Raw genomic sequence first — 69,391 nt, 5'->3', positions numbered from 1 at the left:
AACCACCGCAAGGCTGGAGCCCCCCGTTCCAAACGAGGGGTGACGGGACGCCCCGGTCAGTCACTCACCATGACATAGTGCCTCTGGATCTCGGTCTTCTCTGTGGCCAGCTTCTCGCACTCCAGCTTCAGGCTGAGAGGGAGAGAGACAGTCACCAGGCGGCCAGAGGAACACCCCTCCCTGCTGGAAGAGCTCCCCAGGGTTCACCAGCACGCCCCTGCTAACAGCCTGGCTGCAGCAGAACAGGGGACTGTGGGGGAAAGGGGTCGAAAGCCGAGATCACCCCCCCACACCCCCCTGCTCTGGTCGTGCGGCCCAGCTCCATCACGGAGGCTTGTTTGCAGAAGGCAGATTTCTGCCGGAGGAGCCGGGGGGGTCGAGGGCTGAGGAAACTGGAACATGATTAATGCTGCTACATTACTGAGCCCAACAGGTAATGACAGCACATCCGCTCTCCTCCAGCGGCCCGGCACGGCCGCCAACGACGGGCTCGTTTGTCAAGGCCGGGAGGGGGGCTGGGTGCAGCCGCGGACACTCCCTGGCCGTCCTGGGGCTCAGCAGCCACACACACTGGCCTGCAGCAGCAAGGAGCCGAAGGGAGTCGAGGAGGAGGAGGAGGATGGGCATCTCGAGGGCTGAAGGCAGGATGAAGCAGCCCAGTGTCTGTCAACCTGCACACGCGTGTTCACCGCCAGCTCTATCCTCACAGCGCTGGGAATTCGCCGTGAGCAGGAGACCCACCTGACCCAGCAGATACGGCCCGGAAAACAGGGCAGGAGAGGAGGGCTCCTCCCCCAAAGGCGGTATCAGTCCGGTCCAGAGAGGAGGGCTCCCCACACCCCTCCACAGGTGGTACAGCCCTGCCCAGAGAGGAGGGCTCCCACCTCCACAGGTGGTACAGCCCTGCCCAGAGAGGAGGGCTCCCCCCTCCACAGGTAGTACAGCCCTGCCCAGAGAGGAGGGCTCCCCCACCCCCTCCACAGGTGGTACAGCCCTGCCCAGAGAGGAGGGCGCCCCCCTCCACAGGTGGTACAGCCCTGCCCAGAGAGGAGGGCTCCCCCCTTCACAGGTGGTACAGCCCTGCCCAGAGAGGAGGGCTCCCCCCTCCACAGGTGGTACAGCCCTGCCCAGAGAGGAGGGCTCCCCCCCCCCCTCCACAGGTGGTACAGCCCTGCCCAGAGAGGAGGGCTCCCCCCCCCCCTCCACAGGTGGTACAGCCCTGCCCAGAGAGGAGCAGGAGATATGAGGCCCCTGTGCTGGGTGTGGACAGCAGACTGACCACAGGGCTGACCCCAACCGCCCGGCGAGATTCTGGAGTCCCCGACTTCCAGATGGCCTCTCTCGTGGAGCAACAGAGCAGCGCAGTACTGCGCCCACGAGCTGGCAGGTCACTGGCAGCAGTAAACCAGCACAGGGAGCAGGGTCAGAGCCGGAGGCCCGCTGGACAGGGGTACCTGTGGTACTGTGTCTGCAGGAACTGGAACTCCTCCTTGATGCGGTCCAGGGTTTCGGGGTACGTCAGTTTCAGGGACTGAGGTGTCCCCGATGCTGCTGCAGCAGCAGCAGCCGCTGCCGCCGCCACCGCAGCCGAGGACCCCGGGGCTGGCTGGAGAGGAGCCTGAAAAAAAAGAGAGGGGACAGAGGTCGATATTCCTGGTTTCACTGTGGCACTCGTGTCCCGAGCCGGCGTGCGCGTGGCTGGAGGACCAGACAAGCCAGCCCTGGAGCACGCTGGGAGGGACTCGCCCGCTCCTCAGGCAGGGCGACAGCAGGGCTAGCACCACCAGGACCAGGTACGAGGGGGAAAACGACTCCAGAGACATGACCCTACTTTCGGGACGAGCAAATGAACAACGGGGTACTGGGGGGGCAGGATAAGCCTATCCTGGCACCCCATCCCTTTAGAAGAGACCCCACCCTACCACACTGTCACTGTCCAGCCTCGGGAGGGGGTTTCACTGAGGAGAGTGGGGGCACCGCCCGGCCTCATGTTCAAGCTGGTAAGGACTGATGGATCCAGATTACACTCTGTAGAGGAAAAACTAAGACTTTTCTTTGCCAGTCACCCTTCCAAGACACTCAACGCCCTTACAGTTCAGGATGCACCCAGCCGACTGCTTCTTTCCAGCACACCGGCAGGGGGCGTCGATCACTGACCCCCGTGCAATCAGTGAGCAAAGTGAAAACTTGTTCTCTCAGCGGTCCTGCTGCCCCAGAGTGCTGGCTGCCCCCCCCCCCAGGACAGGGACACTAACCCCCCCAGCAGAATTACAGAGCCCAGCAGGGGGGAGAAGACAGCCGGGGGGAGGGGTGAGCACAGACCAGGCGTGATGAGTCTCAGCGAGCAGGAGGCCGCAGTGGTTCAACACTGGACCCCAGCTCACCTGCGCTCCCCCAGTAGCTGCAGTGCTTATGGGACCCTCACAGCCTGCAGGGCACAGCTGGGAACTGCAGGAGGATTCAGACCCCACGCACACGCACACGCACACGCACACGCACACGCACACGCACACGCACACGCACACGCACACGCACACGCACACGCACACGCACACGCACACGCACACGCACACGCACACGCCATCTCCACAGCAGGTTTCTTTCAGGAAGCAGCTGGTAGAGATGATCTTCAGATATTTTTAAGCTACAAGCAACCAGACGGGCTGGATCTCCTCTCACAAGCCCCCCCCCTCACTCCGCTGCACTCCAGCTCCAGAGCTTCACAGCTGTTTCAGCGGGAGCCCCCAGGCACTGCGGATCACTGCACCCCAGGAACACAGCGGGCTCGGGCCAGACCACAGCAGACTCACGACCAACTCTTCCCAGAGGGAGCAGGGAGACCGCGGGCCTCCCCTCATGAACCCCGCTCTCTGTGGTCTGTGGGATGAGGGATCCAGCCCGGACAGGGCTGGCACACGCCTTGAGAGGCCAGCCAGGTCTTCCAATCGACAGCCGATTGCTTAATTGATCCTCAATTGCAAAATTGTCCTTAACTATCCTGATCAATCCTGCCCTGCTGGCAGAGAGTTCCGCTGGGCACTGGGAGATGGTTCTGTTCCCACCGCAGCACGACCGAATGAAACGACTCGGGCACCAGCCTGCCCAGGCGGGCACTCACGCCCCTGCGTGCCCCGAGAAATTCTTTCAACTGCCCATCGCGGGGCACCCCAACATCAGGCACACCCTGCACTAACAGAGGCTGGGGCCCCCGGGCTGGGGAGAGATCTCAGCCGCGCGACTCCAGAGAGGCCAACTCCTGCTCCCAGGAAGGCCAGGCCAGTTTCGGAAGCAAATATTCCCGTGCCAAGAACCCGAGGTCACACACTGGAGAGAAGCAAAGAGACAGAAGCTTTGCTGAGGCTCCCTGGCCGCCTTACAGCTGATTAGGAAGTAAAAATAATGAGCTCCTGACCACGCCCTCTTGACCACACCCCCTCGCCCAGCCACGCCCCCCTAACCAGCCACGCCCCAGCACTCTTACAGCACCGTGTGGCCCAGCAGAGCTCCAGTGAGCTGCCACCACTCGGGCTGGAGACTAATCCGATCGGAACCCGCTGCAGGGACGGAGGGGTCACACGCAGGCACATGCTCGCCGCACACCGGCGCACTGCCGGGCCAGGGAGAGGCTGCAGCGCCCAGCCCATCAACGCCAACTGGACAATCACAGGAGCCTGTGCCCCACGATCCAGCCAGCGTCTGAACGGACCAGAGAGCGTGCTCCCGCTACAGCGTCTGCGTCAGGCCCTGCGTGCCCGAGCTGCTCCAGGCACTGCAGTGACGCCCCCGCACAGCCAGCGATGGCTCCTGGGGTTCAGGAGAAGCTGAAGGCTCGACTGGGCCCGTCAGAGCAAGTCTGGGTCAGAACCTGTGTGTCCCACAGTGATCCTCACTTTCCACGATCAACCCCATCACCCACCACGAGCTGGCTTGGCAGGAAGGGAACCCCAACCAACGCCCAGCGGTCAGCAGTGACCCCAGGAGCCCTCCTGCCCGCTCACACCTGCAGACCCTCTCCGAGGGGGGTGAGGTCACCCAGTCCCAACAGCACAGCTAGACAAACAACTATCGCCACAGACATCCTAACTCTCACCCCAACAAGGGAAACAACTGCCTCTCGGCTGGAGAGAGGGGGCCGGACGCCTCTCCACTCCCCCAGAGACCGCCGCGCCACGGGGCCCCCTCAACTCCTCGGCGCTTCTGGTCGGCCCGCAGCCGGGGGCGCCGCGAGTTACCGGACACAAATAAGAGCCAGAAAAAATCTCTAAAAGTCATGAGTGTCCTGGGGAAAGCCTGAAATTCAACCCCGGGTAAACAAAACTGTGTTAAGTGGATAAGAGGCTTAGTGCTTTGCCCAGATAAATCCTGAAGGCTGCCTTTTCAGGCGTTATCCGTCCCTGTAAAATGTATATAAACGGTATAAATCTAAATAGCCTCAATTTTCTTCCAAAACTGGACGTTTCAAATGGAGAAGCAGAACAGTGTTGATGCTTCTCTCGGATTCACAGCCTCCAAGAACCAAACTACCCCCCCACCCATCTCGAGCCCAGAGGCCAAGAGCACCGGCCGCCGCGCGTGTCCACCTGCACCCCGAACTCCGAGCGCGTGCGGACCGGACTGGAACGCCACCCGGGGGCGGGGGGACAGCGAGCTCGCGCCGACTCCCACAACTTCGCACTTCAGAAGCGACGTTTCCTGCGCGCCTCTCGCGGGGCGACGGGATGACGGGAAAGGGGTTTTGCGGCAGTTAAAAAAAAAAAACACAACAACTGCTGTCACTTGTTGTAACCGACCTCGGTTTGCAAACTTAAGCGGGAGTCGTCTATCTGCTGTCCCTGTCCCGCCCGGCCGTCTGGGAAGATCTCCCGGGCTAAAGGAGCACGCAGGACTCCCAGAATCCGGCGCTGAGCTCGCGTGGGTCGGGTCCTAACATGTCTTTAATTCTAGCCTGCTCCTACACCGGGCCACACTTACAACAAGCAGCACGGCGTTCCCACAAAACTGCCTTCAGGATCAGCTCAGTTCTCGGATCAGCCCTGTTAGAGCCAGCAGGAGTCTATTTCAGGACATGGCTGCTTGTTCTGATCCAAGCCCCGCGAACCCGGCGGTGCCGGAGCTCTGAACGCAGCCCGGTCATTACAGCAGACTCAGCCCCGGGGTAAACAGACACGGGCCTCCCGTCACTTACCGGGGGCCGGTTCTGGGGGAACATGCTCCCGGCTGGTTCCTCGGCGCTGGGCTTTGTCCGGAATCGACGCCTCCGTGGGAGTGGGGTGGGGGCTCCGGCAGAAAGACGGGGGGTCTCACTGTCGGCTCCACGCGCGCATCAGGCCCTCGCTCCGGCTGTGGACAGGAGCCCCGCCGCGCTCGCGCATCCCCCGCCCGCGGTGCCCTTTGTTCTGCGGAGCCGGCGGCCGCGTCACGCCGCTGCCTGCGGGGTCCCCCTTCGCCCGGTCACCCCGCGCAGACGAGAGCGATTTCGGGGCGCAGCCCTCGCCCTCCCTCCCCCGGCCCTGCGTGAGAAACGCGGCGCTGCAGCCGGGCGAGAGCGGTGCGGCTGCTCCGAGCCGAGACGGCCGGGCCTCCGGTCAGCTGCCCGGCGCACAGCCGCCTCCTTTGTTCCGCTCCTGCTCCTCCTGGGGAGACGGGAAGCCCTCGGCGCTCCTTCCCCCTCTCCCTCCTTTCAGCGGGAGCAGGACGTGTTGTTTACTCCAGCGGGCTCTCTCTCTCCCGGCCCCGAACAAGGGGGAAGCCCAGCCGCCGGTCCGAGTCGCCTCCCTCCTGGGGTCGTTTTCAGCCCAGTGAAATTCCCGGAAAGCGGCGCAGTGACACCGGGGCCCGTGCGGGTGCTGTTCCGCAGAGAGAGCGGTCTTGTCCGGCCCGCTCTGTGTGTGAATCGACTTCTTTCTTTAATAAAAGATCAGACACTAGAAGAGAGGCCTGACGAAATCATTAGTAATGATAAAGCACGATCCCAAAAACGGACCCGCTTCCACTCGGACCTCTGACACCTCAGCCCCCCGTACTGTTGCTGGGGAAGGCGGAGAGATAAAGGTGGATTCTCCGTCTTTTTTTGAAAGCCTCGCTCTACTCGCGGAAACTCTGCGCCGGTTCAGCAAAAGACTCTTCCCCTCGGCCTCCCCCTCCCGAGTCTCCAGCGCGCTGTGTCTGTGAATTGGCCGGCCGGCGAGGGAGGAGGGAGAGAGCCCCACGAAATTGATCAATGAATGAATGAAAACTCCACGTGGGGTTCCTTCTGCTACAATCAGCGCAGCGGGCGCCGGCCAATCAGAGCCCGGAGTCGCGGAGGTACCCCACGTGGGGGCCCCCGTCGGCGCTGGCTGATTGGAGGACCCGGCGAATCGGAGCGCTCCAGACGTCAATCAACTAGAACCGAGAGGGGCGACTTAACCCTTTCGAGGCGCAGACAATAGCGGTTGGGGAGGTAGATGGAGCTGTTATGTTAATTGCAAATTGAATTGAGGATTTTTTTTTCTTCTCGCTTTTTAGGAGGTGCCTGGCTGCTTGGGAAAGCGCACCCGCTGTTCGCGAGAGGGACAGGGGCCCGGAGCCTTGGCGCGCGGCAGAGCAGCCCCGCTCCTCAGAAACGCGCCGTTACAGCCGTGGAGATGCAGAAAAGGAGGAAATTTTAAAAAGCCGTAATTGAGTTTGTCACGCTAATTGAATCGTAGACCTTAATTAATCAATTTTCTAATTTACTGCTTTCAACCGAAAGCGCGTAACCGGTGTGAAAGTGTCTCTCGCCCTGGGCTGCGTGGGGGAGGGGACGGGGGGGGGACAGACGAGGTCCCCCCTCCCCCTGCTCAGCTCGGGGCCCCGGCTCGTGAGGTGGGAGCACTTTTAATCTCGGGTAACAACACAAACAAACACTCGAGCCAGAGACACAGGGGAATGGCTCCCTGCAGCTAATCGTGTTTACAGAGTCCCCGTCTGATCACCTGAGTACCTGAGCCCTCTGTACTTCCTCATATCATCACCTGGGCCTGATCACTTGATCACCTGAGTACCTGAGCCCTCTGGACCTCATCACCTGGGCACATGATCACCTGGGTATCCAAGCCCTCTGGACCTCATCACCTGGGCACCTGATCACCTGAGTACCTGGGCACCTGAAGACCTGAATACCTGACCCCTCTGTACCTCATCACCTGGGCACATGATCACCTGGGTATCTGAGCCCTCTGTACCTCATCACTTGTGCACCTGATCACCTGGGTAGCTGAGTACCTGAGCCCTCTGTACCTCATTACCTGGGCATCTGAATACCTGAGTACCTGGGCACATGATCACCTGATCACCTGAGTACCTGAGCCCTCTGTACCTCATCACCTGGGTACCTGATCACCTGAATACCTGAGCCCTCTGTACCTCATCACCTGGGCACATGATCACCTAGGTACCTGAGCCCTCTGTAACTCATCACATGGGCACTTGTGCCAGACTTGAGCTCATGTGGGCCATCCTGTCACGCTGGGAGAGAAGCGCAGGACCTCTCCTGACAACAAGCGCCCAAAACTCTTGAGAATTCGTTCCCATCACACGACCCCCCCGCGCCCCGCAGCACGAGCGTCTGCGTCAGGCCCTGCCTCAGCCCCACACGGCTCCCCGCAGTCCGGTCCCTGCCGGGCTGAGCCGGCCCCAGAGCATCGTCCCGAGGAAGAGGAGGCTGAAGGAAACACAACCTTCATGGCTCCCCCAGCTCGAGAGGCTGGTGGGATTAGTATTCCACTGACATGACCCCTTTAGCAGGGCTCATAATTAGAGACACAGATATTGGAAAAGTCATTTTCTGACAGTGGAAATCGGTGCCTGACAGAGGTGGAGCCTGGAGGGCAGGGGGAGAGGAGGAGGGAGAGACGGGGGGAGAGGGGGAGAGGAGGAGGGGAGGATGGGGACGAGAGACGAGTGGGGGGAGGAGAGGGGGAGGGGGAGACAAGGGGGGGTGGAGGGGGGACTGGGGGAGAGACAAAGGGAGAAGGAGGAAGAGAGAGAGAACGGAAGGAGGTGGGGGAGGGGGGAGAGATGGAGGGAGAGGCAGGGGAGGAGAGAGAGAGAGGAAGGAGGTGTGTGTGTGGGGGGGTATAATTGCTCCATTTTCTATGAATTTTAATGCACACTGCCAGTTTCATGCCCTTGTGGAGTCTGAGGATTACATTTATTATTAAGTCAGCAGCCATATTACCCTGCAACTCCCAGCTGGCAGCCCACTGGAGCCCAGCAGGTGTGAGCCTGGCCAGTACCTGGAGGGGAGACTCCTGGGAAAGCTAAGGTTGCTGATGGAAGAGGTGTGAGTGGGACCAGTAGGGGGCGCTAACCCTGCAGTTTATGTGAGTCCTAATGCCCCAGTATAGTGACGGGGACACTACTGTAAAAAGGTGGCGTCCATCGGATGACACTTAAATCCGAGGTCCTGACTCTCTGTGGTCATTAAAAATCCCGGGGTGTTTCTTGAAAAGAGTAGTGGTGTTACCCCAGTGTCCTGGCCAAATTTCCCATTGGGCCTTACCAATCATGGCCTCTTAATAACCCCCATCTCTGAACTGGCTTCATTACTCTGCTCTCCTCCCCACTGATAGCTGATGTGTGGGGAGCGTTCTGGCGCACTGTGGCTGCTGTCGCATCATCCAGGTGGGGCTGCACACTGGTGGTGGTAGAGGGGATCCCCATTACCTGTAAAGCGCTTTGAGTGGAGTGTCCATTGTTAGAAAAGGCTGTTTGCATCTCACCAGCCTCCCCAAGCTTTTGCTTTTCCTGGTGGGGCTGAACAGGACTGGACAGGGCTGGAGGGGCTCTGAGCTGGACAGGACTGGACAGGTCTGGAAGGTCTCTGAACTGGACAGGGCTGGAGGGCTCTGAGCTGGACAGGACTGGACTGGGCTGGAGGGACTCTGAGCTGGACAGGACTGGACTGGGCTGGAGGGACTCTGAGCTGGACAGGACTGGACATGGGGAGGCTCTGAGCTGGACAGGGCTGGACTGGGCTGGAGGGGCTCTGAGCTGGACAGGACAGGACTGGGCTGGAGGGGCTCTGAGCTGGACAGGACTGGACATGGGGAGGCTCTGAGCTGGACAGGTCTGGAAGGTCTCTGAGCTGGACAGGGCTGGAGGGCTCTGAGCTGGACAGGACTGGACTGGGCTGGAGGGACTCTGAGCTGGACAGGACTGGACAGGGCTGGAGGGCTCTGAGCTGGACAGGACTGGACTGGGCTGGAGGGACTCTGAGCTGGACAGGACTGGACATGGGGAGGCTCTGAGCTGGACAGGGCTGGACTGGGCTGGAGGGGCTCTGAGCTGGACAGGACAGGACTGGGCTGGAGGGGCTCTGAGCTGGACAGGACTGGACATGGGGAGGCTCTGAGCTGGACAGGGCTGGAGGGGCTCTGAGCTGGACAGGGCTGGAGGGGCTGTGAGCTGGACAGGGCCGGGAGGTGTGGGAAGGAGGTGTCACAGGTGGCACTCAGCTCCGAGAGAGAGAGCCCCTCTCAGGCCAGGCTCCCAGCCCCAGGGCCTCACAGGGCCACTCCCAGTTTAGGACACCCCCAGTCCGGGACAGAGTGCCCCCCGCAGGCAGACCTCCTACCTCTCTGGGCCGACTGGGGTCCAGTGCAGTAACAGTGCTGGCTGCCAGGCTGGTGACTTCAGCCCCAGGGACTCCTCAAGCCTCACTGCCCCCTCACAGCCGATCCCTAGTCCACCCCCATTCTCCACGGCGCCTGGGGGCGGGGCTGCAGCCACTCAACACTGCCCCCTGTCTGCGGATGCAGAGAAGAGCCTGGGGGGGGCGGATCTGCTCCTCACAGCGCCGCCTGTCTGTCTGGGCCCCAAGAGGCAAGAGGGCACAAGGGGGTAGAATCCGATATGGTGGGGGGGGGTTCCCCACTCTTGAAGGCCGTGAGGACGAGAAGATCTCAGTATCTCCCCCCCGCAGGCCCTGAGCTCCCCAACACTCGAACCCTGGCCCCTCACCCTGAACCTGCACGGCGCTCCCACGGAGAGCAGCAAGGGGACAGCAGCTCCTCTCCCCTGGGGATTTCCAGAACGAGGGTTGGACTGGTGGAAGGGCGGCTCTGGGCCGCTGCTCTGGGGACTCAAGCGCTGTGACCCCAGGTCAAAGGTCAAAGCTTCAAGCAGTGGGAGATTCCTTACCAGGGGAGCCCCAGTGTCGCACGCAGGGAGGAAAGCCATTGTGCCAATCTGTCAGCACTGATGAAGAGCACAACAGTGGCGCAGGGGGCGCAGGGGGCGCAGGTCAGGTGTCAGGGACAGGGGGGTCACAGTGCGTGAGCAGCTCAGCTCCAGTCCTGGGGGGTCACAGCTCCAGCCCTGGGGGGGGTACAGCTCAGCTCCAGTCTGGGGGGGTACAGCTCAGCTCCAGTCCTGGGGGGGTACAGCTCAGCTCCAGTCCTGGGGGGGTCACAGCTCAGCTCCAGTCCTGGGGGGGGGGTACAGCTCAGCTCCAGTCCTGGGGGGTCACACCTCCAGTCCTGGGGGGAGTACAGCTCAGCTCCAGTCCTGGGGGGAGTACAGCTCAGCTCCAGTCCTGGGGGGTACAGCTCCAGCCCTGGGGGCTGCAGTGTCTTTCACTCACCCCAGGTCTTTGTGACCTGACTGGCCTGATCACAAGCCAGACTGAACACTTTTTAGGCTCTTCAGCTGGTGAGTGAAGGACCCCTGGAAAGCGTCCTGGATCCTGCCTTGTGTGCACCTGTGGGCTCATTTCAACGGGGGGACAGGTAGGGGAAAGCTGGGGGACCCTGGACGCCTCACAGCTGCGAGAAGAGGCACACTGCCTGCGCCCCTCTCCCTGCCTGCTGGAGGTGGTGGGGGTGTTTCCCAGGAGACAGAGGCAGAGGGAACCATAAATCACAGCCCCCTCTGTGCCCGACGCGCCGCCAGTCTGGCGGGGAGATGTAAGTGACACAGGGTCATCTCGCGCTCCCATCATCCACAGGCTCATCCATCGTGTCAAGACCGATCCTGTTTACTTACAGTCTGTGCTGTCCAGCTCTGTCTGTGTCCTTGGGAATCTGTGCTTCTGTGTCAAACGGGCTCCTCTGCTCTTACCTACCCCTGTGGAACATACTGCTGCCTGTCCGCTGGCTGTGGCCCCGCAGGGGCCCTGTGGAAGATACTGCTGCCTGTCCGCTGGCTGTGGCCCCACAGGGGCCCTGTGGAAGATACTGCTGCCTGTCCGCTGGCTGTGGCCCCGCAGGGGCCCTGTGGAAGATACTGCTGCCTGTCCGCTGGCTGTGGCCCCACAGGGGCCCTGTGGAAGATACTGCGGCCTGTCCGCTGGCTGTGGCCCCGCAGGGGCCCTGTGGAAGATACTGCTGCCTGTCCGCTGGCTGTGGCCCCGCAGGGGCCCTGTGGAAGATACTGCGGCCTGTCCGCTGGCTGTGGCCCCGCAGGGGCCCTGTGGAAGATACTGCTGCCTGTCCGCTGGCTGTGGCCCTGCAGGGGCCCTGTGGAAGATACTGCGGCCTGTCCGCTGGCTGTGGCCCCGCAGGGGCCCTGTGGAAGATACTGCGGCCTGTCTGCTGGCTCTGGCACCGCAGGGGCCATGACAACATGATTGCACTGCTGCTCCCAGGCCAGGAGTCTCTCAGCAAACATGGCAGACTTTCTGCAGGACACCTCCATGGAGCTGCACACATGCACAAACACATATACATGCGTGCACACACATAAACACGTGTGTACACATAGACTCCTACCTAGAAACTCGCATATACATGCGTGCACACACACAGACTCCTACCTAGAAAACACACACATACACACGTGTGAACACACACAGACTCATACAGAAACACACACACATACACGTGCACACACGCCCAGACAAGCACAGAGAAACACATGCATATACACACACACACACTAACCCAGAAGCACTCACAGATACACAATCGTCACAAAATGACTTCTGGAAGATCGCAGGCACAGAGACTCAGTTCTGTCACCCAGGTAATGGTCCATACTGGGTCACACACATGTACTCAGACCTGTGTGGACATAGGATCTATCAGACAGAACTGCACACGCACACACTCTCGGTGTGACGGATTAGACTGCACACTTATTACATCCGCTGTCAGTATAAATCACTGCCCCCTGAGCCGGGCGGCCAGGCACATTAATATCTGCGATGCTTGCAGTGACAGGCCAGGCTCTCTTAGCAACCCAGCACAGCACTGCTGACAGCCGCCCCGAGCCCAGCACTGCTGCGCACGGGGGAGAGGCTGGGAGGTGGAAAAACAAGACATGCAAATTACCCCACGGGGCTAATGAGGTCCTTAATGAAGCAATTAGCTGAATAATGGCAGCACACCCCACCTAGTGGCACGGGCTCTGCTGCTGTCTGGCTCTGTCACTACTCACCTGCATTACATCCGATCATCATCGTTGGTCAGATCGGAGTTTGCAGACACTTTCTGCTGCACGTCACTCTTTATCAAGTGTCTTTAGCCCATTGTCAACAAGCACATTGTCTTTATCAATATGCACTTTTTATATAGGCTTGTTGAGCTGCATAAAACACAAAGGAATGAATGAACACAAGCCTCTCATGTGGAGATAATGAGCGACATGGAGGCCGCCGTGCCCTTTAGCCTGGTCCTTAGCTTAATATAAAAACAACAAAATACAACAGGGGAGTTTACAGTACTCTCCTTTCACGCTCAGACTCTCTGCTCCCCCGCTGTCAGTCGCATGAGATCTAAAACAGAGCTAAACTGCAGATCTAAAGCTGCAGGCCTGCACCCTTCAAGCACACACCGCAGAGCACCCCAGCTGCCCCCCTCTCGGAACAGCGCGGGACCCCGAGACCGCAGACTGGGGAGCCTGGTCGGTGCCGGTTCGCCCCAGCAGGGAGAGCAGAAGCTGGGGTGATGGGCGAGAGGGGACGGTTACCTTGCAGTTTCTCAAATTCGGATTCGAAAATGATTTGTTTTCTTACACAAACGAACAAGCCGATCTAAGATGGATGTATCGGCACTGGTGAAAATCAGATCCTCCACTGACACCAACTTCCGGAAGAGACCAACAGGTCTAACATTGTTAGACTTTGACTGCCGCCTTGTGGCCACATCGAGCAATGCACCACGATTAACTCAAATGGCGCACATGCGTTTTATAACGCTCCCAATAAACTCCAGACTAGTATTCACAATGACCGATTGCAGTATTTGCGAGTAGTTATGTCATAAACGTGTGCAGATGTAGCATATTGTTTCCAGTAAAAACGCTTCCGAGACCTCCTTGCAGACTCGGTTATGCGCCTCACACATCCACATATCAAACAGCAGAAGGATTTCGCTTCCCAATCAGATAAAAGCGGAGAAGGGATAGATGGTGCCACAGAGGGTCCTGATTTCTTATTCATCCTTCACATGAACCGCGATCCGTACGAGTACAAGGCGAACCTGCAAGAAAAGCACAGGTCCCACCGAGACTTGAACTCGGATCGCTGGATTCAGAGTCCAGAGTGCTAACCATTACACCATGGAACCGCTGAGCGCCGCCTGCTGCGCTCCTGCAGGTCTCCGCATCGGGAGACTAGTCCCGTCCCAGGTGTTGCCCCAACTCCCCTCTCAGGGTGTCATTTTGATGCACTCCGGTTCAACTCCTGCAGGCACCCCGGGAGGGCCGACTTCAACTGCGCCTGCCCGTTCTCCGGCTTTTGAACGGAGAGCCGCGCGTCCCGGTGAAGCGGAAAGCAATGTGCGGGAAAACCACATAACACACTCAGGACCACTCCCTGCGAATTCGGTTCGACGGGTTACGGAGAAGTGGCCTGGCGCCCGGTTCAGCCCACAGCTCGGTTCTATGGTGTAATGGTCAGCACTCTGGACTTTGAATCCAGCGATCCGAGTTCAAGTCTCGGTAGAACCTCGCCTCCCGTTTTGACGGCTCCGCGCGGCAGGAGGCTGTGGGCAGAGTTTTTACGGACACGCACCTCAGGCGAGAATCCTTCCGCGGGCGGAAATCACCTCGTGGGGCTCGACTTTTATTTCCACAGACAGGGGCGCTGGATTGCGGGAGAAAATCTTCTATTAGTGTGTGTTTTAAAAACGCGTTTTAAAAAGGGGATAATACACGCAAACGCGCCTTTTGGACCGAGGAGATTCAGGCGGGGGACTGGCGGCTGCTGATCGCGGCTCCGGCGCGCCGAGGGTCGCAGGAAGTTTTTCAGTCTGGAGCCCGTCCCGCTGTCGTCTCACTGATCCTGGAGCTCGAGTGACGAGTGAAGGAGGGGGAAGAACAGCACGTGGCGTTTACAGCGCGCCTACCTACCCCCCCTCCCGACACACACACACACCAGGGGGCGCACTAACCCTGACTGACTGAAGGGAGAAACAAGAAGTAAGTGACGAGATTTGGGAACTCGTGTCTCGCCCTCATGTCCTCATGTCCCAGCACTGACCGTGTCCCAGCTCGGCCACAGAGTGGACACCGCGGACAGGGTCACACTGACCCACTGACCTGCCCACACTGGTGGGCGAGAGCGATGACCGGTGGTCCTGAGAGTCCGGCCCTGCTGGTCAGCCACAGGGAAGTCACAGCCTGGGGCCGGATCAGGAGCCTGCGTGCTGAACTTGAAGCTGATGCCCTCTGTCTGTCTCAGCTCTAACCTCATTCAGCTACTGGCTTAGTTGGACCAAGGGAACAGCTACTCCACACGGGACAGGGCCCTTCAGAACCAGGATTCTCCGGGACCGTACTCTCCAGGACAGCACTACAGAACTGAACTGGACTCTCCAGGACCAGGACTGGACTCGCCAAGACTGAACTGGACTCTGCAGAACTGAACTGGACTCTTCAGGACCAGGACTGGACTCACCAAGACAGGTCTGGACTCAGAAGAACTGAACTGGACTGTCAAAGAAAGGACTGGACTCTGCAGAACTGAACTGGACTCTTCAGGACCAGGACTGAACTGTCCAAGACAGGACTGGACACAGCAGAACTGAACTGGACGGGACTCTTCAGGACCAGGAGTGGACTGTGCAAGACAGGACTGGACTCAGAAGAACTGAACTGGACTGTCAAAGAAAGGACTGGACTCTGCAGAACTGAACTGGACTCTTCAGGACCAGGACTGAACTGTCCAAGACAGGACTGGACACAGCAGAACTGAACTGGACGGGACTCTCCAGGACCAGCCCTGGACTGTCCTTAGTCCATCCTGACTGGTGTGCATCCTGACCCAGCGGCGGTGAACTGGTTCAATCCCTTGTCGCACGAATGGGAGAAAAGCTGACGGTTTTTCTCTGACGGGGGGCGTGTCAGCGGCCCATCACAGGCGCGCGGATGTTTCGGAAAATCCGGGAGCGCTCGGGGCGGAGACTTTTAGAGAACTCAAAACGAAAACAAGCTCCGGAGGCCGGGAAGGAAGGTGGGAGGAGGAGGAGGAGGGGGAGGGGGGTTCTTTCTTGTTGATCAGACTTGCCCTGCATTCCCATCGGGTTATCGGATCTCGGAGGGAGAATTACTCACTGTGAAACTGTCCTTCCTGCCAAGCAGCGAGCGCCAGTCTCCCCTAATGATGTCTGTCAGTGCGGGGTTCCTGCAGATTAAAACTTGCCTTTCCCCCTGCGCTACTGGAAACACTGGCACCACGAGTCCTGCCTGTATTCCTGCGGTCGCTCCTGCCCTTTGGCACCGGGCTAGCCGGGCGCACTGCGGCGGTGCTGCTGGTGGTCGCCAGAGGGCGCCAGATCCCCCCGCCGGTTTGATCAGCTACACGCATCGCCGAGAAGCTTGTAAAACTGTTATTACTGCCATCTCAGTCTCTTCCCTTGTCACCGTGGCTTCACCGAAACACGGGTCTTTTCAGAGATCACTTGTATGCAGTAGAAAAAATGAACAAATAAGAATCGGAGTAAATGAAAAATTAATAAACCAAAAGTGTACTTAACACTTAACTGTTTGGAGTCTCTGACACTGCCCTCAAATGGTTTAAGTCTTACCTCACTGATCGCTGTCACTTTGTCTCTCTCAATGGGTACAGGTCTGAAATTGGTCTTGTCAAGTCTGGTGTCCCCCAGGGCTCAATACTGGGCCCCTTGCTCTTCAGCATTTACATGTTCCCACTTGGTCAGCTTTTAAGATCACATGGCCTCAGCTTTCATTTTTACACTGACGATACTCAAATATACATCCATACCAAACCTGACACTGATGTGGCTGTCTCTATTCTATCTAATTGCATCTCTGACATAAAAATTTGGATGACTCAAAACTTCCTTCATCTTAACTGTGATATGACTGAAGTCATGCTTATTGGCACCCCCATCAACATCGTAAAGCCAGTCCTGTAACCCTGTCTGTAGATGGCTCTGTACTTGAGCTTCAATCAAAATTGAAACACATTGGGGTTATATTCGATTCTGGCTTAACATTCGACCCACATGTACAGCATACTGTCAAAACATCTTTTTTTCACCTTAGAAATATCGCAAGACTACGCCCTATGCTATCATTAACTGTGGGTGAAAAGCTAATCAACATATTTGTATTCTCTCGAATTGACTACTGCAATGCTCTACTCCCTGGGGTATCTAAATCTACTCTGAACAAGCTGCAGTATGTCTAAAATTCAGCAGCCAGAATCCTGACCAGGTCTAGTGCAAGTGTTCACATTACTCCTATCCTGGAGTCCTTGCACTGGCTTCCGGTCAAATTCCACATAGACTTTAAAATCCTCAAGCTCACCTATAAGGCTTTACATGGCTTGGCACCTCAATACCTGTCTGAGCTATTACCACCCTACTCCCCACCTCACAACCTCCACTCTTCTAATTCTGCCCTCCTTACTGTCCCCCAAGCCCGTCTACATTGTATATGTGACAGGGCCTTCTCCTGTTATGCCCCCAAGCTCTGGAACTCTCTCCCCAAGGATATCAGAGAGTCACCTTCTCTAAACTCCTTCAAATCCAGACTCAAAACCTTCTTCTTTAGAAGAGCCTTTACTTAACTGGTTCCATTCTTCACCCCTCTGCTCTTCTTAGTACCACCATCCACAGTCTCCTCTATTGTTATTGTTGTATTGTTGTAATTGTATATTGTAATTGTGTCTTATCTTGTGAAATCTTCTTATTTATTGTTGTAGTCTTCTTATTTATTGTTATTGTCATCCTGTAAAGCGCTTTGAGAAGCCACCTTTAAAGGCGCTATATAAAATAAAGTTTATTATTATTATTAACACTCTTGATGGGGGAATTAGAATCAGGGGGTTAATTACTTGGGTATGAATGGAGAAGGCCAGGGTCTGTACAGCCCTGTCATTTATACTGGTCAAAAACATTGTGTCTGGTCTTCAGCGGTCAAAAACATTGTTATTAATATTTGTTAAAAATTAGTTATAATTAAAAACAACAACAGTAATAACAACAGTAATAATACCCTCCCTTGGGAAGAATAAAGTATTCAGAATTAATCAGTTGATGGAGGTGCCACTTGTTTACTGAATCTAGTTCACATATTCACACAAAACGTTTTAATCATTTTGTAAACTGCAGAATCGAAATGTATTTTGTGTTATGTAGTGTGTATCAGGTAATCTTCCCTTTTATGAAGACTTTCATGAAGAATATACTTCAATGTACTAGAAAATGAACCAGCCTAAGGAGCTGCAGGAGGTTATAGGCCCAGCTGCAGGAGAATACAGACCTGGAGCTGGAGGAGGATACAGGATACAGACCTGGAGCTGGAGGAGGATACAGCATACAGACCTGGAGCTGCAGGAGGATACAGGATACAGACCTGGAGCTGGAAGAGGATACAGGATACAGACCTGGAGCTGCAGGAGGATACAGGATATAGACCTGGAGCTGCTGGAGGATACAGACCTGGAGCTGCAGGAGGATACAGGATACAGACCTGGAGCTGCAGGAGAATACAGACCTGGAGCTGCAGGAGGATACAGGATACAGACCTGGAGCTGGAGGAGGATACAGGATACAGACCTGGAGCTGCAGGAGGATACAGGATACAGACCTGGAGCTGCTGGAGGATACAGACCTGGAGCTGGAGGAGGATACAGGATACAGACCTGGAGCTGGAGGAGGATACAGGATACAGACCTGGAGCTGCTGGAGGATACAGACCTGGAGCTGCAGGAGGATACAGGATACAGACCTGGAGCTGGAAGAGGATACAGGATACAGACCTGGAGCTGCAGGAGGATACAGGATATAGACCTGGAGCTGCTGGAGGATACAGACCTGGAGCTGCAGGAGGATACAGGATACAGACCTGGAGCTGCAGGAGGATACAGGATACAGACCTGGAGCTGCAGGAGGATACAGACCTGGAGCTGCAGGAGGATATAGGATACAGACCTGGAGCTGCAGGAGGATACAGGATACAGACCTGGAGCTGGAGGAGGATACAGACCTGGAGCTGCAGGAGGATACAGGATACAGACCTGGAGCTGCAGGAGGATACAGACCTGGAGCTGCAGGAGGATACAGGATACAGACCTGGAGCTGCAGGAGGATACAGACCTGGAGCTGCAGGAGGATACAGGATACAGACCTGGAGCTGCAGGAGGATACAGGATACAGACCTGGAGCTGCAGGAGGATACGGGATACAGACCTGGAGCTGCAGGAGGATACGGGATACAGACCTGGAGCTGCAGGAGGATACAGGATACAGACCTGGAGCTGCAGGAGGATACAGACCTGGAGCTGCAGGAGGATACAGACCTGGAGCTGCAGGAGGATACAGGATACAGACCTGGAGCTGCAGGAGGATACAGGATACAGACCTGGAGCTGCAGGAGGATACAGACCTGGAGCTGCAGGAGGATACAGGATACAGACCTGGAGCTGCAGGAGGATACAGGATACAGACCTGGAGCTGGAGGAGGATACAGACCTGGAGCTGCAGGAGGATACAGGATACAGACCTGGAGCTGCAGGAGGATACAGGATACAGACCTGGAGCTGCAGGAGGATACAGACCTGGAGCTGCAGGAGGATATAGGATACAGACCTGGAGCTGCAGGAGGATACAGGATACGGACCTGGAGCTGCAGGAGGATACAGATTTGCCAGATAATCTGCTGAATGTTCTGGACTAAGACAGCGTGGGCAGGTTCCTTACACTCAGGGCAGAGGTGGAAAGGTGTGTTTGCTGCTTATATTTTTATCTGCTTCACCACAAATGAAAGACACCCTTTTATATCTTTCCTTCTCCCACAGACATATAAAAATACAGCCTGTATATATGTGTTTGATTTTAGTCACCTGGGTGTGTTATTCCTGTTTGTGCTGAAGGAGGCAGAAGAACTGTTTTACAGCTTGTGTCTGAAACACCTCATCCTGTCAGGCTGTGAAAGGATGAGAGATGGAGGGTCTCTGGGTCACTGGATTAGCCCTGTTTCACCCCAGGCCTCCCCAGGGCGCAGGGCTGCTAAAACTCCCCTGACCAGAGCAGATCATAACAAGTTACAGCACAGCTACACAGACAGTTTGTGCAGGAGCTTGTCTTCAAATGTACACAGAGTCCATTTCATGTTTCCATCTGTCCATTCATACAGTCACATTCCCTCTCCCTCCATCTCTCCATCTACACTCTCTATCTCTCCATCTCTCCCTCTGCTCTCTCCCTATCCCTCCTTTTCTCCCTCTGATCATATCCCTCCATCTCTCCCTCGACTCTATCCCTCCATCTCTCCCTCTGTTCATATCCCTCCATCTCTCCCTTTAGTATCTCTCTCCCTCCATCTCTCCCTCTATCCCTCCCTCTCTCCCCTCTCTCTTTGAGCACAGCACATGCATTTTTTTGGCAGCTCTCAAACTCTTTTTTTTCTCTTTTCCTTTTCTTGCTGTTTTTCCTTCTCTCCTGGGCGGAGGAGGGATTCGGACTGTCCAGACAAGCCCAGTGCCAGTGAGGTCTGTCTCCCAAAGGAGCGTCTGTGCTCACCGCTGTCACGTGCAACACGAGCGCCCTGGACAGGGGTCACGGCTTTAAAACACACATAAACACGGCGCACTCAGAGCCGTTTGACTATACTCCACTATACTGTGCAGACATACACAGCCGAGCGCAGATGTATTTGAACTTCTCGCAGCTTGGGAGGGGCCCTGCCCTCCAAAATGTACACATTCACTACTAAAATAATAAAACATTTATTTTTATTAATTCATTCATTATTAATAAATAAAAAAATATCAGTACATTTATATATAAAATATTATATAGACATTTAATAGGCACCTTGCGTCTTTCAGCTGCTCATGATTTTGTGCATTGAACAATTGTCCATCATTGCACCACAGGTGAGTGATAATTCACCTGTTCCAACAGCTGTTCAGGATTTCTAGCAACAGCGGAGGGTTACATGGAGTATTTGGGGTTTACTGACTTCTGCAAAGTCACAACTTTTTGTTTGGATCTGGACTGTGTGGAGCACATTCTGTGTGGAGTTTGCATGTTCCCACTCTGACCCTCCTAAAGACACGCAGGTCGGGGTGTGATCGGCTGCTCTGCGCTGCCCCCACTCTCCCCTGGTGTGATGTGCGGTTTCCCCGTCGCTCCTGGCAGAAGTGAGAAGGGACACTTACAGCATCTGGTGCCAGGAGCAGGCGGAGAAATCCGAAAACAACCCCCCTTTCAAAAGCCCTAAAAGCACCACTCTCATTCTATTTGCAGCAGCCCCTTAAAAATAACCTGCTGCTGTTTGTGTCCTGCGCCCACAGAGCCTCAGCCTGCTCACGCCCTGGTGTCTGGATGCCGTCTCCTGGTCACACACGAACAGGCGGGCGCTGAGAACTGCCCTGCTGACCGGCTGTGTCCCTGGACCTCCACACCTGTCGGCCCCCCCCACAGTTGGCCACGCCAGAGATGGGAAGGAAATAACGGGGGACTGGTGGCCAGGGAGCAGCAGCAGCTGGCAGGTCCTGAGAACTTGAACAAACACAGAAATGCAGGAATAAAGGAATGTGGGGCAGACTGAGCCCTGTGCCGAGGAGCTAAGTGTCCGCTCTTGGCTCACTGCAGGTCATGTCCAGGGAAGAGCATCAAGAGGCGAGAGAGACCCAGGGCTCTCAATACAGACACCCCCGAATGCCCCTTGACTACTGTGTGGGGGAACACAGGAAATCAGGGCCCCAGTGAGGGCAGTTTCCAATCCCGAGCTCCAGAGCGGGGCTGCAGGAGTGAGTGTGCGGATATAGTCAACAAAGACACGGAAATAGCAGGGCAGCACAAGAACTCTAATTAGAGTCCTGGGCTTTCTGTCGTCACTGCTCTGGCTCTGACGGCTCCTGCTGCAGAACAAAAACAGGAGAGAGTTGTGCGTGCTCCCTGCGGTCTGTCCCTCGCACCGGACTAGCTCCCAGACAAGACCCCAGGAGCCGAGGGAGAGAGGGGGCGACCAAAGGAACGGGGCGTCCAGGTGATGTGCATCCGACAAATCACTGTGCCCTAAACCCCCCCTCTCACTCCCCCAGGTCCCAGGTGTGCCGGACAGGACACTTGAGCTGAGGCCCTGTGGAGGAGCGGTCAGCTGGCACAGCCTGGCCAGCAGCACAGACCCACCTGTATTCCCCAAAATCGGGAAGGACCAGGTTCCTTAAATACACATGCAGCATATGTATGGTCTGTATATACTGATGGAAAAAATAAACGCAACACCTAACACCTATACATAGCTCTCTCCATTGGCTTCCTGTCAGGTACAGTAAAATCCTTCCACTTACTAACAAGGCTCTCAGAGGTCAGGCACCTGTCTATCTAATGGAACTGATTAAATGTTTACCATCCAAGTCGCCCGCTTAGATCACAGAACGCAGGTCTTCTTCTTATTCCACATATTAATAAAATAACAGTTGGTGCTAAAGCCTTTATTTACAGGGCCCCTGGTTTATGGAATAGTCTGCCAGCCTACGTACGGGATGCCATTGTGTGCCTCAGTGTTGGCCTTCCATGCAGATCTCTGTAGACAGGCAAAATCCTCCTAAACGATAGCTATATCCACAATGCCCCTCTTGGATCCATGGCAGTGATGCAGCATCCAACTCAGATGGTGCCCATCCCGGGTGCCATCCGGACATGTGGGGAAGGGGAATAGGATAGTTTGGTCAGAGCAGATGTCTATACTGTACTTGGTGGGCCAACACAGAGACACACACAGTGGCATGTACAGCAGCACCAGCAGCCATGGGTGCAGCAATCTTTGATGCAAGGTGTGAGTAGGCTAGGCTGAAGTAATTGGTCTTCAGTCTGGATTTGAATCCTGAGATTGATTCGGCATCCCGAATATGTGGTGGGAGACTGTTCCATACGCTAGGGGCCCTGTAGCTAAAAGCTTTACCGCCAACTGTTTTCTTATTAATGCGTGGAATATGAGGAGACCTGCATTCTGTGATTAATGGTCAACATTAATCAGTTCCATTAGACAGACAGGTGCCTGAGCTCTGAGAGCCTTGTAAGTAAGTAGAAGGATTTTGAAGTCCACCCTGTACCTGACAGGAAGCCAATGGAGAGAGGAATCTCCCCTGCGTTGTCTTCTGGCCCTTTCTCTCTCTGTATTGTCATGTACTGTCACACAGCTTTGTTAAGTGCCTTGGGGCAACCTTGTTGTGAAAGGCGCCATATAGAACTAAACTGAATTTAATTGAATTGAACACCTCCTCCTCCATGCTCTGGCCCTCCTGTCTGCGTGGAACAGGCTGAGGAGTGACTCATCAGTGAGGAGGACCTGATGCCACTGCTGACGAGTCCATCGCAGCCTCTGGCCCAAGCCAGTCGGGTGTGACGTCTAGGAGGTGTGAGCAGAGGGCCTCTGACAGGTCGCCTTGCTCTAAGGCCAGCAGCATGGAGCCTCGCTGTCCTGTCACTGATGTGGGCATTGTGTCTGCCAGCAGGTTCAGCAGCAGTACAGGTGACAGATCTGAAACGATCTCTCAGATGGACCAGTCTGATGTGTCGGTCCTGCTCTGGCGTGGTCACTCGAGGGCGACTGGATCTTCTCTGCAGTCGGGACTGTTAGGAATCCCTGTTGGGAAGATACAAGGATCCTGTGCAGACGCAGGCACGGGTAATAGATGAGGCAGGCGAACAAACCAAAACGAGAGGCAAGGACGTAGTCAAAAGGCGAAAGGCAAATCGTAATCCAGGAAGATCTCCGGTAGCGAACAGTCCAAGGCAAGAGGCGAGGTGCAAAGTAAAAAAAGCAGAAGGGGAATCCAAAAACCAGAATAAACGAGGTACAGGGGAAAACCACCAGGTAGAGCTCTCAAGGAGTAGACTCAATACCGAGCAGCAGGAAGCAGGTGAAGATGGTATAAATAGCACTGCGCACCGCACGGTGAGTGTGCGCAGGTGGTTTAACTCGTGCGGCGGCGTTTGTTAATAATCACCCGCAGCTGGGGCTGATTAGCTCGCTTACGAGTTGGTCTTGACTGCCTGGTGGTCGTGACAGGGACACAGTGGAGCGGCTCACTCCATAGTGTCTGGCAACGCTGGCACATGACAGGCCTGCCTGCAGCATGCCAATGGCCCTCTCCCTGGCTTCTGGTGCCATTCGAGGCACAGAAAACTGACGAAGTGTGGCCCTTTTCTGGCAGTGACCTAAGCTTTGAATTAAGGCCTTTTTAAAGGTGACCTGATCAGGCATTGTTCTACCTGGACCTCGTTGGGTAAAAGTGCACCTAACGAGCTTCCGTGTGATTGGCAAGTTGCAATGCCTCACTGCACAAGCTGTGTCAGAGGGGTTAAAAGAAATTGACAACTTTTTGTGAAAGTACATAAGCTATAACTATAGTATTCTCATTCCAGAAAATATTGCGTTTCTTTTTTCCATCATTATAAACATAAAATATATAAGTAGGTAGTCATATTTTGAAGTGGCATTCTTTTTAAATTCTTGTTATATTCTCGAATCCCCTGCAGCAGGGTTTTTGACACAGGAGTGTGAGCTGCTGGCTCCCCTGTGCTCCTACAGTTCGGGGGCCAAGGGCAGCTGGAGGCTGCACTCGTACCTGGGGCACCTGTGGAATATCTGCCCTGCGGAGTGGACAGAGCATCAGCTGGATCTCCATCCTCCTGCCTCTAAATCATGCCTCACCCCAGGGGTTCCCCAGCTGGTCCTGGGACCCCCCTGAGCACTCAGTTGAGGAAGTAGACAAGATCACTTTATTGGCCATCTACAGTTTCTTGCATTAGGAATTTGTCTTTTTCGCAGACCCCAGCTTGCTCTCCATGAGACACACAGACAGGGAGAGAAGCTGGGGGTCAGCCATTTATATGGCACCCCTGGAGCAGTTGGGGTTAAGGGCCTTGCTCAGGGGCCCAACGGAGTAGGATTCCTCTGCTGGCTGCGGGATACAAACCAGCAACCTTCCAGCCACAGGTGCAGCTCCTTAGCCACAGAGCCACCGCAATCATCTTTTCAGTTCCTAAACATGTTGGGCGTTGCCTTTCAGTGCTTGAGTTTCTTAAGCAGCTTAAGAGTCTCCGGTCTTTGAATAGAAAATAAATTTGCGAAGATTCTTCCCAAGCTTGTTGGTTCAGTTAAGGCTCAATTGAAGTCAGGAGCTCGGCTGCAATGAAAACCTGCGTGGGATCTCCAGCAGCAGGACTGGGACACCTTGATATACCCAACCCTGAGTCCAGCGCCTACTCCCCCCACCTGCCCTGCTGTGTTTTAGTTAAAACCAACCACATGGCTGTGGTCACCTGTGGGCCGGTTTGATCTGAAGACAACAAAACACACCTAGAGAAGGACCAAGAGTTCAATGGCCTGCTTGTGATTGTGAACTACCTGTCTAAATGCAGTACATTGCAGGCTCTCAGCTGCCTATTTTTAAAATGCAAACAGAGCAAATAGACTTCCATTCTGGGACACTGAACAACCGCCTTCCTTTATAAGCTGTACGTCAGACATCCTACAGGACTCTTCAGCTTGCCTGTGTGTCTGCATATCTCTGACAAATCTCTTTTGATACAGTTCTAGTATATTTAGTTTAGTAGATTTAGTTCTTCTAGATACAATATGCTATAAATGTGCTACAAAAATCTGAGCAAACCAACCCCTGCAGGTGTCACAACAATAAAAAAGGTAATCATTTCTTTCGGTTTGTTCAGCTCTACATCCCCTGAAATGAAAGGGGGAGACCCCCTTTCACCCCACCGACATACAGCCCTGCCTACGGACACACAGCAGCCCCCTGAGCTGCAGGTGGACTCCAGGGAGAGACCACAGGAATTGAAGGGGAACTTCAGGGATGTCAGACTGAACAGTTCAAGAATTCCAGTGGAGTCTGGCCCCGACCCACTGTGTCTGTCCTTGTGCGTGCATCTGTGAAGAGGGAGACACTCAGGCTCTGGGGAGGCCACTGGACTGAGCACCAGTGCAGCTCTGTGTTGGCAGAGTCCAGAGAGGGGCCTCGAACCCACATCCCTCCAGCTGGGAGAGCTGAGCCCTAACTAACTGGCCTGCTGCGAGATTCACAGTAGGACCACAGCACAGACCCTCTCTGCCACATTCATACACCATGAGCTTCCAGGAAAATATCCCAGCACGAAGCAAACCGGCTCCACAGGCAAAAAATCAGGCGAGAACTTCCCTGGCGCAGGAATCGGAATTGGGGTCGGAATTCCCCTCGGCTTCTGCGTGGGATAGCTCCTCCCGGAGATGCAGTTCCTGGTTTACTGCTGGTGCTCGCCCGCCCTCCCACAGCCTTTGTTAGCACGCTAGAGTGGAGCAACATATTGTTCATGTTAAGAAAGGCAGAAAAAACGGATTTCAAAGCAGCAGTGACATAATTCCATCCACAGCCGTCTCCAGGCTCCTGCTGGCAGCTCCCCTGCCTTGTTAGGAGCCGGCGAAGCGTCACTGCTGGATTGCTGCAGAGCTGCTGCGAGCAGAGGCTCACCACTCCCCCTCACACATACGGACCGCTCCCCTCGCCCCCCCTCACAGAGACGACCCCTAACCCCCCGGCACACACCACCCCCGGCCGCCCCCCCCACCTCACTAGTAGCACTTGCAGTTGGAAATGCGTGAGACTGAAAGGGCCTGGAGTCCTTCCCAGCCCCAGAGGGGTCTCCTGCCGCAGGGGTGAAACCCAGGAAGAGCTGGCTTGCAGCTCCTGCACCCTGTCAGTGTGGGACATGTGGGACATGTGGGACGCTCAGGGCCCATTCCAACCACAACACAATAGAAACACAACAGACACGCTTTTCTTTTTAATAAGTTTCAATCTTTAAGAACACAAACACGTCACCCCCTATCCCGTTCACAAACAAACCAGTGGTTCTGTTGGCAGCGGTGATGCAGTGGGACTCCTGCACACCAGTGGGACTTGCAGAAACACAGGTGCCCCTGTGCAGAGCAAGCAGCTGCAGGCGATCGCCATGACAACGGTCCCTTTTAACAGCATCCTGCTTCCCGGTGTCCGGCGACGCTCCGGCCTTTCCTCGGCCGGACAAGCTGCGCTGCAGCCTGCCCTGGAAGGTCTCTTCTGAAGGGAGCCAGTCCCAGCCCAGCGGTGGCGTGCAGGCGCATCAAAACACGCAGGAAAAACACTCGTAAAAAAGTCCAGCTCTTTGTCCTGAAGCCTCCTAAAAACACCCTGGTCACGCCCGTAGGTGGCACTATTCCAGGCAAGCCAATAAGAAACATGGACACACACACACAATCTTCTACATGTCCCTTAGACTGTCTGGGAAACAATTTGTGTACAACACAAGAAAAAAACAATAATCAAAGAGCAATAAAAAGAGACTTCTGCTGACCGCAGGGGTGGAGCGAGAGGTAACTCTTCCTCTGGCAGAATAACGGCTGAGGAAGAAACCCAGCTGGACAGGAGAAACTTCTGAAACTCTGGAGCCGTGAAGAAAACTGTTACATTCCAAGCAGCACGTGGAGAAAGCCTCTTTCTGCATACGCTCTCACACAAACACAGAGCATTAAAAAAGAATACAGGTATATGCTTATACACAGCACATATACATACATATGTACACTTAATTGTAAATTCACAATTAGAATTACACACATTTGCGCATAATTGCACTTCTCGTAGTGGCCAGCAGGGCGGCGATAGTGGCCTGTACAGTAGTGTACGACAATGACAATGAGATATTTACTAGCATTAGTTTTGTTCAGTTCTTTGGCCCATTTCTAATAGCAAAAAAAAAAAATGAACAAAGTTTTTCCAGGCATTGTTATTATGACCTACCCGGTCTCACACTGAATAGAAAATTCTCAGACTCATGAAAATGGTTCCCCCTAGTGCTAAAAAATAAAAACCAGAAAATCCATATTGTGTTCCCTTAACACACTGCCTCTTAAAACTGTTCACTCTGTCCCCGTGTTACACACAAAAAGCACCAGGGTGCACCAGCAACACTGGCCCGGGTGAAATGAAATGACTCAACCTCTTCTCCGATGAGTAACATCAGGCTGCACAGGACAGCAGCTCAAGATGAAAGTCACCAGCGATCCTGGGCGAGTCAGGGAGAGAGCGAGAGAAAGCACTCAGGGAGGACTTCATCCCTGTTTTGCTCCTAATTCCGGGTCACTTTTCCCAATGGAAAATGGCTTATAGTATCCTAGCTTGCACTGCCAGGACAGGTCAGGGGTCGGGTTAGCTGGACAGCACACGGAAATGTGGGACCAGGGAATATTCTGCACTGCGCTCATTAATATTCATCATTTCTGCACTCTCTCCACAGAGTGGGTTTTGCCCAGAATTCCCTCTTTTCACCTGGGAGTTCATTCTGAACCGTCAGGAGAAAAGTGTCCTTTGTGCTTTTCGTTTCACACAGCAAGTTCAGTTTCTCCCCTCAGGAACAACAAACTTCCAGTTTCTCCGGGAATGAGGACATGGTAGTAATATTTTCCGAGGTTCCTGCTGGGTAAGAATTAGCCTGGTTTCCCACAGCAGCCTGGCACAGATGCCAAGAACCTGCACTTGCGCATTGGCACCTTTCCCAGCTCTCCCAGGTGGCAAGACGCTCCAACACAAGTGGTCTCCAGAACTGGTCCTGGGGAGCCCGGGGAGCCCCAGTCCCCCGGATTCTAAAGATCACCATCCCATCAGCCATTTCGAAACCATTCCAGAACTACTGTCATCAGTTAAGCAGATCATTGGTTACTAATTCTTTACTAAGTAATCTAAAGATCATTTTGCAGTTAAAATTTGAATTTCGGTCACCTTCAGGTGCAAATCAATAATTAATAACGCGCTAGCTGAGCGGACCGATGGCAGACCGGGCCGGGGGCTCTCCAGGACCATGCAGGAGTGGAGGGACCAGCATGCGGGGCAGTACGGCCACGCGCGCGCTGGGCACCCGTCTCGGCACGCACCCACCCCTTCACGCCCAGCAGGCTCTGGGTCCACCCCAACACCACCTCCGTCTTGAACACTGTCTCATTCCGGGCCGTGTCCTTGATGTGGGCTTGGGACAGGGAGTCTTCTTCTTTGGTTTCTGTCCACGGTTCCTGTTGATGACCTGGCGTCTGGCTTTTTAAAAAACACAACTCAACTCCCAGCACAGACTGGACCCTGAAGCCAGAAGCAGAGTCAGAACCAGGCGGGACCGCAGCAGCAGTGATGAGCAGAGCCAGAGTCCAGCTGGGGACCCCCTCGGAACTGGGGGTGCGTCCCAGCAGGTGCACGACGGGCTAAGGGAGGGGGGTGTGGGCGGCGCGGGCTCCCTGCCTGCCGACAGATCGGGGGGGGTCATGTTGAAGGGTGCGACCCGGGGCCTCACAGAGGGTAGGAGTAGTGGTTCTGGTCCGAGTCCACGACCTGCAGGCTGGGCTTCCGCTCCAGAACCTCGCTTTCGGCCGTCTCCACGTGGGGACACCTTGGGGGGCGCACCTTGAAGAAATCGGACACGTAGCGCACCTGGGGGAGGTAAAGAGAGACGCTCACCAGGGCGCCCCTGACCCGGTTCCGCCCCGAGTACTCAGATGTGTGCACCTGGCTGTGGCTGTGTACTCGGATGTGTGCACCGGTGTGTGTACCTGGCTGTGGCTGTGTACTCGGATGTGTGCACCGGTGTGTGTACCTGGCTGTGGCTGTGTACTCGGATGTGTGCACCGGTGTGTGTACCTGGCTGTGGCTGTGTACTCGGATGTGTGCACCGGTGTGTGTACCTGGCTGTGGCTGTGTACTCGGATGTGTGCACCGGTGTGTGTACCTGGCTGTGGCTGTGTACTCGGATGTGTGCACCGGTGTGTGTACCTGGCTGTGGCTGTGTACTCGGATGTGTGCACCGGTGTGTGTACCTGGCTGTGGCTGTGTACTCGGATGTGTGCACCGGTGTGTGTACCTGGCTGTGGCTGTGTACTCAGATGTGTGCACCGGTGTGTGCACCTGGCTGTGGCTGTGTACTCGGATGTGTGCACCGGTGTGTGTACCTGGCTGTGGCTGTGTACTCGGATGTGTGCACCGGTGTGTGTACCTGGCTGTGGCTGTGTACTCGGATGTGTGCACCGGTGTGTGTACCTGGCTGTGGCTGTGTACTCGGATGTGTGCACCGGTGTGTGTACCTGGCTGTGGCTGTGTACTCGGATGTGTGCACCGGTGTGTGTACCTGGCTGTGGCTGTGTACTCGGATGTGTGCACCGGTGTGTGTACCTGGCTGTGGCTGTGTACTCGGATGTGTGCACCTGTGTGTGTACCTGGCTGTGGCTGTGTACTCGGATGTGTGCACCTGTGTGTGTACCTGGCTGTGGCTGTGTACTCGGATGTGTGCACCTGTGTGTGTACCTGGCTGTGGCAGTGTACTCGGATGTGTGCACCTGTGTGTGTACCTGGCTGTGGCAGTGTACTCGGATGTGTGCACCGGTGTACGCGCTGTGCTCGAATTCGCCTCTGCTGTTTCAGTTTGGAGACTTTGGGCTTTAATCAGTAGCGGCTCCAGCAGGCCTCTCTAAACTGACAGTAGCTGGAGGGCTGGGAAAATGGTTCAATTCTAATGAACTAATTCAGTCATGTACGACTTAAATACCCAGAAAGCCTTGGGCCCCTGGGGGGACACACCCCAGAGCTCTGCTCCATGCCTGTGGAGAGGGAGCGAACCCAGGTAAAGAGGTACAGACAGGGGGGGGGGATCAATGCTTACAATGAGAATGGCGATGAGCGCCCCCTGCAGGAGGCCCACCAGCACGTCGCTCCAGTGGTGCTTGTAGTCGGAGACGCGCGTGTACCCCACGTACACCGCAAACGCGATCAGGAAGAACTGGATCGTGGGGCGCAGCAGACGGGCCCACTTGGCCACCAGCCGGGCCTGGACATAGAGCTGGAGACACAGGGAGGAGAGGGTCAACAGAGGCGCGCTGACCGGACACTGCAGGACGGCCCCCTGAGACGCAGGGGGGAGAGCTGGCATCGGCATCAGCACAGGCGCTGGAAGAATCACAAACAGTCCAGGACCCTGCAGTTCCAGCCTCGGCTCTCATGCCAGAGTCATGTTCTGGTGCCAGAATAAGATTCCCGCATCCACCACCTTCCTGCTCCAAGTCCAGAGAGGGAGGCAGCAGCACAAGAGGGCCACAGGGACCCCAGCCCCCCCAGCCCGGCACTCAATGGGCCTGTTGTGCAGAGAAATGAATCATGTCTCCAGGATATCGCAGCCCCCTGATATAAACATGAGTATTAAAACAAAACTTCTAGCTGGAATGACTGAGGGCCTGTAATGCTTGCATTGGCAATGTGGGCGCTTTTTCCTTAAAGCCGCCAATTCCCAGACCCCCACCCCCACCCCCACCTCCTGCACAGCTTAACAAGGCCAGGGGGCAGAACCTGCAGCCGAGGAGCCTCTCAGATATCAGGGACTCGTGGGTCCTGGCGAGGCCAGTGGAAAGCTGAGACTCCAGCTTGCGAAATCTCTGTGCTGTGCCAGTTTCACTTCCTCCCCCAGAGCCAGGGCAGGGAGGAGGCGCAGCCCAGCACCGATACCACGGTAACAGAGCTGGGACGCTGGCACCTTCCTGCCGGCGCTCCCCTGCAGTGCCGGGAACACATCCAGGGTGAAGGACACAACAGCTCCACTGTGATCAGACACGCCAGCCAGCCGCAGGGCGACCTCTTATCTGAGAAAAACTCCAAACGGAAGCCGAGGCCCAAGGACAGGATCTGGAGTTACAGCTAATCTGGGGCTGAATTCAAGCTTTGTCATCAGTGCTTGATTAGACAGGCAGACACCCCAACACAGCTCACACTCACGACACCCCAACAGAGCTCACACTCACGACACCTCAACACAGCTCACACTCACGACACCCCAACACAGCTCACACTCACGACACCTCAACACAGCTCACACTCACGACACCCCAACACAGCTCACACTCACGACACCCCAACAGAGCTCACACTCACGACACCCCAACACAGCTCACACTCACGACACCCCAACACAGCTCACACTCACGACACCCCAACACAGCTCACACTCACGACACCTCAACACAGCTCACACTCACGACACCTCAACACAGCTCACACTCACGACACCCCAACACAGCTCACACTCACGACACCCCAACACAGCTCACACTCACGACACCCCAACACAGCCGGCCTGAGAGCCCACTCACAATCACTACACCCCAACACAGCTCACACTCACGACACCCCAACACAGCTCACACTCACGACACCCCAACACAGCTGGCCTGAGAGCCCCCTCACACTAACGACACCCCAACACAGCTCACACTCACGACACCCCAACACAGCTCACACTCACGACACCCCAACACAGCTGGCCTGAGAGCCCACTCACAATCACTACACCCCAACACAGCTGGCCTTTAGAGCAGCTCTGCGATCATGACACCCCAACACCTGACCTCAGAGCACCCCTCGTGATCAGGACACCCCAATGCAGCTGGTCTGAGAGCACCCACCATGATCAGGACCCCCCGACTCGGCTGGCTTGATAGACCTTGAGCGCCAGCCCCACACAGACTCTGAGCGATCTAAACTGTCCGGCTGTTACTCACCGCCAGGAAGAGCATGCAGTACATCCCAAACGAGGAGTGACCCGAATAGAACGACAGCCTGGGAAAACATGAAAGGCCACGTTACTGATCAAATCTGGCACTCGGCATGCTATGTTCTCCCTGTCATCCAGGTGGCGCTACATTCAATTCTAGTCATCTGCTTTGTTCTTGTTCCCGTGTCTGAATGCTCATTACCACAAACAATCACAAGTATACACTACTACACAAGTATGGGCAACTTTCCTTAAAACAAAACTACCCTGAAACGGCACTAAGCTGGTTTTAGGGTGGCAATGTAACAGCTGTGCAACTATTTTAGAATAACAGAGCTAAAAACGTCTATGGCTAATTTAATGCTTTTAGTCCCGTGCACAATGTCTTGTGCTCCTCCTTCCCCTCCCTACCTGGACTCAGTGACATTGTGATGATTCCCAGTGCAGTTGATCTCAGGCATGTACCCATTGCAGACTTTGGGGGCACACACGGCCAGGAAGTTGGGGCGCAGCCTGCCAATGGTGAACTTGGCCAGCTCGGTGAGAGACTGGCTGACAGCTGCCCCGAACAGGAAGGTGCCCACGACCTTGTAGAGCGCCGACAGGTACTGGTTGAAGTCCGAGTTGGAGTGGATCTTCTTGGTGTAGACCAGGTACGCCTCACCTGACGAGATCTGCACAGGCGGGTCAGACAGACTCAACTCGCACATCAAGAGCAGGCGTGAGGAGTGTGAGTGTGTGTGTGCAGTGAGCAGGAGTGAGGAGTGCGAGTGTGTTTGTGTGCGTGCAGAGCAGGAGTGAGGAGTGTGAGTGTGAGTGTGTGTGTGCGTGCAGTGAGCAGGAGTGCGAGTGTGTGCATGTGTGTGCAGTGAGCAGGAGTGAGGAGTGTGTGTGTGCGTGCAGAGCAGGAGTGAGGAGTGCGAGTGTGTGTGTGCAGTGAGCAGGAGTGAGGAGTGCGAGTGTGTGTGTGCAGTGAGCAGGAGTGAGGAGTGCGAGTGTGTGTGTGCGTGTACAGTGAGCAGGGGTGTGAGTGTGTGTGTGTGCAGTGAGCAGGAGTGTGAGTGTGTGTGTGCGTGCAGTGCGCAGGAGTGAGGAATGCGAGTGTGTGTGTGTGCAGTGAGCAGGAGTGAGGAGTGCGAGTGTGCGTGTGCAGTGAACAGGAGTGTGAGTGTGTGCGTGTGCGCGAGCCTGGTGCACATGGCACTCACGATGATGACGGTGCAGGAGATGGTGACTGCCGCCAGCAGGCCGTGTGTGATGGTGTCAGGCTTGAAGGGGTACTTGATGCTCTCATCGTCGCAGTAGATGCCGCGCTGGAAGGGCCTGAAGACGATGGTCATGATCACGAAGGGCAGAGAGGCTGCGGAGAGGGAGAGTACGTGGTCAGAGCTGCCGCCAGTGCCCAACCTCATACGATCAACTCTGCAGGACAATGATCTTGTCCTCTGTCCGCAGCGCTGCCCTCTCCTGCTGCTGCAACAACCCTGCAACTGCATCCTCACTGCCACCAGGCAGCTGAGGAGCAGATTCACTGGTTCCACCTTGGTGTTAATACAGCAACAGATTCACAGGATCCACCTAGATGTTAATACGGCCAATGTCACAAGTGCAGCTCATGCAATGGAAGAAACCTCTAGAGTTATCAGTCCTGCGGGAAGAGCAGAGGAGCAGCACGGACACAGCTGGGATACACAGAGACACATTCACACAGGAAAGCTTTCCGAAGACATGTGTCCTGTCGAAGGCCATCTTCACAAACCCTGAAGCTGCCTGCCGAAGGCCAAGCGCCAGTCTGATCCGGCAGTGTCTCCGTTATGACATGGAGGCTGGCAAAGGTATCGTTCTTCAAGGACAAGTCTACCCCCACATCAGGGCTCAGACATGTGACTCCCCCACACCCCTGATCCGCACAAGTGCTTCTGAAGAGATTAGGGTTTTGAATAAGTTTGTGAGACCTGTACGGGCTGCAATTTTCTCTGCACGTGCTACCCATAACTTTTGGGGAGCGCTTCACACGGTGCGGAAGAGCTCTCTGTACAGCCCAGCGTGCTCAGAGTTAGCGCATCAGTAATGTGGGCGTGAGTACAGCTGGCTAACATACATGGTGTAAAACCCAGCTGGAGCAACATGCACTACAGTCCCTGGAAAGAGGGAGGAATGAGCCAGAAGAACGACTCACACAGCGACTCCCTTTCTGAAGCGGGAGTCTTAGATGACAGTGACCCGGAGACCATCAGCGAGAAAGAGAGGGGTGACACTGCACCCAGGACCCCTGCCCCGCAGGCCCAGGGCAGGGAGTCCTTTTCCAGGGTGTGTGTTATTCCAGCCTGTGGCTGTGGGGCAGCAGCTGGCATGCTGCAGGCAGGGGCACATGGAACAGCCCTGCAAGCTCTCAGCTGGGGCGTTTCTCCCATCATGCCTCACGAGGCGTCGCGCCACTGCTCCGCGGCCTTGAGAGCACAGCTGCAGAAGCCCAGGTCATCTTCCCCGCTTTGGAACAATTTTAGCTTTGCGATTTTTTTCCGAGAACAATGAAACCATGTCGCCACCTAAGCTAGATGAGGCTCTCACCCCCCCTCACCCCCAGGGGGCGCCCAAGTCAGGGGGCTGGCAGGGGGGTACGGGCGCGAGAGTTGCAAAAGAACATCAGGGAGCTGATTCTGGAACTAGCTGAGCTCATCTTCAACAACACATCCGCCTGAGAGTGAAACTCTTTAGCCATCCTGATTGGGGGAAAAAGAGCAGAGGATCACCTGGATGGAGTTTAGGAATATGGAAAATAACTTCTGAGCCTTTGTGAATCCATCGACTGAATGTCAAGTTATAATTAAGTGTGCAACTATTAAGTGCAGTGTGTAATTACAGACCCACATGCAGTGTCTAGGAGGAACACCAGAATAACAGGAACCTTCAAGTGTGCATGCAGGAGCATGAGGGTAAGAGCTCCGATCCCAGCCTTGTCCCTCCCCTCCAGGCGCAGAGTCGATACAGCACAGGCTGCTCCAGGGGGAGGCTGGGAGTCCCTGCCGGCCTGTTTACAAACGCCACTGAAGTTGTTGGCTGTGGTGGTGCAGTGGAGCTCACTCCCAGGGCATTCGAGGTCCACTTCGGTTCTGGGACTGGACCAGTCCGATTCCGGGCCCTGACCGGCGCAGTCCGATTCTGGGACTGGGCCAGTCCAGTTCTGGGCCCTGCCCGGCGCAGTCCGATTCTGGGACTGGACCAGTCTGATTCCGGGCCCTGACCGGCGCAGTCCGATTCCGGGTCCTGCCTGGCGCAGTCCGATTCTGGGACTGGCCCAGTCTGATTCAGGGCCCTGACCGGCTCAGTCCGATTCTGGGACTGGAACAGTTTGATTTGGGACCCTGACCAGCACAGTGTGATTCTGGGACTGGGCCAGTCTGATTCCGGGCCCTGACCAGCGCAGTCCGATTCTGGGACTGGACCAGTCCGATTCCGGGCCCTGGGACCCGAGATCAGCAGTAGCGGCGTGTGCCTGTGGCTGGCCCTGGCCGTGCCCCAGCGAGAGATGAGTAAACACAGGCCCAGTGTGCAGGCGTGTCCCGTGCGGCACGCTATCTGCTCCCCACACGGGCCCTGCGCCGCTATCAGCGTCCTGCAGTCCGGCTGCCCTGGCACGGGCGCTGGGCGGCAGACAGAGCTGTTGGTGCCTCCCCCTGCCAGTCAACAGAGCGATCACTGAGCGCCCCGAAGACAGCTGAGGGTGGCGCCCCGCTCTCCTGGCACTGAACCCTGCAGGCCTACAGGAGGATGACACCCCTCCTTGGGGCGCAGCCGGAACCCGAACAAAATCATTTCCTGATTTAGAAACAATAGATGCGTCAGTATCCACTGCTGTGGAAATGTGTCTTTGGCTTCTCCCACAGAAGGACAAAACACACACAAGCAAAAGATATCACAACAGCAGGATGGGATACATAAATAGACAGAGGGGGGCTACATTTACACCCCTTCACTGAGTAGTTTTATTGATCCTGTCTTCAGGGGACCAAATTCAAATAAAAACATCAATAAGAGCTCCTTCGTCCCCTCTGCAATAAAACTCAATAAGGTGTGTAACTGTAGTCTCCCCACTTCCTCTTTATTTATCCATTTATTGGATTCGATTATCCAGTTATGTACCTAATTGCCCCTGTCCAGTCAGGGCTGGAGCTAAAGCCAGGACCGGACCGGACCGGACCGGACTGGACAGACACCTCGCTGTGTGACAGCCCGGGCCTGAGGACAGTCCAGCAGCCAGCCGAGCTGCCCGAGCCGCGAGCTGGACCTGTGGGCGGGGGCGTGTCCGTGGAAGGGCACCTGAAGGGTCCCGCGCAGATGGGACAACGTGTCGGAAGCCGGCTCGTCTTCAGTGCCAAGTGCGGTCGCGAGTCTCGGTCGCGCGCCGCTGGACCGGGTCCTCGCCGTCAAGGAGGCGGTCAGAATCGGCACCTCCCACTGAGGAAGAGGAGTGCAGGGGCCTTCGGTCCGCACACAGACAGCACTATCCCTGCAGACATCAGCCTGCTTCGGAGAGGAAGCACTGAACATCCGTCCACACTGAGGACTGTGAGCCAGACAGTCGCTCCGGGCAGTGGACGCTCGGAGGAGGGGAATCTACCTGACACTGTGCTTACGCTCCGTTTTCACCCCCACAGCTCGCTACTCTGGGGATCCCAGAGAGCAATGCTGCAGGGGCCCAGGTGACGACGAGGTGTCATTAGGTGCCTGTGGCCAAGCCCTGCCATGATCCGTCACAGCCCGGCTCTGGAGGGGCCAACTCCGAGGGAGAGGAGGGAGAGGAGGAAGAGCGAGCCTCCGCCACAGACCCACGTCTTCTCCACCAGCGAGAGGCTCGGCAGGTCAATGCAGTGCGGAGGTTCAAGGCACCGAGGCAGGCGCCCCGAAACTGTGGTGACCCTTCTGGAGCCACTGTCCAAGGGGTTAGCGACAGGGGCCAACGCCCGGCGTCCCACACTGTCCAATCGGATCAGGGGAGAGGAGGGGGAGGAGGGCAGACCGGGACAGCGATGACGGAGGAGCTGTTTTGTTGCTCTTTTTAATCTCTGTTCCCGTTAAATATCAGGAATATTGTTTCTCTCTCTGACAGTGACCACACTTCCCCGACGGGAGGAGGGGGAGCGGATTCCGAAAGGAATCTCTCAAGGTTGCATGGGGGAAGAGGCGCTGGGGGAGGGGAGCGGGCGAAGAACTTTCCTCCTTCCTGGAGTCGCTACAGTCGACTCACCAGAGGGGGCGCCAGAGAGACAGAGAGGCCGCCGAGAATGATCCTCTTACAGCTGAAAGGGATTTTCATCACAGCCGGCCTGGAGCCCCTGATAATAGCGCTCTTTTGGGATTCGATTAGCGTGTTTTTCCTCTCTGCCCGTGTGGAGCCTGTTGAGAACGGAGAGCTGGGCGGCACAGCAGCTCCAGAAGGCGCTTCGCTGGCAGGGCCTGAGCCTGCCTTACCACTGCCGAAGGCGAGCTCCCTCTCCCGAAATTGGGAAACTGGGGAAGCCCGCCGGTGAGTGAGTCAGGAAAGGGGGCAGGAGACGAGAGCCTGGAGCAGGCAGGATGAAACCGGAAGGCCCAGATCGATAAAGGCGTTGCCGTCTCCTGTGAGCACACAAACAAGCTGTGACAGGAGGCACAGAGCGGCGCGGCATCACGGGGGCAGGGCGCTACGCCCCGATCGATCCCGACAGAAACTCCGCTCAGGTGACTCCGTGCTGTCATCAGGACGGGCTGAGACATGACAAGGGTTACAAACGAGAGGAGACAGTTCAGCCCATCTAGACGATTTGGTCATTTCTAGTTAATTGATCCCAACCATGTCTGGGTAACTCGCTCCAGACTCCCACAACCCTTTGTGTAAAGACCTCCTTGGCACAGAGCCCAGTTTCACTGCGTCAAAAAGCACAACTGAAACACATTTGTTACCGGATACATAATTCACAGAACAATCAGAAACACAATAACCCCAGCCTTGGGCTATCAGCACCTCTCTATCCACACCTGTTGAGGGAATTGTAAGGCTTCAATAGGCTCCAAAAAGGAGAAATGAAAACTGAGTCTGGGGAAGGACTGGGGCTGGGACAGGGCTGGGGCTGAGGCTGGGACAAGGCTGAGGCTGAGGCTGAGGCTGGGACATGGCTGGGGCTGGGGCTGGGGCTGGGGCTGGGGCTGAGGCTGGGGCTGAGGCTGGGGCTGAGGCTGGGGCTGGGACAGGGCTGGGACAGGGCTGGGACAGGGCTGGGGCTGAGGCTGGGGCTGAGGCTGGGGCTGGGGCTGGGACAGGGACAGGGCTGGGACAGGGCTGAGGCTGGGCTGAGGCTGGGCTGAGGCTGGGGCTGGGGCTGGGGCTGGGGCTGGGGCTGGGGCTGGGACAGTGCTGGGACAAGGCTGAGGCTGAGGCTGGGACATGGCTGGGGCTGGGGCTGGGGCTGGGGCTGGGACAGGGCTGGGACAGGGCTGAGGCTGGGGCTGGGACAGGGGCTGGGACAGGGCTGAGGCTGGGGCTGGGACAGGGGCTGGGGCTGGGGCTGGGGCTGGGGCTGGGGCTGGGACAGGGACTAGGGCTGGGGCTGGGGCTGGGACAGGGCTGAGCCCATTTCTCCTCAATGAAGGCTCCATGCAGTTCCAGTCAGCACCTGCACTAGGCCAAGGCCACCAGGGAATTCAGAGGGAAGTCAAAACCACATTACAGAGCACGGCTGAAAAGAGTCGGCTCTGGCAGGTACTGACAGGGTCGGCTCAGGCGATGTCAGTCTCAGGATACAGGCAGTGCAGCAGCAGCAGACAGACACACACACACATCCTCCCCAGAGTTCGGCACCAGCTAGTGAGGAGTACTTTCCACGCCGCTCGCCAGAAAGAAACGGGGCTTGTGAACTGTTACCAAACACTGAGGGAGGTAAGAAAAATAAGAAAAACTGTCAAACTAATGGGACTGTTGGTTGGAACGAGAACTGAGGGATTGTGGGATCAGGAGAGCCTCTGTGAAGATCTTCTCAAAGAGCTGGCTGTGTACTCCATCCCCCCCCCCGTGCCAGTGCCCGGCTCTGCCCCTGTCCCAGATCTCTTTCATTCTCTCTTCACTACGGCGAACAGCCCCACCCAGACAGGCCGACACAGGAGTGAGTCAGGCAGGGAGAGAGGGAGAGAGAGGCAGGAGGGAAGCAGAGCACAGAGATCAGATCAGACAGGAAGGGGAAACGAACAAAAAGCAAAACAAAGACCGAGAGGAAACTTGGAGAAGAGAAAGCACAGGACACAAAGAGAGAATCACGAGCTGCTAGGGAGGGCCGGCGCCGGGGCGCAGCTGGGGGCAGTCGCCCGCTTGTGGAAGGAGGGGGGATCCACCGGGCACCCCAAAGCGTGCAGAGCGAGCGGAGCCCGGCTGCTTCACCCCGAACACGCGGACGCAGGCGCCTGTGTGCAAGGTCAGCGCAGACGCGCCGCGACGCCGACCGGCCGCTGACGACGGGCGCGACTCGTGCTCGCCAGCCGCGCTCTCTCTGCGCCTCCTGGTCGAAGGGCGGACGATTGCTCATCTTCCATTCATTTCTGAACGCGTTCCGCAATAAAGCGCAGCAGCAGACGCACAAGGGGGGCACGCTGCGCTCACCATCCTGACCCACTGTTTCCATCGAGGCACCCCGAACCCCCTCTTCCAGAGACCTCCAAACCCCTTTCCGGAGCACCCACACGCCTGAGTGACACCTCCTGTCCCGGCTCTCCGACTCCAGAGCCCCTCAGACAAGGCGCCCAGCTTGCACGCTGCTCCACTGAAAATATCCCCCCAAATACTAGGATTCTCATCACGGGGGTCCCGGGACCCCTGCCCCCCCAGTCCTGCTGTTCACATGGCTCTGCTTCTGATTGCACTTGCTGGACAAGCACAGGTGAAGGTCTAACCGCTGTAGACAGGCTGCCGAGCGGGAGACTGGGCCCCGCCAGAGGGCCGGTCCACACCTTTCCGCCACAGAGAGCTGAAGAACAGAAATATCCCGTTTAAAAATACAGGGCCAGCGCCGCCCGGGTCGGAGAGCTGGCACAGCTCAGACCGTGAGAGGTCTCTCTCCACCCTCTCACTCCTCACTCTGTAAATATAGACGGCCCAGCGCAGCCCTGCCATTTTTAGCCCAGGGATGTGCAATTACACTGTGAACAGTGGGCCGCTCTGCCTGCGCCTCTCTCCCTGTCGGGGTCACAGCGAGGGCCAGGCTGGGGCTGTGGGTGTTCTGAGCGTCTGCTTCCTGCGCCTCCTGATCTTAACCCTTAGCTGCCATCTCTTATTCCTACTCCTCGTATCCCATACCACCCTGGACGAGTGTCTCCCCTCAGCGGAGTGCAGCAGGGCCAGAGGCCGGCGGTCAGTGTGGCAGGAGGTCAGTGCGGTGGTCAGTGTGGTGGTCAGGGTGGTCAGCGGTCAGTGTGGTGGGAGACTTGAACACTCTTAGCAGGACAGTTTCAATACTGTCATGGTGAGAAAATGGACATTTTGGGATACATTAACTACTGAGTAGCTAAATCTACACGACTCTGGAAGACTTAACAGAGCAGAGCTGGGACTGCTGTGTGTATTTGTGTATGCGTGTGCATGCGTGTATACTGTGTGTGGTTTGTGTACACGTGTGTGATGTGAGTATATTCGTGTGTGCGGTGTGTATGTGTATAGTATATATATGTGTGTGTATGGTTGGTGTATGTTGTGTGTGTATGGGTGGTTTGTTTATACTTGTGTATGTATATGTGCATAAGTAAATGTGTGTGCACTTGTGTGTGTGGTGTGTGTACTTGTGTGTGTGAATGGTGTGTGTGTACGTGTGTGTGTGTTTGTACGTGAGTGTGGGTGTGGGGTGTGTTTGTATGTGTTGTGTGTACAGTGTGTATGTATGTGTGTATGAGGGTTGTGAGTGAACGGTGTGTGTGTATGTACGGTGTGTGTACGTGTGTGTATGTACCGAGTGTGTATTGTGTGTATATGTACGGAGTGTGTATTGTGTGTATATGTACGTGTGTGTATGTACGAAGTGTGTATTGTGTATGTACATTGTGTGTATGTATGGAGTGTGTGTATTGTGTGTACGTGTGTGTATGTACGGATTGTGTATTGTGTGTATATGTACGGATTGTGTATTGTGTGTATATGTACGGATTGTGTATTGTGTGTGTATGTATGGTGTTGGTATGTGGGGTGTGTGTATGTGGGATGTGTGTATTGTGTGTGTATGTACGGTGTGTGTATGTGGGATGTGTGTATTGTGTGTGTATGTGGGGTGTGTGTATTGTGTGTGTGTGGGTGCGGGGGGGCTGCTCTGTTGACTCAGTCTCTCTTTCTCTCTCCCTCTCTCTCCCTCTCTCTCCCTCTCTCTCCCTCTCTCTCCCTCTCTCTCTCTCTCTCTCTCTCTCCCTCGCGCTGGCCTGAGTAATCCGGAAGGTATGTGCTGAGTGTACAAACAATCCCGGTCTGGAGTTACAATCTCTGCTCCGCTCGGCTCACATGCACACAGGGCTGGGCCTCAGGCTGCATAACACTCCGGGCCCATGTGTACACAAGCACAATGCCAAGCTGAAAGGAGAGCAGACACAAACACTCGGCCTGGGGATATGGCAGTGATGTAAATACACATTCCTGCGACCTGCAGCACAGTGGAAACAAGAGCATTGCTCTGGAAGGGCAGGACGCTCCGTTTCCTCAGATCTGAAGCGGACTTCTCCTGCGTCTTGCAGATCGCTTCCCTCCGCGGGGTCTCACTGTAACAGGTGGACCCTGCAGGCAAAACAGGGGGGTGAATACCCCCAATCTGGGTACAGCCTGGATACATTTCTACAAGTGGAGTGGAGTGGAACTTAATCAGACATCGCTCTGGGATCTCGAGAAGTTGGGAGCTCGGTTTGATGCTGCACCCGAAGGATAGCACCCCTGACTGCACAGTGTCTCTGGTCACAACAATGGGGCTCCGGCTCGGAAATTCTGAACCAGAGGAAAGAGCGCCACCTACTGGTCCAACAAACACCACTTACAGCAGCAACCGGGTTTTCCTTAGAGTCTCCCACCCCAGTACTGACCGGGTCCAACTTACCTCCTGCGATCTAACGAGGTCAGGCTACAAGGCGACAATGCTATTTGGGCATTTGGGCATGTATGTTAATTTAAACACTATTCCGCAAAAAAATCAACACCAGAGCAAAGCAGGCCGCGAAAGGAGCACATCTACCAGAGCCTGAGAGTTTCAGGAACCCTCCTTTGAAAAGATTTAGTCAGAACTTTCATTTCACTGGGAGCCTGAACAATCTGGCCCAGCTCACAGGTGGGCCGAGCCGCGCTGCAAGACCAGCTCTCCCCACCACAGCACAGAGCCCAAGCTGCAGGGCAGCTCACTTCCAAACACTGCAGAAGATGCCGAAGAGCCATTCTGCCACAGAGCGCTCTGTGTTTTCACAGCCGAGTCAGGCCTGAGAGAGGAGGCCACTGCGTTGTGCGACTCTCTGTGCCACCACCCAGGCAGCACTGGCATTCCCAGACGTCACAAATTAACAGGGTTAATATTTACTTATTTTTTCCAGCTGTAATAAAGATTTACAGGTCTTGGAACTCCTCTGGCTCTACAGCAGAGAGACAGCCCCTCCTGTTTGGGAGGCAATTAAAAGCTGATTCCAGATAAATGTTTCCCATCTGGAGAGGGGGGGAGGGGACAGGGACGAACTGCTGGGAGAATATATCTCTCTGAGGGGTGTGAGCAGGAGAGGTGTGGGCAGCCTGAATCTGGGATGGCTGGGTGGGAGAAGGACCTGATCAGTTCCTTCAGAAGGATGGGTCTCTGCAGCGCAAAACTCAGGGATGGACAACCTTGCATAGCAGAGTCTGGTTCAGTCCATGTTCTACTAGTTACCCTTGTATAGTCTAGAGCCATATCAGTGTCCTGGACTCCACAGGGACAAGAAGAGTCCAGAGCCCTGTGACTGGGCCGTGTCAGTGTCCTTGTCTCCATAGGGACTAGAAGAGTCCAGAGCCCTGTGACTGGGCCGTGTCAGTGTCCTGGACTCCACAGGGACTAGAAGAGTCCAGAGCCCTGTGACTGGGCCGTATCAGTGTGCTGGACTCCACAGGGACTAGAAGAGTCCAGAGCCCTGTGACTGGGCCGTGTCAGTGTCCTGGACTCCACAGGGACTAGAAGAGTCCAGAGCCCTGTGACTGGGCCGTGTCAGTGTCCTGGACTCCACAGGGACTAGAAGAGTCCAGAGCCCTGTGACTGGGCTGTGTCAGTGTCCTGGACTCCACAGGGACTAGAAGAGTCCAGAGCCCTGTGACTGGGCCGTGTCGGTGTCCTGGACTCCACAGGGACTAGAAGAGTCCAGAGCCCTGTGACTGGGCTGTGTCGGTGTCCTGGACTCCACAGGGACTAGAAGAATTACACTATAGGTAGCTAAAACTGCAATGGCTGCTTGTGTTTGTGTGTTGTTAAAAACAAAGTGCTCCTGAGGAACCAAGAGATTCAGTGCAGTATTTTGAGTAAAAAAGAACCTAGAATTTAACCATACTCTTCATTTCAGAACAAGTGTCAGTTAAGCTGTAGCAGGGAGTGGTGTCTTCCGTCCTCAGGTATTAATCTGGTGATTGAACACTGCTGAGAGACCTCTAATCGTGTCAGGCTGTGGTTTGACAGCTACCTCCCACCTTCCTGTCTCTCCGAGGCGAGGCAGCCTGAGCCGACCCCCAGCCCAAGTGCACGCATCCGAACAAAACCACCGCAGCCCCCTGGCCTCTTTCCCCACGCTGGGAGACACACGACCCCGACAGATCTGACACGCACCACAGCAGCTCCTAATTACTGCCCCTGGCCCAGCAAGGGGCTCATTAAAACCCTTCTGCTGCTGCAGATTAGGATCTGGAGGAGGAAGGGAGTATTTCCCTGCTGCTCAGGGCCTGCAGCGTCGGCCACATTGGACAAGATTCACGCGAAAAAGAAACGTCTGCAGGAAACTTAACAAATTTCCCTTTAACAATCACCCAGCTGTTACCCTGGGCACTGTGTGCCCGCGCAGGGCAGCGCTCTGTCCCAGCTCAGAGCAGGCAGGGATACAGACACAGACAGGACTCCCACTGCACTGCAGTTCCATCCGGTTCAGGGAATCTGTCTGCCTGCAGAAACAGAAGGACCAGTTCTGGTAAATGCTCCTGCAGAACAGAGCTCCTTTTGGACTGGAGCTGTGCTCCAGTCCTGCAAGCTGATCACTGGGGTCACCTTAGGAAAGGACTGGGAATGTTCCCAGGACCAAGGGACTACTTCCTGACAGCTCAGTCAGAAGATTGGAGTCATCTGCCTCCTCCTGTACATGAATGTGGTCCTTCCCCCTCCTCTCCCTCTCAGGGCTGAGCACAGCACAGCGAACATCCTGGTATTCCCAAGAGGAATGGAGCCCCCCATCCTTGACGCGACCACAGCCTGTCCACAGCAGACAGAACCTGAGAGGGGCACAGCGATTTGCTCCCATGGGTGCTGGTTGAGAATCATCCCACAGCCCCCCTGCACAGAGAGCAGAGCTGTTCAACCTGCATTCCCACCCGGCAGAGCTAAGGCGCTGCACCTCACGGCTTCTGGAACAGAACCGAACCGATCATGAGCCTCGTGGACCAGTTTAACACTTGTAAGAGGACTTCATAAAACTGGGAAAACCTGGACTCTGGTCCTCCAGGACTGGAGCAGCGCACAGGGGTCTCCGGTCCAGCTCCAGGAGAGACCCACTCCAGTTAGTCTCATAGGTCACCTGTTTCTACAGCTTTCTACTTCGCTGGTGTCTAAAGATTGGGATCACCTGAGTTACGGATCGATTAACCACCCAGTCAGGCCGAATAAGGAGAACCCAGCTGCTTGGGGATGAAGGGTTCTGGTCCGAACTCATCACAAGTCTCCGTGATGTAACGATGAGCTAGATAACCTGCAGGATCAGGGTTAGAGCCCCAGAGCAAGACTCTTCCCTCTGGAGAAGCTGCACGCACGCAGGAGCCCTCAGCGCTGTGTTTCCGGACCGGGAGGGAAAGCCCAGCGCGCCCGAGAATCCGGGGTGTCGGGGTGCCCGCAAGCCACACAGAACAACAGTGACTTCAATCAAACCCAACAACAATTCTCCCACTGCGCAACTGCACAAAATGTAAAACTGAGCTTTGTTTTAGAGAACATTCGAAAGCTTTCTGATGAGAGACTTTAACGTTTTTCTTTCGTTTGTTTTTTTAAAGAATCAAGAGAGATGAGAAAGACAAATGTAAACGACCACTGTGTACACTACCCTGTACACTACCACTGTACACTGCACTGCCCTGAACACTACCACTGTACACTGCACTACCACTGTACACTTAACTGCCCTGTTCACTCCACTGTACACTGCACTGCCTTAAACACTACCACTGTACACTGCACTACCCTGTACACTGCACTACCACTGTACACTGCACTGTACACTCCACTGCCCTGAACACTACCACTGTACACTGCACTGCCCTGTACACTACCACTGTACACTGCACTGCCCTGTACACTACCACTGTACACTGCACTACCACTGTACACTCCACTGTACACTGCCCTGCCCTAAACACTACCACTGTACACTGCACTGCCCTGTACACTTCACTGTACACTGCACTACCACTGTACACTCCACTGTACACTGCACTTCCACTGTACACTGCACTGCCCTAAACACTACCACTGTACACTGCACTACCACTGTACACTGCACTGCCCTAAACACTACCACTGTACACTGCACTACCACTGTACACTTAACTGCCCTGTTCACTCCACTGTACACTGCACTACCACTGTACACTGCACTGCCCTGTACACTACCACTGTACACTGCACTGGTCTGAACACTACCACTGTACACTGCACTGCCCTGTACACTACCACTGTACACTGCACTGCCCTAAACACTACCACTGTACACTGCACTACCACTGTACACTCCACTGTACACTGCACTGCCCTAAACACTACCACTGTACACTGCACTACCACTGTACACTGCACTGCCCTAAACACTACCACTGTACACTGCACTACCACTGTACACTGCACTGCCCTAAACACTACCACTGTACACTGCACTACCACTGTACACTTAACTGCCCTGTTCACTCCACTGTACACTGCACTACCACTGTACACTGCACTGCCCTGTACACTACCACTGTACACTGCACTGGTCTGAACACTACCACTGTACACTGCACTGCCACTGTACACTGCACTACCACTGTACACTCCACTGTACACTGCACTGCCCTAAACACTACCACTGTACACTGCACTGCCACTGTACACTGCACTACCACTGTACACTCCACTGTACACTGCACTGCCCTAAACACTACCACTGTACACTGCACTACCACTGTACACTGCACTGCCCTAAACACTACCACTGTACACTGCACTACCACTGTACACTGCACTGCCCTAAACACTACCACTGTACACTGCACTACCACTGTACACTGCACTACCACTGTACACTTAACTGCCCTGTTCACTCCACTGTACACTGCACTACCACTGTACACTGCACTACCACTGTACACTCCACTGTACACTGCACTGCCCTAAACACTACCACTGTACACTGCACTGCCCTGTACACTTCACTACCCTGTACACTACCACTGTACACTTCACTACCCTGTACACTACCACTGTACACTGCACTGGTCTGAACACTACCACTGTACACTGCACTGCCCTGTACACTCCCCGTGTACACTACCCTGTACACTGCACTACCACTGTACACTGCACTACCCTGAACACTGCCCTGTACCAGCGCTGTTCCACATAGAGGGTGTCGCGCTGCTGGAACCTCCCGAGCGCAGCGGAGACGGGAGACGACCTGCACGCGTCCCGCGCACGGTGCCTGACAGGACCCCTGGCAGCGGGGAGAAGACCCCCGCACGCACACGCGTTACAATGAGACTGTTTCCCAGCACTTAGTTTTTTAAAGTAAAGCAGATTTGGAAGCAGCATACAGAAGTCACAGACGCGCTCTGTGCGATCTGTTCAGTCGTTGTCCCTGTCGCAAGGGGTGTGTTTCCAAATACGCCGACGATCTGAACCCCAGCTTTCAGGTTAGAGGAGCTATTCACACCCCGAGCCTGGGTGTTTATTAGAGCTATGTCAACACCCGGCTGGGAGGGGGGCTGGACTGTGATAACAACACCAGCGCAGACAATCCCATCCCGGACCCCATGGGGCGGCACGTGACTCGCACCCCGCGCAGCCCGCTACAACTCACCCGCCACCACGCACAGCACATCCACGAGGATGAAGACCTTCTTCCTGGTCTCGGGCACCATGGCTCCGGCCGCTGGAGTCCTCGGCTCTCACGCGCGACGGGGACCTGTTGGCGATGTCCCGGCCCGGGGCGGGGGGGTGTTGGCTGTCCGGGGCTGGCTGTCCTCCCTCCCTCCCTCCGCTCGCAAGAAAACAAAGCTCAAGCGCCGCCGGGAGCCCGGAGCGCAAACAGCTCAACCTGACTGGCGAGTTCTTCCGGCTCCCACCTCTACCTGAGCTGGAGGCACCGCGGTTGTGGCCGGAGGTGGATAAACACCACCAGCGCGTCGCGTCTCCCACTTTCACGACACGGACACGCACTCTCCCGACTCAGCGGACGAGGCTCCGGTCTGGTCTCGGGCGTCCTGCGCGCATTGCTGTGTCCACAGCCGGCGTTCAGCTCCTCTTCGGCAGCACGGCTCCAGCACAAATAATCTGGCGTCTCCCTCGGCAATGCTGCACTCCCCTCCCTCTCTCTCTCTCTCCCTCCCTCTCCACTCCCTGGGCTGACGTCAGGCGCGCTGCCTGCCAAGGAAACTCTTAAAGAAATTGTCCCACGTTCCCGACAGCTCTGGAGCCGAGGAAGTCTGTCCCCGTGTTTGGAACGCCACCGTCTCGCGGAGCAGGAGGTGCGCGAGACGCCGCTGCCGGGCGCTGATAGGCTGCCGGGGTCGCGCAGGGGAGGGCTCAGCGGGCGCTCGCGGCGCTGGCCCAGCGGGGTGGCCCCGCCGCCCAGGAGCGCGACGCGCGGCGCGAGACAGGGAGCGGCTGCCGGGGCAGCGGACAACCGGTGCGCGCGTGCAAAGTACGGGGGCCAAGTGACCCGCGTGCGCTGCGCGGCAGGGAACGTTTTATCTGCGTCACCATCAGCCCGGGCGCCTCACGGTGCTTACAGGACGACAGAAACGTAGAAAGCAACGACCACCAACCGGGGATGCGCTCCTGCAGCTGATACAGCACTGCACGTGAAACCAGCGGAAAACTCTCAACTGCAGAAGCCCGAAACCCGCTTCTCCCCTCATTTCCAACTGAACCGGTTCTCCTGAATGTGACGGCGCTGTGCGCTCCGAGCCCCGGTGTGTTAATAGTGCCTGACCGCCAGGCCTGGGCCGCGAGGGGGCGCTCTGAGGCGGATCCTCCACACGGAGGTACTGAAGAGAAATTCAAAGGGAAACTAGACCAGCTCTTCTGGGAAGTTATGGGCCTTAAAAACAGAATATCTGCTCGTTTTCCACCATGCCCAGTGCCTTCACCCTGATAGTGAACCCTGAGGGGCGTCACTGGTCTGTTTCTCTCTGAAAGACTCTGTGGGGGGGGCATGTTTACCAGCCTCACATTCGAACCCAGGGGGGCTCTGATTCCTGTCTCTCCCTGCCTTAGTCATGACTTCGTTAGGAAAGCTGACCGGCTCATCAGTGGGCTGTTCTCAGCTGGTTCCTTAACAATGAGCAGCAAAACCAGGACAAAGACATTCAGTGGAACGTCCAATTAACGAGAGCCATTGCTGACCTGGGGAGATGAAAGTGTTTTTTTTTTGCTGATTGTCTGTCCTCAGCCGGATTCAAGCAGATTTATTGACATGACTGATGAGTTACAGTGTTGCCAAAGCAGAAAGCACAAATATATTATTGGAAATCGACATACAGAAAACAGAGAACATCATTGGGAGTCGGGCTGGGACAGGAGATCACACACTGGGCTGCCAGTTCAGCTGAGTTCCCTCTCCCAGTAGGGGAGTGTGGCGGCTCTGTGGCTGGAAGGTTGCTGGTTCAAATCACGCAGCCCGGAGAGGAATCCTACTCCGTTGGGCCCCTGAGCAAGGCCCTTAACCCCAGCTGCTCCAGGGGCGCTGTATAAATGGCTGACCCTGCGCTCTGACCCCCAGCTTCTCTCCCTGTCTGTGTGTTTCATGGAGAGCAAGCTGGGGTCTGTGAAAAGACACATTCCTAATGCAAGAAATTGTATAGGGCCAATAAAGTGATCTTATCCCTTATCTAATAGGATTGGGAGTTGTACTGATTCTGACAGGTGTGGGAATTCTGGGATTAGAATTGTAGATTTGGGGAAGAATGTTTCTCTAATCCCAGAGGATCTGTCACAGTGCAGTAGGAAGTGCTCCTCTGTCTCTATTTCTCCTCGCTGGCAGTGGGAGCACAGCCTGTCCTCTCTGGGCAGCCAGGTCTGCCTCGGTCCAGTTTGTGGTCACATCGCATGAAAACGGCCCTCTGCTGTTCACGCGTGAGGGAGACAGAGGTGTGACCTCGCCTCGGGGGGGAGCAGCTCCCTGCGGGGGTGCAGGAACAATGTCTGAGCTGCGAGCCAGTCCAGGGAGGAGGCGGCGTGGACCGGAACTCCTCCCGTCTCCCGGCTCGCTTCCACAGCACGGGAGGGTCCCGGGACAGGACGGCGGCGCCTTTGATCCCGGGATGGCAGCGGATTAAAATAAAACCCGGGCTTCGCCAAAGAGGTGGGTCGAAGCGGTAAATTAAGGAACGACGGTGGCGCTTCACTGTTGAGGACGTGGGCTGACCTTGCCGGCTCCCTGGAGGACTTTGGATACTCGAATCCCTTCATCGGCTCCTCTGTTCAAGTCTAAAGTGACTCAGATCCATTATTTCTTTATGGCTTCAGGAAAAGACAGAATTAAATTGTACGTGTGTTTCAAGTCCAGTTCTCCCGCCTGCTGCTGTTCCGTTTACTAATTGTTTGAATTAAACGGTGGGGGATTTTTGTCTTTACTGCATTTTGAAAGGAAACATTGTCGCTTTTCTTTGCCTTTGTACGGACACTCTCATGAATACGTCTGCACGTGTTTACTCCTCAACAGCCCGATGAATAATTTATTCATGTGCCGTTTCAGCCCGTTTTGAAATTCGTTACCTGAAATGCTGGAAAGGCGGGTTGATATCTTTGGAAGGCGCTCAAGGGCGCGCTGCCTGAAGCTGTCGCAGAGCGCCCTCTGGCGTCCGCACCGCGCCGCAACAGCAGCCGACCGGTCCCGGAGCGCTGAGCTGTGCGCGCAGGTCGGCGCTTCATAAAAACACCCCCATTGTACGCAACCAAAATCATTTAATATAAAACCACCACGAAGACATAAAGTGCAACAACTTAAACCTCACAATTCCCGAAAACACAATAGCTAAAATAACGTCAGATACAAACGGTACGCCATTTACAAAGTTATGACATGCGTGCTTACGTTTTCGCGAACTTGCAACAAATTAAGTTCAATATGATGAAACGGACACAAGAAAAAAGGAATTTAGCTTTGCTTTTCTGTGCTGTTGGCGCTGTCCAGCCAGCTGGATTGAGAGAAATGACTCCGCAATGCACTTTGTTATAGTTCACGGTTACTCCCTGTTTACAGTCTACTGTCTACACTCACACAAGGCCAGTTTCCAAGACCGGGATCAGGCCCGGCCCGAGACTGACAGACGCGATTTAAGATGGTTCCCCCAAGATGAGCGCTAATCAGCAACAGCTCTGTCACCCTGCAGCTCCCAGCTGGCCGCCCACTGGAGCCCAGCAGGTGTGAGCCTGGCCAGTACCTGGAGGGGAGACTCCTGGGAAAGCTAAGAATGCTGCTGGAAGAGGTGTTAGTGGGGCCAGTAGGGGGCGCTCACCCTGCAGTCTGTGTGGGTCCTAATGCCCCAGTATAGTGACGGGGACACTGTACTGTAAAAAGGCACTATCCTTCAGAAAACTGAGGTCCTGACTCTCTGTGGTCATTAAAAATCCTGGAGTGTTTCTCAAAAAGAGTAGGGGTGTTACCCCTGTGTCCTGGCCAAATTTTCCCCTGGCCTTCACCCATCATGGCCTCCTAATAATCCCCATCTCTGAACTGGCTTCATCACTCTGCTCTCCTCCCCACTGAGAGCTGGTGTGTGGGGAGAGGACTGGTGCATCATCCAGGTGGGTGGTGGAGGGGATCCCCATTACCTGTGAAGAGCTCTGAGTGGAGTGTCCAGGAAAGCGCTATAGAAGAGTAAGCAATTAGTAGTAACCAGGCTGCACGAAATGGCTCACAGAGCCAGCAGAGTTTCGGCAAAGCGCCAATTAACCTTTCATTGACGGACGGGACCTGTGTGCCTCCAGCAGGGGTCAGGCCTGAGCTACAGGCAGCAGAGAGCACGCTGAAGGATTTAAGCCGCGACCCCAGCCCCCAGTGCCAGTCTCTTTAATAACTGGCGATTCCGAGGGGCACTCGGGGTGGACGAGGGGGGGCAGCAAAGCAGCCACACTAGCTGCTGCTGCAGAGCCCCTGCCAACAGGAAGTCGGTCTGCCAGTTCGTTCTCAGGTTAGAGCGTCCCCAGGCAGAACCCAACGAGCCAGAGCGGCCTCCCGTCGCTGCAGACCTCCGGACCTGCGCCGCGGGTTTGGGCTTCAGGCGTCGTGCGGAGGGCCGGCCCAGTTCAGGGGCCGCAGGTCCTGCAGGCCCGGCAGGTCCGCGTCGGGGCGGCCGCCCTGCAGGATGAGCTGGAGGAGCAGGGGGAAGGTGGTCAGGGCCTCCAGCACGGAGGGGTCCTCCTCCCCCTGGGGGGCCGCGGGGGGCGGGCGCAGGGCGGTCTCGGCCGGGGAGGTGTTGGCGTAGGGGTGCGGGGGTGGCCCCGCGGGGGGCCCCGGCCAGCCGGCGGACGGGGAGCCCCTGTACGTGTGGTTCATGACCATGGAGTAGTCCACGTAGCCCGGCTCGGCCTGCGGGCACGGCGCCGGGGCCTCGGGCAGCAGGGCCAGCTCCTCGGAGACGCCCGGGTCACCCCGCAGGGCCAGGACAGCCGCTGGCCGCCTGTCGCCCTCGCCCTGCAGCACGCAGAGGCCCTGGGGCTGACAGCAAGAGTCCCTGAAGTCCTGGTGGAGCGCAAGAGAGAGAGAGGGGGGTCACTGCTCCAGCCCTCAGTGTCCCTCCAAGCCCCAGAACCGCAGACACAGCAGCAGCCTGGCCCTAACCTAGATCAACAGCTCAGAGCAGCTCTCCAGCCCACTCAGCCCCCCTCTTACCTTCAGGAGCTTTTTTGGGGTCCAGGAGGCCAGACTGCTATTTGCAGGGTCAGGGACAACTGGCCAGAGCTGCTTCTTTATCCTGCTGGAGACACACAGAGCATCAGGCCAGGCTTGAAGATGCAGGAACCCCCAGATCACGGGCTCTGATCTGCTGCGCTCTGCTCTCTCCAAGCAAAGGTGATGCTGGGTTTGTGATGTCCCCATCACTACTGGGCAGACATGACTAATGGACGGATCTGAACGAATCTTAAATATTAATTAGCCATTGCCACATCACAACATCTAGGGGACAGAACCATCTTACGCCTGCCCATTCCACGTGTGTGTATACTGCATGTGAAGGAATATATACATAGACTGCCTGTGTCTAACAAGCAGCATCTCCGAGGCTGCACTGTGAGGAAGTAGCTCTGGGGGGTTCTCTGACAGACACGGGTGGACGAAGGCGGGTGCTGCTGGTTTCGGGGCGCAGTCTGGCTCTGTACTCACCTGTGGCGGAGGTGCAGGCAGGCCAGGAGCCCGAAGACACCGAGGAGGAGCAGAGCTACGCAGTACAGGCTGGTCGTCACCACAGGGCTCATCCCGTCCTCTGACACAGACAGACAGCGACAGGGAGTCAGAGCTGCGCTCTGTCCAGAGACCCCCCCTGCACTGCCCACCCCACTACTCTGATTGCTTTCTCAGGGAGCCAGACCTGCAGTGTTCGCCCACCCGACTTCATCCTCGTTTAATCGACAACGACAGGGCGCCTCCTGCTGCCGCCCGGACCCTGCTGGTAAGACGGCCCCTACCTCAGCCGAAGAGCAGGGCTGGCGGCACTCACCGCTCGACCCCGGCATCCTCACCCATCGCCACGGTGACCGCCTCCCCCGCCGCGCTCCCGGCGTCCGTGCTGGCCGTGACGTGGATGCGGTAGGTGCCGGCCAGGCCGCTCAGAGTGCAGCGGCGCTCCAGGCCCTGCACGGCCACGTCTGCAACACAGAGACACTCAGCACGGTCCTGCGTGGGGGACACACACGGGGACACACAGAGACACAGAGACACTCAGCACGGTCCTGCGCAGGGGACACACACGGGGACACACAGAGACACAGAGACACTCAGCACGGTCCTGCGCAGGGGACACACACGGGGACACACAGAGACACAGAGACACTCAGCACGGTCCTGCGCAGGGGACACACACGGGGACACACAGAGACACAGAGACACAGAGACACTCAGCACGGTCCTGCGCAGGGGACACACACGGGGACACACAGAGACACAGAGACACAGAGACACTCAGCACGGTCCTGCGCAGGGGACACACACGGGGACACACAGAGACACAGAGACACAGAGACACTCAGCACGGTCCTGCGCAGGGGACACACACGGGGACACACAGAGACACAGAGACACAGAGACACTCAGCACGATCCTGCACGGGGGACACACACGGGGACACACAGAGACACAGAGACACAGAGACACTCAGCACGGTCCTGCGCAGGGGACACACACGGGGACACACAGAGACACAGAGACACTCAGCACGGTCCTGCGCGGGCGGACAAACGGACACACGGAGACACACGGAGACACAGACGGACACGGACACACATGGAGACACGGACACACACGGAGACACGGAGACTGTCCGGGGGATGCACGGATGCAGGGACGCACACGGAGACACGGAGACTGTCCGGAGGACGCACACGGACGCACACACACGGGCAGCGGGGCAGCGGTACTCACGCTGGGTCCTGTTGTCCGCGCCGCAGTAGCACACGGTGTAGTTGCGGATGAATCCGTGCCGGAGGTGGATGGGAATGGGATCCCACTGCAGAGCCACGCCGCCAATCCAGGTGTCCGTGACGCGCAGCCGGGGGCCAGCAGAGGGCGCTGAGGGGCACACGCAGGAGAGGAGGGAGTGAAGGGGGAAGCCGAAGGAGGCGAGCAGCAGCAGGACGTGCACAGAGGAAGAGAGCAGGGCTGGACAGCAGGGCTGGACTCACCTCCCTGTCGGCTGTAGGCTGGCAAGGACAGCGCTGCCCCTCCCCGCCCCTGGCGCAGAGCCCGCACCGACACATTGTAGCGCACCCGCGGCTCCACGGCCTCTGCAAGCAGGGACACACAGCGCTCACACATCTGGACGCCCCGTCGCCTCTGTCTCAGACACAGCCCGCAGCCAGGGGACAGCTGGGCACCGAGCGTCCAGTGTGTCTCTGTCTCTGTCTCCAGCACCGACTGTCCACTGTGTCTCCGTCTCCAGCACCAACAGTCCAGTGGGCCTCTGTCTCCACCTCAGATTCAGTTTCTCTAAACCCTGCTCGTGTGCAAGAGCTTCTGGGTTTTTTTAGTTAAGATGTAGGTATCAGAGGTGATAGAGAGCTGCATTTTTTGTCAAAGACCGGACCAAAAATTGCCGAATAAGGGCAAGGAGCAGCAGGCCCTGAGGAAGGCACGCAGGTGGACTCACCTGTGATGACAGTCTCGGTGACATTGCCGGCCAGCCTGAGCCAGTGTGGCACACAGGGGGTCACTTCAGACAGTGGGCACCACTCCACAACGAAGCCGGTCACCGATTGGCTGAGTGGAGGTGTCCATCTTACACTCAGGCTGCTGTCATCCAATGGGGTAACAGTCAGAGCCATAGGGGGCGGGAGCACTGAGAGATCAACATGTTGTGTTGGGTTATTGATTACAGCACAGCTGATGAAAACATCGTTACAAATCCAGGCACATTTTGGTTTTGTTTTTCCTAAAGATGTGTTTTTCTTCTTAAAAAGGGTCAGTCTACCCACTCTCCAGGAGTGTCTGTGACTCTGAGATTCTCTCTCACTCTCCTGCCACAAGCAGGGCAGCTAGGCTCCACACAGGGTGTATCAATCCCAGCCAGGAGCAGAGAGCCGTCCGCTGCTCACCCAGTGGGGCCGCAGGAGCAGAGACCCCAGACCACTGGACTCCCAGTGGGGCCGCAGGAGCAGAGACCCCAGACCACTGCTCACCCAGTGGGGCCGCAGGAGCAGAGAGCTGACTGCCGCTCACCCAGTGGGGCCGCAGGAGCAGAGACCCCAGACCACTGGACTCCCAGTGGGGCCGCAGGAGCAGAGACCCCAGACCACTGCTCACCCAGTGGGGCCGCAGGAGCAAAGAGCCGACTGCCGCTCACCCAGTGGGGCCGCAGGAGCAGAGAGCCGATCGCTGCTCACCCAGTGGGGCCACAGGAGCAGAGACCCCAGACCACTGCTCACCCAGTGGGGCCGCAGGAGCAGAGACCCCAGACCACTGGACTCCCAGAGTGTCTGCTGTGCAGCGGAGCTAGTCTGGACATGGTGACGTCATCGCCCTCCCTGCACCTAGCAGGGACCTCAGCACCTGGGCTGGGGGAGGTCTCCTTTAGCTCACTGGGCTGCTTCCCTCGGGCGTTCCGCCGGAGACCCGGGTTCGCGCCCCACGACGGTCACACAAGCGCACACCAAGATCGCAGAGGCAGGGAACTGGTTTGCAAGACGTCAGACCCTTGTGAGCCGATCTGATACCCCAGCTGATCCAGGGATCGAGCGGTCCCCTACCCCTCTCTCCGGCGTCCGGGAGGGCGATCCGGGCTGGGGGGGAGTGGCCTGCGGCGTTGAAGGCGGAGAGCGAGCAGGAGCAGAGCGGCGCGGGCAGCACCAGGACACAGGAAGTGCGCTGAGGGGGCAGGACCCCGCACTCCTGCTGCTCCTGCTCCTGGGGGGCGCCCTCCCAGCAGCACGTCACATTGTACCCCAGGATCTTGCCGTTAGCCTGGCTCTGCAGCAGGGGCTGAGGAGGAGGAGGGCAAAGCAAGAAATAGAACAACATCAGTAACGTTTCCGCCACTTCAGCAGCCTTCCCAGGCTGGGGCTCATGGGGGCCGAGGGTGGGTGAATAGTGCTAGGGTTCGGGTTCGAGTCAAGGCGGTGATGTGGGTCAGGGTTAAATAGTTGCAGACAGTGTCTATCCTCTTCCTCACTGCTATAGCATCAGAAGCACAGAGAACACGGTCCTGCTGTAGAGGACGCTAACTACACTGCTAGCAGCTCTGTCACCCTGCAGCCCCTGCAGCCCAGCAGCTGTGAGCCTGGCCAGTACCTGGAGGGGAGACTCCTGGGAAAGCTGAGGCTGCTGCTGGAAGAGGTGTGAGTGGGTCCAGTAGGGGGCGCTCTCACCCTGCAGTCTGTGTGGGTCCTAATGCCCCAGTATAGCGATGGGGACACTACACTGTAAAAAGGCGCCGTCCTTCAGCTGAGACGTAAAACTGAGGTCCTGACTCTTTGTGGTCATTAAAAATCCCAGAGTGTTTCTCGAAAAGAGTAGGGGTGTTACCCCAGTGTCCTGGCCAAATTTCCCCCTGGCCTTTACCCATCATGGCCTCCTAATAATCCCCATCTCTGAACTGGCTTCATCACTCTGCTCTCCTCCCCACTGAGAGCTGGTGTGTGGGGAGAGGACTGGCGCATCATCCGGGTGGGGGTGGAGGGGATCCCCATTACCTGTGAAGAGCTCTGAGTAGAGTGTCCAGAAAAGTGCTTTAGAAGTGTAAGCAATTTTTTATTATTATTATTATTGTGACTGGCTCAGGTCGGGTGGACCAAAAGCTGTCAACCGTGTTCAAACCGCGACCCCACTGCCTGTGCTCCTGCGTCCTGCAGCTCTGATCTCAGAGGCGCTGCAGCGACTGGGGGGTGAAGCTCTCGTGCCCCGCTGAGGCTCGGGGTCCTGCCTGCCCTGGGCCGCTGCTGTACTGGGATCAGTCTACTGGCAGCCCGCCCAAGAAAAGCGACGCATTTCGTCCAAAGCCTGGGAATCCACTGCAGACAGCTGAGAGCCCCCCCCAACACACTCACACTCGCAGGACCCGACACACCCATCATCATATAACAATAACAACAACATCACTTTATTAACCCTTTACAATTTCTTGCATTAGGAATGATCTTTTCACAGACCCCAGCTTGCTCTCCATGAGACACACAGACAGGGAGAGAAGCTGGGGGTCAGAGCGCAGGGTCAGCCATTGTACAGCACCCCTGGAGCCGTTGGGGTTAAGGGCCTTGCTCAGGGGCCCAACGGAGTAGGATTCCTCTGCCGGCTGTGGGATTTGAACCGGCAACCTTCCAGCCACAGGCGCAGAACCTGAGCCTCAGAGCCACCGCTCCGCCCCCGTACACTCAGGCAGCTGTCGTGACCCCCCCTCTGAGGGTCGCCTGTGTCCAGGGCAGCGAGATCACACCCTTCACTGGCCTGTCATCAGCAGCTTGTCGCCTGATGTGCTCAGGAGCTCAGAGCTCGGCTGGGGGGCAGACCTGCCTCGTCCCTTCCGGAACAGGATTTTAAAAGCCCCTCCCAGTGGATCCGAAGATCCTGCGAGTGGCGTTGATCGAGAACGATATGAACAATCCGACCCCCCTGAAGCTCCTGCTCCATTCACCTGCTGAAGCAGTGTCTCTCTCCTGCCCCCCTGGTCTGGGGGACACCCAGGGGAGAGCTGTACCCCCGCGGACACCAGCAACTCACCTTCCACTGCAGGGTCACTCGGCGCCGGCCGTCTGCGCTCACGGCCCCCTCCCGTCTCCAGAGCTGAGGCCCGACCGCAGGGGCTGGACCGGACGGCGCCGGAGGAGAGGAGAGGAGAGTTAGTGCAGCGCACTCCCTGCTTCACCCTTCCTCCACACCGGGGGATCTGAGGAAGAGGATGGGTGTGCTCCCCCCCTGTCCTCACCAGCCTCCTCTGTCCGGGTCTCCAGCGCCGAGCTCCACTCGCTCCAGTGGCGGCTGTTGCCGTGGAAGCGGGTCCGCAGCTGGACGGAGTAGCGGGTGAAGGGGGAGAAGAGGCACAGGGTGGCGCTGCTGGACGTCTGCAGGCCCAGGTCCGCTTGCCGAGCCCGGCGCTGCGGGGCGGGCGACAGGTTCGGCTCGGTCAGGCGGGCGGAGAATCAAAACCGTCTGGATGTGCTTCACACGAATAGAGCTCTGTCCAGAAGACCCGACCCACTGCCGGTATTCCGGATCTGTACTGACCCGACCCACTGCCCAGTATTCCGGATCTGTACTGACCCATCCCATAGTCCGGTATTCCAGATGGACACTGACCCGACCTACTGCCCGGTATTCCGGATCTGTACTGACCCATCCCATAGTCCGGTATTCCAGATGGACACTGACCCGACCTACTGCCCGGTATTCCGGATCTGTACTGACCCATCCCATAGTCCGGTATTCCAGATGGACACTGACCCGACCCACTGCCCGGTATTCCGGATCTGTACTGACCCATCCCATAGTCCGGTATTCCAGATGGACACTGACCCGACCTACTGCCCGGTATTCCGGATCTGTACTGACCCATCCCATAGTCCGGTATTCCAGATGGACACTGACCCGACCCACTGCCCGGTATTCCGGATGTGTACTGACCCATCCAACTACCCGGTATTCCGGATGTGCACTGACCTGTCCCACTGCCCGGTATTCCGGATGTGCACTGACCTGTCCCACTGCCCGGTATTCCAGCTGCAGCTCCACCATGCCGTTGGAGACCTGCCTTGAAGTGACGGGAGGCAGCAGAGCCCAGTGCAGCCGGAGACAGCGAGCCTGTCCCGGGACAGCAGCGAGCCGGTGGAGGACCGGAGGGTACAGCTTCACTGCGGGACAGAGAGGGGGGGGGGGGCGGAGGGTGAGAGGGGGAGGGAGAGGGAGAGGGGGGCTGGACAGGCGTTTTCCCACCCGTACCTGACTCGTTCCACAGACAGAGGCGCGGGGAGGTAGCGCTGCCCCTGGCGTCCCGGGCCGTCACGGTCACTATGTAGTAGTTGTACATCTCGCCGCCGGACACTGTGCAGTGCCACTGACCCGCCAGAGGTGTGCACTGCTCCCTCAGCCCCTTCTCAAAGATGCTGTCGCACTGACCCCTCGCCCTGCAGGGGGCGATACACAGTGCTTGGTCCTCGGCATCATCATCACTCAAAGTTTTCTATCACTCGTTTCACCCAGCACTTCCTGAACCAAGACTCGGGCCAAAGTGTCTCCCTGGTGACAGGTGACCAAATGATCCACAGACCAGGTGTCCAGGTGGCCTGGTATCTAGGCAACCAAACACCGGGTGTCCAGGTGTCCTGGTATCTAGGAAACCAAACTCCGGGTGTCCAGGTGGCCTTGTATCTAGGCAACCAAACACTGGGTGACCGGTGTCTAGGCCACCAAACACCGGGTGACCAGGTGGCCTGGTATCTAGGCAACAAAACACCGGGTGACCAGGTGGCCTGGTATCGAGGTGGTCAATGATCAATGTCCACCTAATTGAGGGCCAAATCTCTTCTCCCACTAATTTACAGTGCAAACTGTGGGACATATGGAGATCAGGGTAGGTGGACAGATAGCGAAGATGCAAAGGAAGGGAGCACCAGCGGTCTTGACCACCTGATTACCATCAGCCGGATGTTGGCAGCCACACACAGAGCTTCCTCTGCAGCAGGCTGGCGTTCCGATCTCCCCAGGAAGGAATAAGAAAGCCAGACGGGGGCGAGCTGATGCTGAGTTTTCATATCTGATCGGGCTGTAATCAGATGTTCTCAGAGCAGGCGATGCGTGTGGTTCTCACGCACACAGCAGAGGCCTCCTCACCCCCTCGACTGGCACGTGCCGGCACGCACCCCCCCCCAGGCCAGAGACACCCCACTGCCAGGTCTGGCCCCGAGGGCCCCACGAGAACCGGACTCTGGCATCACACGTTAGTCTGATTGGAAGTGGTGGCGGAAATGTCCCCTTGTTTTCTTTCACGCAAAACAGTAACGCGTGTTGAAGTCCCAGCTCGAGGAGATCAGCGTCCAACAGCCGCCAGTCCGAAGCCAGGCCATGGGAAACTCAAGGAGATGATGCTAAAATCCCGCTGGATACAGTGCAGTATCTAGAGCACGTGCCACAAGCCTGGCTTGTGCAGAACTGGAGAGAAGCTGTGTTGTAACACCTGAGACACCTAGACCCTGTGCAGCCCTGCAGTGGATCCTGTTGAGAGACAAGGGAGAGGAGACAGGCAAGAGGGGCAGGTGCACTGCAGTATGGAAGACACTACAAGCAGGGGGCTGACTCACTCGTCAACGTTAAGTGTGTAGGTGGTGTTCAGGTGGGGCTCCTCTCCGGGCTCCCAGTAACACGTGATGTTGGCGCGGTGCATGAGCACGCAGTACTGCACCCGGGGCCAGGCAGGGGGCGCTGTAAAGTGGAAACACACAAGCAGGGCCACAGCCTTAAAACCCCCTCAATGTTCAGTAACAATAAAAAGGCATTGCTGGGGTTCAATCTCTGTGTCATAGAAGCAGATTCACTGGGGAGCTTCTGGAAACACTGGGATCGGTCAGGATGACCTCCTCTCGTATTGACCCATCAGTCAATAGATCCGTTTTTAGTTTCATGCAGCTCCTGTCGTGGTGAAAGAGAAGCGGACGCAGGTGGCGTTGAGTCGCATCCAGAGAGCTGAAGGTGCAGGGGATCTGCCAGTGTCGCACCCCGATGTCGAGTCTCCAGTGCAGCGCAGTGGGAGAGCGTTCAGCAGCAGCCAGACCGGGCCGGACCGGGTGGCACCGGGCCCGAAGGAGTTGGAGAAAGCAGAGGTGGGACGAGAGAGCGAAAGACAGACAGAAGAGCGAGAAAGAAGAGAGAGAGATGACGGGGGGGGAGGGAGAGAGAGAGGCGTGGTGCACGTTGATGGTTTTCTTCATGATGAGAGAGATAAGCCAGCGAGAGAGAAGGAAGTGAGAAGCCAGACCAGCAGAAAAGCGGCCCTGCAGCTCCACTCCCCCGCACTGCACGGCTGCTGGAGCGCTGATCTCGAGACATCACTCCCTGTGCAGGGTTTCCTCCAGGTGTTTCAGCACTTGATGACTTCATCACAGGACTTTCAGACTCTCTTGATTTGTAGCACAGATGAGACGAGGCCGCCAAGGTAATTGCACCCTGGATCCCATTCAGAACGTTTGTGCAAGATCTAATGGAATCAAACCTGCTTCTCCTGCTCTTAGCCCTAAACAAACCACCACCTCACTGGTGTGGAGGTCGTTCAGCCCATCTGGACACCACAACTGTGCGCAACGGCGTCAGCTCAGACTTACACAGGCCCGGATCCCCCGCTCTCACTGTGGAACAGAAAATAAAGCACCCGTGTACAATCCACACCACATTTCAAAGATTCGGAGCCGAGAGCTGGAAAAACCGACGCAACGGCGCAAACCACTCCTGTAACCACTTCAGAGGCAGCTCGTAGCACCCGGGTTGTTTTCCGTTCATCCTTCAGAGTGACAAGGTGAACAGAGGGCAGAAACATGCGGCGACAAGGCATGAAGAAAAAAACAACGACCTGTGGGTGTGTCAAAGCTCCATCAAGCGTCAATTATTACCGAAACCAAAGAGATCCAGTTCCCAGTCGGGAAGACAGACAGTTCGGACTAGGGATTGAGACCAGGACTAGGACAGACAAAGGAAAGTGCAGGGCCTGCCCAAACACCACAGAGACCCGGGTGAGAAGAGATACAGGAGTGTGAGTAGCCAAGTCACTGGGCCAGGTCCAAACCAGAGGGTTCTGCCTGGGATAGGTACTGGGAGACTGAGTGAACCAGTACGACCCCGTGCCGCCCCCGCAGCGGATCCTGTTAAGAGGATCCTCTGTGATCCCATGCATCACAGGGACCGTGCCAGCGCTGGCCTGCTCCTACAGAGGAGTCTGTGTTTAGGTGCCCTGGGGCTGTGGAGCTCCTCCGCCCACAGCCGTGAATTCGGGGCCACTGGCTACGGAGATCTGACGCCAGACGGAACGAGCCGAGAGCAGGGGTTACCTGGATCAGCGGCCACACAGGCCCAGGCCGTCAGCATCAGGACTCCCGGGATGCAGGAGGTCAGCCGTGGCATCGCAGGGGAACCACACTGGCACTCGTCCAGCGGGACAGGAGCACAGCGCCACAGAGTACGGAGATCCAGCTGTCTGAAGGCAGCAGCTCCGGGCGCCGAGGTGTGTTCTGTGTGCTGACAAGATTGCAGAGCAAGGCGGGCTGAATGGGCGGCGAAGCTTCTGGTGGTGCACCAACATGGCAAACAGTCTAATCTGCATCTTCATCTAATCTGCTGTTTTTCTCTCTTTCTGCAAGTTACCCAATCTCAGAGAGCCCGGCCCGTTTCCTGCCTGCGACAGCATGTGCCAGACAGCTCTGCCTGAAAAACAAGCCGGAGCCACATCAGAGAGCAGCAGGGAGGGGCTGCACAGCCACAGGCACCTGCGGAGTCCCCGTGTGAGCCCCCAGCTCCCGTCCACACATGTCCGCTCCCCGACTCCACATCCACACCCTGACACCTTGTCCACACCCTGGCTCTGCCCCGCAGAGAGCTGTGTGCTCAGGAGTCTGGGTCGCGACAGAGGGCTCGGCTCACCTGGGCTGCCCCAGGACCAGCGCCAGGCCCGGCCCTGGGTGCACGCCTGGCTCGAACCCGGCACTGCCCAGCCAAACCAAAGGGTGAAAGCAAGCATACAGTACAAGAGACTGTTCGACGATTGTACAGCATGTTATTGCCTCAAGACTTCCTTTCTCCTGTATTTCATCAAACGGGGGTTTAGTAAGTTCAACCTGTTGCCTCCGGATTGCAGTCGCTCTCCCAGGGACAGTGGCAGGAGCAGAGAGGAGCTGCTCAGAGCTCAGGAGGATTACAGCACGCCTGAGGTCACCCCTGGCACAGGGCCGGCCATCATGAGCTTCAGACACCCTGTGGGTCCACTGCTGTCGCGTGCAGATGTGCCTCCCGCAATCCAGACAAATTGATTTCTAGAACATGTTTTTATTAAATGTTCCTGTCTGCTCAGCCTCCCTAGCTACTGAGCACACTTGTTTCTTGCTTAATTACGTATTTGTTTCTACTCCTCCTCTCTGCGGTTTCAATTGCAGAAATGTAATTTGTAAGTTAACATTTGCTAGAATTTTGAAGCAATGGAGATCTTGTTTATCTTTATTTATTGTTATTCACGTTCCCGTTTTTTAATTAAAAAAAGGTAAAAATACATGTTATCGTTGTAAAATGTGTGCTTCTTGTTCTTGTTTGAAACTTCTGTGTTCTTCAAAGCTGGTTAATAAGTTTTCTAGTTCTATAATTATTTTATTTAGTTGTTCTAAATAGTAAAATCAGTTTGTGTTTCAGACCTGATAACAGTAGTTTAAGCGCAAATCATGATCGTGTGGGGCACCTTCCCAAGATCTTGCCGAGAGCCCCCAAAAGCTACTGCAGCGACACTGCCCCCAAGAATCAAAGACCGCTCGCGCGCGCCTGCATTCGGACTTCAGATTGCAAACAACAGATGTGTGTGTCTCTGTCCGCTCTCCGACTGGACCGCTCTCTGAATTCGCCGCCGGAGGTCAAGCGATACGACCGAGTTTTGTCTGTGCAACAGCTGCCCGAGCGAAAGCATCCTGTGTTCACAGCCTGCAGTGAGGTGATGGACACAGCTCGGCGCAGCAGCGTGCTGCACCGTGTTCTGCCACGCACACGGCCACGGTGACACGCAGACTGCACGCCCTCGTGTGCGTGTCGTCACGTGTCCGTGGGAGCCTGCTCCTTGTCCTCCCAGCCGTGCGCCTGACCGGGGCAGCTGGCTCCGCACACCCGTGACACCCGCTGCTCCCGCCGGGTCTCGGAACAGCTGCGGAGCGGGGCAGCCACGCCCGGGAGATTCGGCCCCGAGCGGAAAATGTCTCTCCCCGGCACGAACCCCTCGTGTCTTTTGTAATCGGGCGCTACATTTCCGCTGCATGAAAAAGCACTAACGGCCAGCGGTGAACTGAAGCAGCCGGCCTTGCCCGCAGAGCGCTCATCGTCGGAGGCGCGCCGCTGCCCGCGAGAGAAACCATCGTTCAAGCCTGCCTCGTCATGACGAGAAACAGTTCTCTCGTTACTACAAGACAGTAGTTTATCGCGTGCTTTATGGGATTATCACGCGATGGCACACCAACTATACAACTCCTACATCATCGTGAGCTGACTGCGATCTTGTTTAATGATACGCCTGACTGTCATTGTGCTTCTAATGACTAATGACATCAGCTTAAATCGCAACATTTCCTTCTGACTAAACCCCAGGACGCGTCACTGGCCCACTGTTCCCGCTGAGCGTCTAGGTGCTTCATCGCTCAGGTGATCGTGTGTAGCGCGTAATTACGCGATGATGTACCATCTCGCAGTAATGAGATAAAAGCTCATGCGAAGGCTGCAATGGGACAGTTTATTCCCCGCTGAAGAGAGAAGAAAGGAAACAATGTTTCGGCTGCGGAGCCTTCTTCCGGTGTGAGGGCTCGAAGAAGGCTCCACAGCCGAAACGTTGTGTTTTGTTTCTTCTCTTTTCAGCAGGGAAGGAGATAATGTACCATGAGATACACATGAAATCCGCCCTCGGTGGCAGCGAATCGGAGAGTCGGGGCTCAAAGTCCCGAGGCGGCGCAGGACAGCTGAGGCTCCCGGACCGCCCCCCGCCCAGCCCGCCCAGCCCGCCCGGGCTCCACTGGGCTGCCACCTTCCCAGATCACACCTTCGGAGTCTTTCTTTCAGTTTCAGTTCTTTCAGCAGCTGAGAGAAGCGCACTTGCTGTCTGCATTCGGATTATTAACTATATGGAACAAGTAAGAGGTTTATTCCATGCTGACAAAAAGAAGAAAGAAAACACAACGTTTCGGCCGTGGAGCCTTCTTCAGGTGTGGTGGCGCAGCTACCCACCTGAATTGTTAACTATATGTCGCCTAGTGCAGATGCACTGACTGACAAAGTTAGTTGTTCCCCATTCAATAAATCATCCTGGAAAGTATTGCTACTGTGCCTATTTTGAGTTCATTTCGAAGCCTCAGCGATGAATGATGAATTATCTTTCGGAAAGCTCCGCTTTGCAAGTGAGCGCTCGGGTCCGCGGCGCCATTGCGAGTGGGACACCTGCGGGCTCAGCTGTCTCCGCGGGACAGACCGAGCTTTTAGAAGCGCGGCTCCGTGACGTGGATGCGGGACAGAGTGAGACAAGCGCCCAGCGCGAGCTGGCCAGCTGCGCGTGACCCGGCTGGAGCCCCGGGATCACAGCGCGCGCTAACTGCACCGGATCATCACTTCTGATCACATCGAACAGCGCCTCCGAATGAGAACAGCAACAGGACATGAAACAAATCTACGAAATTTGGGGTCTTTACAGCTGTCAGTTTAAAATGTCTTCAATAATAATGTTTCTTTATTAGCCCTATACAATTTCTTGCATTAGGAATTCCCCATACCCGAGCTTGCTCTCCATGAGACACAGACAGGGAGAGAAGCTGGGGGTCAGAGTGCAGGGTCAGCCATTGTACAGCGCCCCTGGAGCAGTTGGGGTTAAGGGCCTTGCTCAGGGGCCCAACGGAGTAGGATTCCTCTGCCGGCTGCGGGATTTGAACCGGCAACCTTCCACAGGCGCAGATCCTGAGCCACAGAGCCACCGCTGTCTGTAAGAGGCCAGGGACGAGCAAAGCGGTTTAATTATTGCGATGTTTTATGATGGCAACAATTAAATCACATGCGCAGCGCTCAATCAGTTATCGCTTTAGAAATCACTGAGTCGGAATCTGTGTTCTGAGCTACACCGCATCTTTGCCAACGCAGTCCGCAAACCCACTTGAGCTTTTGCTGCAGTTTTAATATTTTATCTCTTGATCTTGCTTGTTCTCGCCTAGTAAAGGCAGCGTGCATTTGAAACGGTTTTCCCCCTTTTTTTAAAAAAAAAGAAAAATATTTCTCACCCCGTTCTGCTGTTTTCTCCAAATGTCCCCGACGCACACTTGCCACCACAGCGCGCGACGAGCTCGAGGGAGAAGGCGTGCTGTCACGAGCCGGGGAGCCTGCTCGTTCCCGGGTCTGCGCCTCCGACTCGGGCTGGGAGCCGCGATGCGGGTTATATACGCGCTCCGCAGCCAGATCGCTCCCTCACGCCGCCCACCGCCGGCGCTCCTGCAGCTCCGCTCGGAACGTCTACCCCCTGCATCTCGCGCCTCCTCCTCCTCCTCGTGGGGTGCGAGCGCGCCGTGGGGCTGGGGTGCTGAGCTGTTACCGGGGTCTCAGCTCGTTAGTTAGTTAGCTCGCTGGTTAACAAAAGGTTTCGACAAGTCACACGTCCATAAAAATGAGTCAAATAAGTAGCACCTCCCATAAAAGTTTGAAGTTCTTGTTTCAAATCTCTCTTGACTGAATTACTAGTCTAACCTTGATTTTTGGTACACCCCGCAGACAGCTGTACTGTCGGGGCTCCTGCGAGCTGGGGCCCGGCGCTCCGGAGGCTCCGGTAGGTCCCTCACACCCGCCGCGGAGACGGAACAGACGGGTCGAAACAGGGGCCGCTGAAGGCCGAGTACGACGGTTGACTAAAAATCTCAGTTTCGTTTTGGGTCCTGCGCTGCCCCGGCCCCTGTTTCAACCCAGCCCCCCGCCCCCTGAAGGACCCCCGGTCAATGTCCTCCTGGCGCGGGAGCTCGCTTGAATCCCGGGAAGCGCGCACACAGCGGGCCTGGTTAGTGTCTGCAGCTCCGGGGAACGCCTAGACCACCCCGTCTGAAGCTTCGGATTTTGTGTCTTACTCAGTGCGCAGTTAATATCCAGAACAACATCAGGAAAAAAAAATCAACCAACATTGTATGTGCAAAAGTCAATTTCTCAAGGTGTAACGCACATAGGATCTACATTTCTTTTGGCAGGACTGTGCAATATGTCCACTACCTCAGCTAAAATTTCGAAAGCGATTTAACGTACAAAAGAATTAATCTAAATAAATATTATTTATCAAATGCATCAGTCTGCATGTTTTTTTAAATGAAGACAGTAGCTGGAATGGTTTTCTCCGGCTTCTAAAAAAATAAAGTTAAACTAAAAATAATCTTTTTATTTTCCTATTGCGTTGACTTCTGGCAGTTTTGGTCTATTTACGGTGTTCATGGAGAATAGTGTGGTTTTGCACTTTTTTTGCACACTTCCGGTTGACAAGACCCTCTGCGATCTCCACGCCATCAGGAGAAAACTGTCGACTGCACGGGCCAGCTCAGAGACCCTTCCTCGATCCAAGAGGAGGTAGAATTTGCGGACCGACAGCTCTTTGCAATGTTTGATTCAACTTTCACGCAGATGGGCTCCCCGCGGTACAGCTCCGTGCAGCCCCGGACAGGGCTGCGCTGTGTCCTCTGCCGGTAGAGCTCGGACCTTCGACCAGGCAGAGGTGAGGAAGGGTGGGGAGCAGGAGGAGGTACAATTCGGCGCAAGTGCCTCCAACCCCCCTCCCTTGCGCTCCTCTTCTCTCTCTTTAGAGAACCGGAGAAATCGCCGCTAGCTGTCGGTGGACACTCAGTCCTGAGCCGCCGACAGTATCGCCATGAATTCCCCTTAAAATTGTTTGCAATGTTCTCAACGTTTACGAAATACACCAAGAGGCATTGAAGATAGCAAACATGAGCGCTGGAGCCGGCAGTCTTGTGCGTTTTTAATGCCTCTCAGCACAGGGGAGACCAGCGGCGCTGCAGTCTGCTCTCTGCTGGGCTGTTAGGAGAGAAACAGTCTGAATTCCACAGCTCCCGCGATCCACAGGGACCCAGCGAGAGCGCTGGATCTCCTTCAGCTCCGAGCGCCGGACGAGCCGAGCGTTTTTAAGGAAGAATAATTAACACAGGAAATGAGATCCCTCGCCCCTGCGGTTATGAGTGCTGCCAATTTAACGATTTAATAGCGCTGCAAATGAGGTTTTAATGAGTAAATGCACGCAGCCCTCCTCCTTTTTAATATGCTAAGTGTATTGAAATGCAAGAAGTAAAAATAATCATTAAAAAAAGACTCGTTTTCAGGTTGCAAGCTGCAGCTGCAGGGCCAGCCCCACTCCTGCACCTCAGTGTCTCGGCTCTGCCGGACATCCAGGTGTGCCCCACGACTGGCACACGGAGAATCTGGGCACCCCCTGTCCCGCAGGGCCACAGGCTTCCCTGAGCCCCTCCTGTCTCTGACCACATACCTGTTGCTTTAGCCCTCAGTCTGCAGCAAACTGCCCAGTACCTGCTGCCCAGTGGGAAAGACGCCCTGTGGAGAGTGAGGAACATGGGGGTGTTCAAAGGCATTGATGCCTCCATGGTCTTGTGGATCACTGACTACCTGACAGGCAGACCACAGTCTGTGAGACTGCAGAACTGTGTGTCTGAACAGGTAGTGAGTAACACAGGGGCTCCTCAGGGGATGGTTCTTTCTCCGTTCCTCTTCACCCTCTAAACCTCGGACTTTAAATACAACTCATAGTCATGCCACCTGCTGAAGTTCTCCGATGACTCTGCAATTGTGGGATGTATCAAGGGTACAGAGGACTGGTCAGCAGCTTTGTGGAGTGGTGTGGGGAGAACCACCTGCAATTGAATATAACAAAGCCGAAGGAACTGGTGGTAGATGTCAGGAGGAAAAAGGTCAAACCTACTCCCGTCTACATCCATGGGAGAGGCGTGGAGATGGTGGACTCGTACAAGTACCTGGGAGTGCACATCGACGATAGACTGGAATGGTCTAAGAACATCGAGGCCATATATAAGAAGGGACAGAGCCGACTTTACTTCTTGATGAGGCTCAGGTCCTTCAATGTGTGTAGTAAGATGCTACATATGTTCTATCAGTCGGTGGTGGTGAGCGCCATTTTCTACGCGGTGGTATGCTGGGGCTCTGGGATTAGAGCAGGGGATTCTAACAGGCTGAACATCAGGAGAGCAAGCTCTCTCACTGGGTCTTGCCCTGGACCGAGCCATCCTGAAGGCAACACGCATCATGAGACGGGACGCCCCGGTGTGGGTAAGGGGACGGGCGAGGAGGGGCTTCACGCCCCTCTGCTGCTCCACTGCAGCGAAGACCTGAGTGGGCTGACAGAGAGATCACACACAGACCAGCGGGCACGGACTGCAGGGTGACACCCCCCCAGGACACCCAGGACCTTCTCAAGACTAGTAGAAATCTCCGGGGGTCGACCTGCGGAATAATGACAGATCCACAACTGCGCA

At 56.1% G+C, this 69,391-nt stretch overlaps 3 protein-coding genes and 2 non-coding genes across 10 annotated transcripts in view; 1 reads left to right on the top strand and 4 right to left on the bottom strand.

The window, feature by feature from the left end:
* Positions 1 to 6,598, bottom strand: part of tle2a (TLE family member 2, transcriptional corepressor a) — a 16,983-nt gene extending 10,385 nt beyond the window's left edge. Inside the window, exons 1-3 of one of the 3 annotated variants that reach the window (XM_069185966.1) lie at positions 5,186 to 6,598; positions 1,455 to 1,618; positions 69 to 132 (exon numbers count right to left, since the gene is read on the bottom strand). In XM_069185966.1, the coding sequence (XP_069042067.1) occupies positions 69 to 132; positions 1,455 to 1,618; positions 5,186 to 5,209 (252 nt within the window). In that variant the 5' untranslated portion in view covers positions 5,210 to 6,598. The remainder of the gene's footprint in view (positions 1 to 68; positions 133 to 1,454; positions 1,619 to 5,185) is intronic. The other 2 variants (XM_069185967.1, XM_069185968.1) reach the window with 2 other exon arrangements.
* Positions 6,599 to 13,457: 6,859 nt separating this feature from the next.
* Positions 13,458 to 13,529, bottom strand: trnaq-cug (transfer RNA glutamine (anticodon CUG)). The gene has a single exon. It is a non-coding gene; the product is annotated as a tRNA-Gln (tRNA).
* Positions 13,530 to 13,839: 310 nt separating this feature from the next.
* trnaq-uug (transfer RNA glutamine (anticodon UUG)) lies at positions 13,840 to 13,911 on the top strand. The gene has a single exon. It is a non-coding gene; the product is annotated as a tRNA-Gln (tRNA).
* A 12,298-nt stretch (positions 13,912 to 26,209) lies between these two features.
* Positions 26,210 to 47,962, bottom strand: LOC102687719 (phospholipid phosphatase 2). The gene is made up of 6 exons (XM_015365748.2): positions 47,295 to 47,962; positions 33,200 to 33,351; positions 32,403 to 32,665; positions 31,999 to 32,056; positions 30,114 to 30,290; positions 26,210 to 28,891 (listed from the first exon to the last, which is right to left on the bottom strand). The coding sequence occupies exons 1-6, from the start codon at positions 47,353 to 47,355 to the stop codon at positions 28,751 to 28,753; spliced, it is 852 nt and encodes a 283-aa protein (XP_015221234.1). The 5' UTR covers positions 47,356 to 47,962; the 3' UTR covers positions 26,210 to 28,750.
* Positions 47,963 to 50,381: 2,419 nt separating this feature from the next.
* On the bottom strand, positions 50,382 to 67,042 carry LOC107079649 (granulocyte colony-stimulating factor receptor-like). Of its 4 annotated transcripts, none has more exons than XM_069186083.1 (15): positions 66,125 to 67,042; positions 62,174 to 62,546; positions 60,437 to 60,557; positions 59,079 to 59,263; positions 58,836 to 58,990; positions 58,069 to 58,237; positions 57,864 to 57,946; positions 55,898 to 56,129; positions 54,802 to 54,990; positions 54,338 to 54,439; positions 54,078 to 54,224; positions 53,180 to 53,305; positions 52,824 to 52,923; positions 52,332 to 52,416; positions 50,382 to 52,181 (listed from the first exon to the last, which is right to left on the bottom strand). In XM_069186083.1, exons 2-15 carry the CDS (start codon positions 62,244 to 62,246, stop codon positions 51,717 to 51,719), a joined length of 2,232 nt encoding a protein of 743 aa, XP_069042184.1. In that variant the 5' UTR covers positions 62,247 to 62,546; positions 66,125 to 67,042; the 3' UTR covers positions 50,382 to 51,716. The 4 variants fall into 4 exon arrangements, with proteins under 4 accessions (XP_069042184.1, XP_069042186.1, XP_069042187.1 ...); XM_069186085.1 differs by having other exon boundaries at positions 62,174 to 62,360; XM_069186086.1 differs by having other exon boundaries at positions 52,332 to 52,413; positions 66,125 to 67,038.
* Positions 67,043 to 69,391: the final 2,349 nt, after the last annotated feature.

Source organism: Lepisosteus oculatus, chromosome 29, assembly GCF_040954835.1.
Source record: "Lepisosteus oculatus isolate fLepOcu1 chromosome 29, fLepOcu1.hap2, whole genome shotgun sequence".
NCBI classification, from domain to species: Eukaryota; Metazoa; Chordata; class Actinopteri; order Semionotiformes; family Lepisosteidae; genus Lepisosteus; species Lepisosteus oculatus.
The sequence above is the reverse complement of the archived record's forward strand: the minus strand, read 5'-3'. Positions and strand labels throughout refer to the sequence as shown.

Bases quoted from the DNA above. Each gene is read 5' to 3' on its own strand.
- LOC102687719 (XM_015365748.2), bottom strand. From the start codon at position 47,355: ATGGTGCCCGAGACCAGGAAGAAGGTCTTCATCCTCGTGGATGTGCTG. The intron at 32,057-32,402 runs GTAGGGAGGGGA...ATGTTTTCCCAG, and splicing joins CACAATGTCACTGAGTCCAG to GCTGTCGTTCTATTCGGGTC. The intron at 30,291-31,998 runs GTGAGTAACAGC...CTGTGTCTCCAG, and splicing joins ACTGCATGCTCTTCCTGGCG to CTCTATGTCCAGGCCCGGCT.
- LOC107079649 (XM_069186083.1), bottom strand. From the start codon at position 62,246: ATGCCACGGCTGACCTCCTGCATCCCGGGAGTCCTGATGCTGACGGCC. The intron at 54,440-54,801 runs GTGAGTCCACCT...CCCTGCTTGCAG, and splicing joins CACCGAGACTGTCATCACAG to AGGCCGTGGAGCCGCGGGTG. The intron at 52,182-52,331 runs GTAAGAGGGGGG...GCGCTCCACCAG, and splicing joins CCCCAAAAAAGCTCCTGAAG to GACTTCAGGGACTCTTGCTG.